The following is a 59,447-nucleotide window of genomic DNA, read 5'->3' as shown; positions in this document are numbered from 1 at the left end:
CATCTTTTCTCTCTTTCAATGCGGAGGTCCCTTGCTTTCCTCTCATACAAAGGGACCCCCGCTCTCCAGGTACCCCAAAAGCTGGGGACCCCCCCTCTCCAGGTATCCCAAAAGCTGGGGACCCCCCGTCTCCAGGTACCCCAAAAGCTGGTGCTTTACTCACTCCACTGTCTGCCATATGTCCCACTTTTCTGCCCACGGTGGCAGCTCCTTCTCTCCCCACCCGCTCTTGCTCTCCCCGGGACGCCACGCTCCTCACCTGTCTGTGGGGAGCTCTAGACTCCGATCCCGGGGATGCCCCCCGAGACCCCTCTCACCTGACTGCAGCCGTGTGACGTCTGTATCCGGCGCCTATACCGGAAGCGGTCAGCTGACCGTGAGTCCACGACGGACATATTGGGTGTGGCAAAAATACCCAGAATAACAAATTTACATAAATAAACACCAGTAACAGGAAGCACAAACATGTCCCACTCCTTCAATCTTCTCTAAGCCCCGCCATGCGGGAAGCTCAGCTGTCTAACGATATAAAAGGACGGCTTATTTGTCGCAAACATACCATCAAGAATTCGTCTTTCCGAGGATTATTCATTTAACATCGCATTAGGCCTCAACAGTTCCCTGTTTCAATATGGCTTCCGCCGGCTCTTTTCCAATGACGTCGCTCTCCAGAGAACCTGAAGCGTTTTGAAGACCACAGAGTTTAGGCGCTGGTTGGAACGGCTTGAGGGCTCTCCAGCGCCACCGGCCGGCAGAGAATGGGAGAGACAGGTTTCCTACACGTATGTGAAATAATATTTATCTATTATATTTATTTCTAATAAAAGCGCAGAGATCCAGCGAAGCAAAAACACAAGACTTTGGTGAAAGATGTTCCGTTTCCTGCTGGTGGTAAAAGAAAAGAGGCGCGTCGCCATGAAATTGCCCCAATTCCCAGCCCGCAAACCCACACTACCAAACGTTAGGGCTTTAGTGCTTTATTTGTTTTAGTGTCTTATTTCCATAAATAAGAAACATTGTATCTCCCGGCAGAGCAAACATCTCCCTTCTCACAGGAGAAACGCGTCGGGGATCAAAACCAGAACCTGCCGGCAGATCGGCCTCCTCCGGTCCCCATCTATTCGCCGTTTCTCCTGCTGTAAAGACTCAGCCCTGAATCAGTCGTTGGTCTCGTCTTAGATTCAGGACAGTACGCATGAAGATCCAATCCAATGGAAATTTCCATCTGAAGAAGAGACCTCTGAGGCCACAAAAGCTTTTGGGGGTCTTATATATATGATCCCAGCGGGGGGAGTCAGACTGTGTGACCCGAGAATCTGCCCCTTCCCCCCGAGATTGGGGCAAAACCCCTGAGTTCCAGGTAGGGTAATCGGATTGTATCCGTTTCACGGGAAATACACATTTTGTGTTTTTATGAACACGTAAGAGAAGCCACCGAACCAACAGCAGGAGGCAGTGCAGGATCACGTCCGATCCAACGATGGAAAGATGGCCGCCGGCATTTCATAGGAATCAATCATTTACTGTAACTATATACTGTATATACTGTAATTTACTGTACTATATATATATATATATATATATATATATATATCTGCAACAAGACGCTGATCCCCAGAGCCCGGGGCCCCCGGCTTTCCCCAGATCTGCCGGCTTTATTTGCTCAAAGCTCATAGTTAATAGAAAATATAATTTTAATATTGAAACTGAGAACAGGGAGGTTATAACACCTGGTCGTAACCCAGAGGCTGGTATGGCTTAGAGGAGAGAAGAGAGAGAGAGAGACGGGGAGAGAAGAGAGAGAGAGATGGGGAGAGAAGAGAAGAGAGAGGGGATGGGAGGGGAGAGAAGAGAGAGGGGATGGGAGGGGAGAGAAGAGAGAGGGGATGGGAGGGGAGAGAGAGAGACGGGGAGAGAGGAGAGAGGGGATGGGAGGGGAGAGAGATGGGGAGAGAAGAGGGGATCAGAGAGAGAGAGGTGGGGAGAGAGAGAGAAGAGAGAGGGGGTAGGAGAGAGCGAGATGGGGAGAGAAGAGAGAGGGCATAGAAGAGACGAGGGGATTGGAGAGAGAGACAGGGAGAGAAGAGAGATGGCATCGGAGAGAGAGACAGGGAGAGATGGGAGAGAGACATTTAACTACATAAAGGGAGGGAAATTAATTTCAAAGGAGGAGAAAAGTTACAACAATAGATCAGAATCTAACACTAGAGGGTCAGAGACTGAGATGGGATAGACATTTTACTTTACTGAGAGGGTGGTAGAAAAGTGGAGCAGCTGCCCAGCAGAAGTGGTAGAGGGTAATACAGTGAGGGTATTAAACATGCATGGGATAGACATACGGCTCCTGAATCTAAGGCGAGACCAACGACTGATTAAGGTTTGAGTCTCTACAGCAGGAGAAACGGGCGACTAGACGGGGGCCGGATGGGGCCGATCTGCCGGCGGGTTCTAAATGTCTATGGTAACTTTTATTTAGATAATGTTACCCTCAGGCAGTGAACCCCTTCTGCATTCTCTTAATACCCCCTGCAGACTGAATGCGGGTTGAATAACCTGTTCAGCTCTTATGCCAGAAAGCCGTAAATAAAGGTAGAGGAGAAAGAATTCGTCTTTATGGCAGTAATTCAGAGGAGGAGGAGGATTTAACCGGCAGCGAGTGGGGGGCCGTTTACTGAAACGGAGAGCGTGTAAAATCCGGGGGTCTGGAAGCTACCAAGCTCTTCAAAAAAGAAAGGAAAAAGACTTGTGACCTTCGTCAAGCGGCTGGAGGTCGGACATGCATGGTGGGAGTAGGAGTGCTGCTGGCGTTACCCTGCGAGCGGTTGTGTTATCGGGGTGTAGCGGCCATGTTTGTAGCATCTTTTGGTTTATTTAGGCGCACGCTTTGTCCGTTTCGCTGCGTTGCGCTCTCTGCTCAGGGTCGGAATTAGTAACGGAACTTCCCCGTCTGTCACCGCGGCTTCTTCTGTTTTTTACAGATAGTGTCACTTGCAGAAAAAAAAAAAAATGTTTAACCACAAAGACTGAATTTCTAGGAAAGTTTGGGAATGAATGTTATCACATAGTAATAAAACAAAAAAAAAATGAAATTCTAACGACAAAGTGGAACTGAACCTCGAATAAGAAAGATAGAAAAGGAACAAGAATTAGGTTAAAACACAACTTTTATCTCTATCGGTAAAACAACATAAAGAAATATATATCTGGATAAATGTCTAAATTCTCATCATTTCAACCTAAAGAAACCTCCAGCAAAAAAAAAGAAAGGGTTAAAAATGAAGACTCGTACCGGCTGCTAAAATGTTATGTCTGCCCCGTTGCTTTTACTCCCTGCCTTAACGTTATAGGAGTGGAAGTAGAAATGGGAGTAAATTTGCTATAAAATGATCAGCATAGGGAAGGATTAACAGATGTCCATAACCGCCAAGTGCCCCTTTTTAGTTTGGCCAGTCCCTCTAATCCCTGATGTCCCTCTCTCTCCTCCTGTGGTGCCCCTCTTTTGTAGGAGGTCAGAATGTTTGGGGGTATGAGGGGATGGCAGGGTTCTCCGCCCCTATATACCCCGTATCACACGTCATCTCAGTTGGGGTTTTTTTTGGTTCCCTTTTAATGGGAAGTTTCAGTTTTTTCAGATAACGAGGGTAATTCTATAGATTTATTTCCCTGCCGTTTAGATATCGGCGCGCTTCCTCTTCTTTATGGGATAACGTCATCGTGTGAAAAGCGTGGCCCCTGACCCGTGGACCCCGGAGCTTGTGACTTGGAATAACGGGTGAACTCAGCGGATCCGGCACCTACCGACGGGTTACTGTACCAAGGAGCCGATATTAACCCTTCAATAACCCATGGTGAAGCTTCTATTGTGTGATCCAAATGACTAATACCGGCCCTCGTGGACACCTTGACTTGTCATTATTTAAAGATACACTTCATTGAGGCACCTGCATTCAAGCAGGGAGATCCACCATAACAAACAGGGAGCAAAAGCACCAACTGGGGGTCTTCTTATATATGATCCCAGCGGGGGGGGGGGGGTTAGGAAGGAGTCAGACTGTGTGACCCCGAGAATCTGCCCCTTCACCCCGGGACTGGGGCAAAAACGCGGGTATGCCAGTCGTAAACTATCCATGTTCCTACCCAGTGAAGGAACGATGCCGTCGGAGATAAGCGAGGCCGGTCTGGGCTACGAGTCCCGACACAGACCGCAGCGTTTGGGCTGGAACCGGCTTCGCCGCATTCGTCAGGATTAGGTTTCACAGGGGTGTAATTTAACCCCTTAAGAACTAGCAATGATCTAAACTACCAGAACCATCAAAAAAACAGTAAGAAATGCAGTAAGAAAAAGAATCCGCCGTCGGAAACACGTTTATTATTTACATGACAGCGGGATCGTTTGTCACGTCCTGCTTTTATTTCGTTGTTGGTCCTGATGAAGGCTTCTCGAGGTGGAAACGTTGTTTCCCCCATGGTGGCAATTCACGCTTTTCAGATCATTCTAAGCGCGTTCGTTACGATTCTCCAAAGAGCATCCCCTCCGAGCCCGGCGGATGCCAAAGGAAGACGGGCGTCCTCGATCTCTAACGAAAAACCCGTCTTCGGATCTAAAATATTAAGGAGCCGACACCAGAAACGTTTAGCCCTTTAATGACAACGCAGCGTCGGCCCGTACATGCACGGGCTTTGTCGTGAAGGGGTTAATATGATAGTAGTAAGTGGCTTTAACGTTAAGTGTCTCCTGATCCAAGGCATTAAAAACCAGAATCCTCCAAACTCGTGCACTTTAGGATTACTAATATCTGCGGTTACTGGAATATTTCACGCAGACATGACTTCACATGCAATTAGGCGTGTAACACGCTAGTACATTGATGTAACCAGTCAGAAGACAAGTTACATTTTAATAACAATGCTTTAATAATTTTTACTGGAGCACTTTGCCCTGCAGTGAAGAAACGTAAGTGTCATTATATAAAACTGCAGATCGGCCCCCGTCGGCCCCCCGTCTCGTCCGCCCGTTTCTCCTGCTGTAAAGACTCAAACCTCAATCAGTCGTTGGTCTCGTCTTAGATTCAGGAGCCATATGTCTATCCCATGCATGTTTAATACCCTCGCTGTATTACCCGCTACCACTTCTGCTGGGAGGCTGTTCCACCTATCTACCACCCTCTCAGTAAATAATGGGATTCCCTGCAGTCAGTGGACAGCGGTTAGCTGCCAATGAGATATCTGGAGCAGAGGCTTGGCGGGTTAAACGTTACACACGCCGGCGCAAAGTACATATCAAGTGGGTGTAAAAAGGCCTCTCTACGTGATCCGCACCATGTGACGCTAGCGGTCAGATTTTATTATTCGCAAACACGATCCGTAAACCTGCTTCCAGGACTCGGCCCCCCCGGACTTTCATGTATGAAATAAAAGCGCCTTCCGCCCGCTGCGACGCTCTGCGTGGGTTTACGCGGCGGCCAGGAGATTCTCCGTACAGCTTGTTAAAGATCTTCTTAAAACGTAAAGATCAAAGAAACCTCGCCGAGCCCCGCTTACTGCCTATAAAACGCGTGGGGGGGGGGGGATATCTGCGCTGTTTGGGTCTAAAGTCTGATTAGAGCCGAAGAAAGTGGGAGAGAGTTCAGGAGAGGGAGTCGGAGGGGAAAACTCTCCTGAAACTTCTCTAATCCGCCATTTCTTTGTATTTTGGGTTCCAATCTCTTATAAAACTTCTTTTTAGTAAATACCAGCTGGATGCGCTGCTCGGTGGTCCAGTTATGACCCGTTCCTTCATATTCAGATAATGTCTCGTATTTTTCCGCCCCAGTGTACAAAGGGGGTAGGAGGAAAGCCAGAGGCGTCTGGTAGCCTTTCCCTTCTATCCGTTGTGCCATTCCCAGTGGGGTAGGGGCATCTTTAAGACAGGGCAGAATGGGTTTCCTGGGCCCAGAGCAGCAGCCCGTGTTGCCCTGTCTTAGCGACGGCCCTGCCCTTACCCCGTTGGGAGTGGCCCCTCGGGCCCCCGAATGTTGCGGCAATGCAGGTCAACCGATGTTTCTGTAAGTCTCAGTGTTATGATATATGCTAGTTGTCACGTCCTGGTTACCCCATTGTACAGCGCTGCAGAATATGATGGCGCTATAATAATAATGACATCATCATACCCGGGAAGTTTAATGGCTCCTGCCCCCCGACGGGTTCTCCCGGGGTATCCGGGGCGAATCCCCAAGAGTTCCCAGGTACGGACACCATTAAGGAGAGAGGGCCGGGTGGGACAGGACTCGGAGGGGCCCCCCCCTTATCTTTAACGATGGCCCTGGGTAAAGGGGTCTCTGTACCCGGCCAGCACGCAGTGTTTCCTGAGTTTGTGACTTTATCCAGAGGGCCTGAAGATGGACAACAAAGAAGCAACAAACTTGTTGAAAAATAAAACAAACCAAATGTTGGTAAACAGACAGCTAGGAGCGGGATCTCGCCGGCCCCGCCGGGTCCTGCCGCTGGCGTCGCGAGTGTTTCCTCTGTTGGTATTTGGTATCGTGGGGATCTGGACACCGGTAACGTATAGACGGAAATGTTTGCGGTAACAATTCTGCTTAGTAACTTAGTGACGCGGCGCGTTTATCCGAATGCCACGAGTGCACAGCTGCTAAGCGCCCTCGCTCTGTTTGTATCCGCGTTACCGATGCCGACTTTTATCAGCTTGCGGAGCAGAAGGTGGATGCGTTCTTCTAAATAACTGATAGTAAACCAGAACCTGCTAGCAGATCGGCCCCAATCGGCCCCCGTCTAGTCTTCCATTTCTCTTGCTGTAACGACTCAAACCTTAATCAGTCGTTGGTCTCGTCTTAGATTCAGGAGCCGTATGTCTATCCCGCGCATGTTTAATACCCTCGCTGGTGGCCGTTGATGCTCCTTTCTGATGTCCGGATGACTTGTAATTACGTAGGAAGCGGCCCTGGGTGGCTCGCTTTTTCTCACCCGAGTTAAGGGTCACTTTCTGACCATAATATGTTTAAGAATCTGTATCCATTACTATCGGGCTTTATGAATAAATAGAAGAAAAGGCAAATCACTAAAACCGCAGCACTTGTGGACGCAGAATGTGATTGCGCATCACTCGATGACACCTTTTGTTGGGTAACATTAAAGACACTGAAGATGAAGACATTTCCTTTTAAAGCATGAAATAAATCTATACGTTGTGACAGCAAACCGCTAAGCGCTAATGACATGTATTAGTATTCAGTATTATAACAGATTGTAAGCTCCTGGGAGCAGGGCTCGCTTCTCCTTCTCTCCCAATATGTCTTATTGTGCTTTACAGTTATTGTCAATTTTAAATTGTATTTGTTAAATATTCTCACTGTCCCCTATTGTAACAGCGCCACGGAATCTGCTGGCGCTATAGAAATAAATGTAATGCAATACATGGGTGATACAGATTGTTTTAGGCGTCTTGGCAAGAGTACAGGTGTACAGGTAACAGGAGCTTATGTCCATGCGCACCTATACAACCTCATGATTTCCAACTGAGCCTCAAAAAGAAGGGGGGGAAATCCAGCCCTTATACATAATCCCGTCCTTATAACCCGTTATATCCTGTATATTCCTCATATTATATACTCTCCCCCCGTATAACTAATCCCGTCCTTATAACCCGTTATATCCTGTATATTCCTCATATTATATATTATATACTCTCCCCCGTATAACTAATCCCGTCCTGACAACCCGTTACATCCTGTATATTCCTCATATTATATATTATATACTCTCCGGCCGTATAACTAATCCCGTCCTTATAACCCGTTATATCTCTGTATATTCCTCATATTATATATTATATACTCTCCGGCCGTATAACTAATCCCGTCCTGACAACCCGTTATATCCCTGTATATTCCTCATATTATATATTATATACTCTCCGGCCGTATAACTAACCCCGTCCTTATAACCTGTTATATCCCTGTATATTCCTCATATTATATATTATATACTCTCCGGCTGTATAACTAATCCCGTCCTTATAACCCGTTATATCTCTGTATATTCCTCATATTATATATTATATACTCTCTGGCCGTATAACTAACCCCGTCCTTATAACCCGTTATATCCTGTATATTCCTCATATTATATATTATATACTCTCCGGCCGTATAACTAATCCCGTCCTTATAACCCGTTATATCCTGTATATTAAAATGATGTGACGTTAATAAATGAATGGAATTACATTTAATTGATCTTTAAGTAGATTGAATAATACAAGTCTATTGTATACAAAATGATGGAGCAGAGCTGCTTTCTGGGGGCAGTTTGGTGGGTAACTCATGGTGGGTAGGTGGGTGCCCCTCTCTCTCAATGAGCTGCCCCAGTGGCAGGCAGGCACATGGTGAATGCATGCAGGGCTCTGAGTCTCCCGGCTGCCCTCTGCTGGCCGGAAGCGGAACTTCTTCCTTTCACTTCCTAGCCGTAGAGGCAGGCGGGGTGCGCTCTGTGCTGCCGGCGCCTCCCTGTTTGCACGAATAATTCGAATGAGGAGCATTGCCGGGGCCCGGAGCTATTACCGAGGGTGTGTCCTTATCGCGGAATCCCGAACCCAGTTCACGTGCCCTCCCAGCCTGGGGGGGAGAGAGAGAGAGAGAGAGAGAGAGACGGCCGGGGAGGGACCCAGCGTTTAGCAAATGGAGATCTGAGAGAGGGGGAGGGAGAGCAGAGTCATCAAGAGAAGGGAGGGAGACAGCGAGAGACAGATCTCCAGAAGGAGCGATACGGAGAGCTACCGGAGCTTCAGACTCTGCATCTGCTGGCCAGGTCAGTAGTGGAGGGTGGGGAGAGAGCCAGGTCAGTAGTGGAGGGTGGGGGGAGAGCCATGTGCAGCGTATGACAGCCCTCCCTACCCCCAGCTCATCCCTGCCATGCATGCTGCAAGTGAGCGGAGATCAGCAGGCTTCCTGCAGCTCACCCTGGCACCGATGCGGTTAACCCAGCAGGATGCACTTTGTGTTACAATGTATCAGTGCTTTTTAAATATAAACATCAGCAGGGAGCGTGCCCAGGGGCCCCAGCAGCGATCCTGCCGGGGGCCCCCATCTCAATGTGCTGTACAATGTGGTGTTATTATTATTGATTGATATAGTGCCATCATATTCCTTAGCGCAGTACAATGTGTTGTTATTATTATTGATTGATATAGCGCCATCATATTCCTTAGCACAGTACAATTTGTTATTATTGATTGATATAGCGCCATCATATTCCTTAGCGCAGTACAATGTGTGTTATTATTGATTGATATAGCGTCATCATATTCCTTAGCACAGTACAATGTGTGTTATTATTGATTGATATAGCGTCATCATATTCCTTAGCGCAGTACAATGTGTTGTTATTATTGATTGATATAGCGCCATCATATTCCTTAGCGCAGTACAATGTGTGTTATTATTGATACGAAAATGCAGAATTTTTGTCCGGATGCTTTTTACCTGCTGCCCCTCGTCGGACCGGATCCTTTTAACCCTTTTTGTGCCGAGATCCCCAGCGCTCTTTAACCAGCTCTATCGGTATCTGTTTACGTTCTAGATCCTCGCCTGGCCGCTCGCGCCGGATTTTTGCCGATTCTTCAGACAAGATGCAGACGTTCCTGAAGGGGAAGCGGGTCGGCTACTGGCTGAGCGAGAAAAAGATCAAGAAACTGAACTTCCAGGCGTTCGCCGAGCTGTGCAGGTACGTGCGGGGATCTGGGAATACACGCTGAGCCGGTCCTGGCGGGCCGGTGATCCGCGTAACGGTTCCAGACGCCGGGGAGAGAGCCGGATGTCTCGGGATTTCTCGAAAGCAGCGATCAGTAAGGTGGAGATATTGATGACGATCGTGAATTAACCCATTGATGTATCAGTGGTGTAGCTGTCAGAAGATTACTTTCACAGTTAAGGGGTTAAAATAAACCCCTATATAGTTGTTAACCCTTTCTCGTGCTGATGTTTTGTACTTTTGGACCATTTGGCAGTTATGCCAAGGAGTGCATGTCACTTGCTGAGTGGATCTGTATGGTCTGAGCGGGGTTTAGACCATCGCTCCCCTCTATAAAGTGTTTATTCAGATCCAAACTGGAACCTTAAGGGTTAATCAGATAAGCGCCTTCATATTCTGCAGCTCCTTTTATTAAATGCGAGGAAATATACTTATTGTATGAGCGATCGATATGGAATCCATTAATTTATAGCAGCGTTCCTGATTGCCTTTCAGGTTTTTGGGTGTTTTGGGTTCTGTCTCTTTAAAGCTTGGCCCGGGGGTATTTGGTGTATTCTGCCACCTGTAGAGGGGTATTAAGGGGGGTAACAAGGCACTGTTGCCTCCCATCAGATTGGTTGTTTTGTTGTTTTTTTTTGTTTTTTTTTACCTTGCCTTCGGTGCCACAACAGAGGAGACTGGGGATTATGTACGAGAAGTTATTTAAACTTTAAATGGTCTTGTTGCCATAGCAACCATAGAATGGTCCAATCAGCTGGGCCATTCTATCGGTTGCTAAGGTGAGAGACACTTTTCAAAGTCTGCATTTGAGAGAGACTCGCGCCTGGGAAACATGGCGACATGACCTTGTTCTTCAAAGAGCGGCTGTCCAATCAGGGCCTGAACCTGCCGGCAGATCGGCCCCATCCGGCCCCCGTCTAGCCACCTGTTTCTGCTGCTGTCCTCTTCAGGAGCCGTATGTCTATCCCATGCATGTGGAAATCCCCTCGCTGTATTACCCTCTACCACTTCTGCTGAGAGGCTGTTCCACTTATCTACCACCCTCTCAGTAAAGTAAAACTTCCTCACATTACATCTAAACCCTCGAATTAATCCGATAGCTACATGCAGAGCGACCTCTATGGCTTTTAAGCAAGGCTCCGGTTTTAATCTTTTAACCCCGCGTGAGACCCGAAGAGCCCCCGAAGATAAAGCTTTCCTGCTACTTTGTATCTTGGGGGTTTTAAACTTCTCTACATCTCTGTCCCCGGCTGTTGGTGTCCGAGGGGTTAATTCTGGTGGGTCTGATGGCAGATCCGGCTGCATTCACACTTGCGATTTCCCCCCCCCCCCCCCCCCCATTGTATGTGACAGTCTCTTTAAATAAGGCTACTTACCCCAGTGTAGGGATAATCTGCTAATCCCGCGTGCACAGCACAGAGTATATTCCCGATGGAACGTATCTGTGTTTGTGTAGCCTTTAGGTATCTAATGTGAAATAAAGATCCTCTGGCCGCTGCTTACATAACCCTGCGGGGCGGCCGTTTGGCTGCACCTGTCATGTAAACTTAAATTGAGTGTGTTTGCGAGGCGCAGCCATGCGCGGGATCTTTCCTTCGGGGGTCAGTGAGCCAAATCTGGATCTTCTTCGCTGTCCAAGTTTCTTGAGAGAAGCTGCTAAGCCGGCCTGACTTCTCTGGGAGGTCGATCAAATGGGGGGGGGGGGGGGAGGACTGGAGCTGCTCTGTTGTTACCTAGATAGAGGGTGGTGGATAAGTGGAACAGCCTCCCAGCAGAGGTGGTAGAGGGTAGTACAGTGAGGGGATTAAACATGCATGGGATAGACATACGGCTCCTGGATCTAAGACGAGACCAACGACTGATTAAGGTTTGAGTCGTTACAGCAGGAGAAACGGGAGACTAGACGGGGGCCGAATGGGGCCGATCTGCCGGCAGATACTATGTTTCTGGTAACCCGTTTGGCGTGTCGCTCGGGAACGTATGGATCGTATACCGAGCCGCTGGCGTTTTGGGGGCTTCTATTCTTGCAGTGTTTTGGTAGCACTTTTAGTGACCCTGGCATACAGAACATCAAGAGGGGCAGTTTGAGACCCTTCATTTTTTTTTTATTTAACCCTATTTTGTTTGTAAGTCATCCCGAGCCCTTTAAAAACCCGCTAAGGCCCGTCGTCACGGAAGTTTCTTTTTTACTAAGAAGCATAATTTGATGATGGGAACTGCCCGTTTTGGAACAGTCGGCTGCGTCTGGCTGAGGATGATGGGTGTTGCTCAGGAACTGATATTTTTTTTGACCGGTTTCGGCACTTCCTGTAAACGGGTAAACCTCCCATTGTTCTCTGGCGCTATTCACTCTTTAATGCACTCGAGGAAGTATAAGTTTACCCGGAATCTCGGGGTTTGGAGTAAATTCTGCGTTGGATCGCTCTGCGTTTGAGTAAATTTGCAGTTGTTATCTGGCAGCCTTCGGTAAACTCGCTCGGGTGATTACCACTCCAATGTCTGAAAACACAGAGTCGCTGATAATGCAGACAATGAGTTTATTCTCGTCTGAACTTGACCTGTGCGCTCAATCGATCCTGGGATATCGCTATCAGCGAGGTGGAGAAGGAAGCCTCTGCTGAGATATTTGTTCCTCCCCGCAGGGATTCCACAGTAATGACACCTCTTTAAAAAAACAATTAAACCTCTTATTTGCATCAGCAATGGACTTTGTGGACTTTACTGAGAGGGTGGTAACAGATTATCTCATTCATTCTCACGCTTACACTGTGACATTCACTCATTCGCGTGCTTACACTGACGCTCACTCATTCACAGGCTTACACTGACTCATTCATGGTTACACACTGATATTCACTTCACTCATACACACATTTGGGCAAAAGGAAGAAAAAAAATAGTAAATGAAGGCAGAATGTGTGATTTATAGACAGGTCACTGAATGAACCCGGGGTGACAGGAGCGCCCGGTTTGTGTGAATCCGCAGCAGTCGGCCTTGTAAGGCTTTCCGTCGTGTGGCTGCGTTCGGCGTTTCTAGAAAGAGAAAGACCCCGACAAAGGGATTGGATTCAGCCGCAGAAATCGGGGAACAACCTGACTGTTTCTTTAAAAATTGCAGCTTTTTTATTTTTAGATGTTTTTTAGAAATTTATTCCACTGTAACCATGGCGATATTACTGCTCATGCACTTTTTTTAATTTTTTTTTATTGATTAACGTTTAAACCTTAATCAGTCGTTGGTCTCGTCTTAGATTCATGCATGTTTAATACCCTCACTGTATTACCCTCTACCACCTCTGCTGGGAGGCTGCTCCATTTATTTACCACCCTCTCAGTAAACTAAAACCTCCATCTAAACCTCTGGCCCATCTGCACTCCCCCTTGTAAAAGCTGTTCATTCAATTACTTCCTATGTTATAAATATACACTACTTTGGGTGATTTGAGGGGTAATTATGGATGCGATCGGTCAGGGAAATAGATATAGAGGGCAACATTTTCTTTTTTGCTCCGAGCACTCGGTGCAGAGGAGGGAAGCCTCAGCCGATGGTCTCACAGTGAGGCCTAGTTTGGTTGTCATGGTAACCAGCCGGCACTCTGACCCGTGCGCTCACTTCCTTCACTTCCCCGTGTGCCGCTGACAGCCTAATTTGGGCCTTTTTCCTGTTTTTTTAGATCCCCCTCTCGCTCCTGGATGCCATTATCAGGTTGATGATGTCATCAAATCACTAAAATAAGAAAAAAAAAGGCAAATATTTATTTGTTTCATCTATCGGTCGTTGGTCTCGTCTTAGATTCAGGAGCCGTATGTCTATCCCATGCGTGTTTCAATGCCCTTGCTGTATACCCTCTACCACTTCTGCTGGGAGGCTGTTCCACTTATCCACCACCCCTTGCGCTTATTGTACCATGGAAAAACCATAACATGGGTAATAGTCTGGTTTGTGGAGATAAGATTTCATTTCTATACCCCCTGCCCTTTTAGTTACATACGTCTGTCATTATATTAATATATATATATATATATATATATATATATATATATATATATATATATATATGCATATTTATACTTTTATGTAATGCCATATTTTTTATCTTTCTAGGAAAAGAGGAATCGAGGTCGTGCAGGTGAGTTCTGTGAATTTTTTGGTTCTTTGTTTTTTTATTGTTTTAAAATATGTAACCAATTATCGATACATGCTTATCAAGTTTGTAAAAGTGTTCCTCGACTTGAAATAAACGAGTTATTCCAGAAACATCGACGTGGAGACCCTAGAAAGTATTTCGCGTTCCTGCGATGGTAATAAGGACCGGGGCGGGGGAAGTTGGTGTATAAATACGGGGCAAGTTTCTGTGCCAGAAAAAGGGTCTGGATATTTTTATTTTTTTTTTGAAAAGCAGAACCTCTAGGGCTATAAATAATAGAATAAACATTAATATTTTAGAGCTTCTTGATCCAAGGGGAAATCTGATTGCCTTTTGGCACCGAGCAGGATTGCCCCTCCCCCGGGATTGCCTTCTTTTGGGTAGGGTAGGTAAGGGTTAAACTTGCGTTTGTGTGGGGTTAAGGTAAATTACTAGGTTAGAAACGGGTATTTTGAAGAAAATCCGTATTATTTATCCCAAAGGGCCTTCGTTAGTAATTTAGGCGGCCAGCGATGGGAACCATTTAGCGCCCAAAGCGTTTTGGCTACAATGTTACATTGTTCAGATTCTAGCAAGAAAGGCTGAAGGGTTATTGGTTGGTATGAAGGAGATCTGGTTACCTACGGTTAGCCCCAATTGGTCCGATGGACGTCCTCATAAGACGCCCCGCGCTTTAGGTCCGGGGCACGAGATTCTAAACGAGATCCGTGTAATTATGGACAATAATTGTATTGATTCCTAATGAGAAGCACCTAGACAAATGAGACCCGACGAGGCGAGAAGAAGTTCTGGGGGATGCGGGTTTAGCGAAAAATGTCTTCGCTTTCCCCAAAAGGTGTTCCTTTCCAGCTCCGCCGCTGGTGAGAGTCTGGCGGAGAGCTTGAAGCGAGGTTACGGTCTAAAGGCCATCTCCAGTGTTGATTCATAATGATTAACCCGCGGATAACCGACCTGAGGCTCTCCCGGCCCCTGTGTGCTTACTGCTCCCAAATTCCAGGCTGGCCGAGCCTCGGTTAATAAGCCATCGATGACTAAAGCCGTTGGCGGGGCGATTGTCACTCATGATAAGTGGATGTGTGCTCTTTTATTATTGCCTATTTTTATGAAGTGCAGGGTTTTATCATTATTATTCACTTTATAAAATATGGTACATTTTTGGTGGGATAGGTCTCATTAACTGTTTACCACTCTACCCATAAACCTACACGAAACTTCCCAAGTATCCCTGTATGGTTTGTCTAGTCCCTCCATGGTCTCCAAATCCCTGTGCCCCTCTTTCCTAGGAGCGCAGAATGTTTGCTGAGTGTGAGTGTCTCTCACGGTGTCATATTTGAGTCAGACCCAGTCACCCTCTTAGACCTAGAGAGCCACAGAGGACCTACTCCTCATCCACCGCCGCTGACGGACTTCTTAATCCATAGCGTGGAGACCTGATATCCGCGTTGGTTTGAGTGGAAGCGATACTATAGTGAGACCTTCGATCTCCCCAGGTGGCTCATTGAGAGTTTTGGGGCGCTGGGGAGGCCAGTAGCCCCAATAAGGGGGAGCTGCACTCAACTGCCACCCAACTTCATGAATTCCTGGTGTTCTTCTCCGGTCGTAAAACAATATCGATCGATGGAAGCAAACTCATAAAGGAGGCGACATCGGTGGCACGGTGGATAATCGTTACGGGAACCGGAAAACCCTAAACGCAAGATGATCAGTAAATGATTTTAACCAAAATACCAGTTTATTTGGCTTAGCTGCTGTGACCTGTTCTGTTCATGTAGTAAAGAAGTGCTGCAGAGAAATTTATTAAAGAGGGCCAAGGGGAATGTTTAGAACATTTAGTTCTGGATCTCCGTGTCACCAACGGGGCCTCGGTTTTCCACCCCTCTCGTGGGGTATTTACAGATCAGGAACGGTGCCTCGGATCCGACGGGGAAGGATCGTCACGTTTTCGGTTGCCAGGGAACCGCTGTTTTCTTGAAACATCGGAGATGGTTTATTTTCACATGAAATATTAATGGTAACAGCTTACGAGCGGAGCATCGGGGAGAACGTGAGACGCTTCTAATGCCGAGCCGGAAAAATCCCGCAGACGTCAGGATCCGATCGGACCGAGTGACTTGGCGAAACCCCCTTCTCCGAGACATGATTTATTTTTATCTGCGTGCCAAGTTGGTCTCGGCTCACAAAGACTCCGGCCGATATCCGGGTGACGGGGATGTAGGTCAGTGTCTTGCCACCAGCTAAAGTTTCACAGCACAAAACAAGTCGAGGCTGTCGAGATTTATTGAAAAGGCCGTTGAGACCGGAATTGGGAAATGCACCTCGTCGGGTAACGTGGATAAAGTAGAAGAACCAAAGAGGTCCAACTGGCGTATCTTTAAGTCACTCGCGTTGTCCCGATTAGACGCTTCACCGTTACAAGTTTGGTGTCATTTCAAAGAAAATTTAAATCTCTCACTCTCACTAACTCTCTCACTCTTACTCGCTCTCAATGCCTTCCTATCTTCTGCGCCGACCGCTTCAGTGTCCCTGTCTCCTTTTCGACGGCTTCGCTTCTTTCCTTGGCTCTGTTGTCTTCTTGCTTCGTTCTTTTCTCGCCGGGATCAGCTCCGTTCACCAGGACTTCCCGGAGCGCTTCCTCAAAAGGGGCGGGGCCTCCGCGCACCCCCCTCTCCCCCAAATTTCGGTTCCAACGCCAGCAAAATCACTATTCCCAAAGGCTATCAATTAATGAATCGCATCGCATGAGCCATTTTAGCCGTTGTGCTTATTACGCTCTTGCTGTAGCTTTTGGAAATCCCATTTAATGCCTTCAGGATCTCCCCCGATGACCGCAGGTGATCCGGCCAGTGTCGGACCGAGCTGTGATAATTACAGAGCCACCTGCGTGCTTGAAGACCGTCTTGGGGTGGAATCTGTGGTTTTTTTTTAGTTGAAACTCTGGCCTGAAAGACCCAAAGTGAGATCCTGTGTCTTACTCGATTCCCTTGGACAATTAGATCGGTTTTGTGTCCTGCTGCAGGATCCCGTCTGTCCTCAGATCACCCGGCGCTGAGAATCTGTTAATGACGGTTAAAGGTGAATTGTCGCTAAACTGATTAACTCCGGCATGTAAAAGCCTCTTTGTGTCCCTCCCGCGGATTTTACTTTTACCCTCTTGGGAAACGTTTCATGGTTTCGTTTTTGTAGAGTTATACAATTAAAAAAAAATATATATATATATTTAATTTTATTTTTAGAGAATAAAAATATTTATTGTATTTGTGGGGATTACGGTTGGTCCTCGAAGGCCAGATTCCTTTTTAAGAGGCCTTGACTTTAACGCATATAATACCTGCGTGGTCCCTTTAAATATCCGCCGTGTCCCCGGCAGAACACATCTCCTGCCACGTGGTGCACCCCTGAATCAGTGTTCTGGGGGTCTCTAACGAGATCCCCCTGTGCACATGCGCAAGTAGCCGGTCAGTAGTATGAAATGTCAGACCACGGAGGAGATGTTGCTCTGGAGCTGCAGCTTCTCCTTGACATAAGTTCTTTCTTTTTATTTTTTGATTAATTGATGCATTTAAAGTACTTATTCTTTTTCATGCAAATTGGTGAAAGTGCGTTTAGTCCTCAGGGATTTCCTTGTTAGAACTACCCTTTTATATACAATTACTGAAAAAGCAGCGAGATTTCAAGTTATTCTGTTTCCCCCCATAAATACATACATATTGTATAATATAAATATATACAATATATATACCCTTCTCACCTGTATGGGTGGTATATGTGTCTTCCCCAACCTCAGGTACTTTGAGGGTTCTGCACAGTATTTGAGATCTTGGTTGTTCCTAGTTTTTTATATATATATATATATTTAGCAAGTCCTTGTGTAACTAAAACTCCCATCACTCGAATCAAACCAGAGCATTCAAGATATTTTTTGCAGGGGGGGGGCATTATGGTAACTTTTCGCCACCCAATGAGTTAAAATCTGTAATTTTTTTTTTTTAATAACCCTGTAAGTAAAGCAATGCATTTGCTATAACACGGCCGTGATAGATGTTTGGTTTGAGCCCATAACATGCTGGGTGCACCCGCAGAGCTGCGTGTATTTAAATGTAGAAATAATAGTTTGGATCAAAAGATAAGAGAAAAAAACAAACAAAACAACTGAAAGAATATGTACATGAGAGCGTTTATACAGCGCTGCGGAGTATGACGGCGCTATATAAACCAATAAATAATAACCTGTTTAACTAAGCTTGTTCTCCGCTGTGTCTGAGCCGCAGGGTTTGGTTCCGGGTTTGGTTCCGGGTTTGGGTTTGGTGCCGGGTTTGGGTTTGGTGCCGGGTTTGGGTTTCCTGATAACGTTCCCGCTCAGACCTTTCGGTTCCGTGTCATCTGTTGGGTCTCCTGCGTATGAGAACCTTGGGGAAGGCAGATGGAACTCCGGGATTCCGTCTCTCGCTCCTCTGCGTTCTTTTAATTCAAAATAACCGGAGCGGAATTCGTTCTAACCTAGAAGGGTTTGTGCCGGCTGGACCCGTAGGAGCCGGAGCGAGATGGATTCAAGACCCTCGACCACGACGATGCTACGGAAAGGTTCTTCCTCGCCCTGCTTATCGTCGCGGCCCCGGAGGCTTAAATCGTGTTTGTCACGCTGTCCCCTGTGATTTAGTTGATGTTGCACAGAAACCTTTGCTTCGCTCCGTTTAGTTTAGTTGCTGATTGCGAACATCTGAACTTCTTCAGGGTTTTGGTAAAGAACATCGAGAACGGCAGAATCCCTCTGTCATGCCGAGAGCGGCCGAGGCGGTCAGAAACCTAGAATAAGCCCCATCCGGCCCCCGTCTAGTCGCCCGTTCCTCCTGCTGTAAAGACTCAAACCTTAATCAGTCGTTGGTCTCGTCTTAGATTCAGGAGCCGTATGTCTATCCCATGCAGGTTTAATACCCTCACTGTTACCCTCTACCACTTCTGCGGGGAAGCTGTTCCACTCATCTACTACCCTCTATGTAAAGTAAAACTTCCTTCCATCCCATCTCAGTCTCTGATCCTCTAGTGTAAGATTCCGGTCTCTTGTTATGTATTTAAATGTTTCCATCACATCCCCTCTCTCTCTCCTCTCTTTCTATCTCTCTTCACCCATCTCTCTCTCTCTCTCTCTCTCTTCACCCATCTCTCTCTCTCTTTTCTCTTCTTTTCTCTTTTATCTCTCCTTTTCTCTTCTCTCTCTCTCTCTTTTCTCCCCCAAGCCGGACATCTTAAGATCCATTAGCCTTCATTGGAAAAACAACCACCGTCCGTCTGTCTGTCCATCTTGATCTCCTCTCGGTGTTCAGGAATATTTTCCTTAGGCCGGGCGTGAAAGATACGATTCCCAGACAAAACAATCTCATTACAGGAATACATCGGTCATAACTTCCTCCGGTCTGCGGATTCCACGGGACCGGCGAGGTTTGTGACCGAAATATTATCCCGACTTTTCTTTATAAGAGCCTTCACGTTTGCATCACTGTAGAAATCATACATTTTGTGTTCATGGTTGGAAACGGCGCATGCTGTTAAAATATTTTAGTGGCACAAGGCTAAGATAACCCATGGAACTTAAGAGGGTGGTAGATAAATGGAACAGCCTCCCAGCAGAAGTGGTAGAGGGTGATACAGCAAGGGGATTAAACCCCTCAATCTAAGACGAGACCAACGACTGATTAAGGTTTGAGTCGTTACAGCAGGAGAATCAGCGACTGGCCAGGGGCCGAATGGGGCCGATCTGCCGGCAGGTTCTATGTTTGTATTTTGAATTATCATTGAGTGCGGCCCGTATGTAAATAGGTAGAGATATTTGTGAAAATAGAATTTCTTTTCCTCCTTCCTGTAACGTTTTCGCCTCTTCTCTGTCCTCCCCCGCGTTTTGGTGGAAGCCAGTCTTACTGGAAGCTGTGGTATTTCTTTTTTTTTTAAACTGGGATGTCTGCGGGGCGGCGGATGTCACCCGATATGGGTGTTTGTGAAAGGTAACGGTGTTTTATCTCAGCGAGTCACGGAATGCAGTCCCTTGCGAGCCGTGTAAATCTACTGAGATCGCTCTCCGCGTTCCAGCCGGTTCCACGTGACGCGTGCGCGACTCGCAGATCCTCAGACACCCGCCGGGCTCGTCATCCTTTGGCCCGTCGGGCGTGTGATGAGATTTGGGAGGAGGGGTCCCCAACATTTCTGTCTTCCAATACATAGAATCCATACGGTGTGATGATTACATTACATTCTATATCGAACGGTGTATTAAACAAATAGTTTGATTTCACATGGAATATTAGTTGAGAATTCTATGTATGCGTGTATATATATATGTGTGTGTGTATATATATATGTGTGTGTGTATATATATATGTGTGTGTGTATATATATATATATGTGTGTGTGTGTGTGTGTGTCTGTGTCTATGTATAGGTGTTTGTATGTGTGTGTGTCATGTATAGGTGTTTGTGTGTATGGTGTATGTATAGGTGTTTGTATGTGTGTGTGTCATGTATAGGTGTTTGTGTGTATGGTGTATGTATAGGTGTTTGTATCTGTGTGTGTCATGTATAGGTGTTTGTGTGTATGGTGTATGTATAGGTGTTTGTATCTGTGTGTGTGTATGTATAGGTGTTTGTATCTGTGTGTTTGTGTGTATGGCGTATGTATAGGTGTTTGTATCTGTGTGTGTCATGTATAGGTGTTTGTGTGTGTCATGTATAGGTGTTTGTATCTGTGTGTGTGTGTGTCATGTATAGGTGTTTGTGTGTATGGTGTATGTATAGGTGTTTGTATCTGTGTGTGTATGTATAGGTGTTTGTATCTGTGTGTGTATCTGTGTGTGTGTGTCATGTATAGGTGTAGGTGTGTGTGTGTGTGTCATGTATAGGTGTTTGTGTGTGTATGTATAGGTGTTTGTATCTGTGTGTGTATCTGTCATGTATAGGTGTGTGTATGTGTGTGTGTCATGTATAGGTGTTTGTGTGTATGGTGTATGTATAGGTGTTTGTGTGTGTGTGTGTGTGTGTGTCATGTATAGGTGTGTGTGTGTGTGTGTGTGTGTGTGTGTCATGTATAGGTGTGTGTGTGTATGGTGTATGTATAGGTGTTTGTGTGTGTGTGTGTGTCATGTATAGGTGTGTGTGTGTGTGTGTGTCATGTATAGGTGTGTGTGTGTGTGTGTGTGTGTGTGTGTGTCATGTATAGGTGTGTGTGTCCAGAACTACACCCAATTTACCTTAAAAAAATAACAAAAATAATTACATTAAATCCACAAATATTTCTCCTGTTTAATGTTTTTCTTGCATTATAGAGCTGGGAGTTTTAACTGCTTGTGTGCTGTACAGTCCGGCACCCGCGCTATAGCAGTTAAAGGGACACCGCAGTCCCCTATTGCAGCGCTCCTAATCCATGCGGATTGAGGGGAGACCCCATAAAAGAGGTTAGTTTGCCCCCCCCGTGTGGGAGTTTTGGGTGAGGCTGTCCCCGTGGGCCATCGCCATGCGCTCCGCTGTAATTATATCGCTGTTCCGTGGCGCGTTATCACATAGTAAATAGTGTTACGGGTGGTGCCGGGAGGCGAGTTTCGCTGATGGTCCAGGTACGACGATCGGCGCGTAGCGGCTGTCCCGTTTTATCTTGATTTTCAGAAGGCAGAACGTTCTGTCGCTCAGGCGCCTCCCTCTGCGCCTTTTTTTTTTTTTTTTTTTGACCATTAACAATCCTTATTGCAACCCCAATTTAGGAAAAAATGCCGGCATATTATACAATCATAATAAAATATACTAATAAATAGCATGTCGTTATAATATTTGCAATTGAAGATTATGAATTTTTTGGGGAATTCACATTTCTAAGATCTCTTCGGGTCTTGAGGCGAAAAAAGACCAAAAATGATTAGTGCTGTAAATTATATTTATTATTTTTATTATTATTATTTATTTATTATTTTTTTTTAAATTCTAATTATTTAAATAGTTTTTCCATCATGCAGGAGCCCATAATATATCCCTTGATTAGCTACTGAAGGCCGTTAACGGATCCAGTCCTGCTTCTCTTTGTAGTGACGATTAACCTGCGACGTTTAACCCATTCCCTGCCGCTGCTAGCAGCTTTCCCAAACATGACGCCGCGGACAGAGACCCCCTAGTCGTTAGACCCCCGGCCTATGCGTGTTTCTTGTTAATTTAAGCACTAGAGCGCGGATTCCTTATATCCTGACCCCCCCCCCCCTTTCCTGCTAACCTGCTTTTTCTCATCTCACGCGCAGGATCTTTAAAGGGTTAAAAAGCTTTCAGGATCCCCGTTCCGGAAGCTAGGCCCACACCGTGCACTTAGCACATATAAGTTTGGCAGCGATGACTCGTCGCTGACCTCATAATATCCCGTCTGCCGGAAGAACCTCCGGGACGCGGTGGCCAACCTGAGCCGTGCCAGATCTCCTACTTCTGCGAAGTGTCAGCCATTAACCACTTCACCGCTTAATAGAGTCGATTAAGCTCTGGATAGGCAAAGATCTCCCGCTAACTCTCCTACCTTTCTGACAGCAAAGTAACTAAACCCCTGGAAGACGACGACGTTCCGTACTCGGATTTCAAGTGTTTGGGGTTTTTTTTGTGTTGTGCCGGCATTTTTTTTTTTTTTAATACATTATTCAGTAAGAGAAGAGAAGGAGAGGGTGCCATAAAACATTTAAAAGCAAAAAGGGATTAAACAAAGGACAGAAGGAAAGTTACAACAAGAGACCGGAATCTGACGCTAGAGGATCCGAGGCTGAGATGGAACGGAAGGACGTTTTACTGAAAGAGTGATAGATAAATGGAACAGCCTCCCAGCAGAAGTGGTAGAGGGTAATACAGTGAGGGTATTAAACATGCATGGGATAGACGGCGGGTTCCGAGCAGGCAAGAGAATGTTTGTTGTTTTTTTTTTTTTGTATTTGTAAGTGTTGGGTTAGAATGTTCGTGTATCTGGGTTCTAAATTAGAATACTTTGCAAACGACAGCAACGATGTAATCTCTCATTGGCTGTTATATCCTCCTATATATATTTATATATATATATATATATATACTGCGTGTGACTCTCCGCGTCTTATAGTAGATCAGAAATACTGTATTATACACTAAAAAAACCTGAAATATTCTTAAATAAATGTTTTTAATCCGTAATGGAGAGAGTTTCCGGTCTGTGTCGTTTTAGATGTCGAAGGTATATGTTTTTTGTATCCGTGTTTTGGGCGACTGCTGACATACATCATGTAGACTGATAGTCCGCACTTTATCTGCTATTCTGTTTCCTGTTACGATAACATCCTGTGGCCCTTCCTCGCCGGCCCCGGCGAGAATAAAATGCATGCATCTCGCGGAGATCTCTGCTGTCAGCGAGCGCATTCGGAGCGCACGAGAGCGAACGCAGACGCCGGCGGTAACATAAACAGCGCGCGCTGCCATAGAATGTCAGCGGCCGCGCACGCCGATTGCGAAATCCCGGCCTTTGTTCCGGCTGCTGAGGAAGAGACCGTTTCAACACGTCTGGCCCCTGCCGGCCCCCGTAGGTGACAGGTCTACTTAGATAATTACAATTATTTATAATGGATTTAATTATAGCAAATTATAATTACATTTTCCCAAATCCTATTTTTTTTTTTTTTACGGTTCCATACACTAAATAATATATGCGGTAATAAATGTAAAGCAAGGGAGCAGCCTTCTTATCCGCATAATTATTCCTCCCCATTATCACCCACCTTGTTGTTAAGTTGCTGATACATATTCCATAGCGCTGTACAATGGGTAAACAGGATATGACAAGTAGTATACATCATAACAATTCGACTTCTAGAACAGGTGAGGAGGGCAGGGCCTGCTCCCAAGAGCTTACAGTCTAGATAGTTTTTTTTTGTCACTTTTAGCCACGTAGTCAGCGCTCATGAAGAAACGTTTTAAATTCGGTGTCGTAACAATTACACTGCTTGATAGCGAGACACCTGGAGTTGAAAGGCTTAACCCCCTATACACACACTCACACTCAGCCCTAATAGGTCCGAGTGTGCGTCGGTCCTCGGCTGCGGGCGTTCTGGGGGATGATGCCAGGCAGCGCTCGGATCCCAGGGAAATGCGCTGATCTCTGGGCTGTTAGTGTTGGAACGCGCTCCGAAATCAGGACTTCAGTTTTTAAAGACTGGGCTCTCGTTCAATCGCTTTCATTCCATGAAAATAAACAGCTCTGTGTATTCATGAGTGTGTTTTAAAGCCCTTCTGCCAGCTGGGAAACAAACCCCACCCCCACCCCCTACGCCCCACTAAAAAAAAAAAAAGGGTTTTGACATTTTACTTTATTCTACGGTTCTAACATACCTTTTAATGCATTTACACATATATATATATATATATAAACGTGTGTGTGTTCTGGTAAACAAAAGAATGCCTAAGTCTTAGTCACCCAGAGGGACCTTCTGACTAGTTCATGTTTATGGAGAAAGGACTTCATTAGCATAAGTGGAATTTCATTCGCTTTCCCGTAATCCGTTCGCGTTTGAAATGTAACTGGAATATCACATGACCGTATATAACAAAGTGTTAAAGGACAGGATTGTAACTTCAAGGTCAAATAAAAATGTTTATTTTTCCACTCATTTGTCAAAACGTTGTCTTAAGTTTTGTTATTTCTTTCTTTTTTTATTTTTAAATACTTTCCGGTTTGTACATTATCCTGACCTTTAAAGGGATTCTCCATCGTATTCTCTTAAACACAGATCATAGCGGAGCGGATCCGGCTACAGAGAGGAATTCAGCAGAATTCTATATATATTATAACATATTATATTATACGATAATTATAATAATATATATTTGGCACTTTTTGCTACCAGAGATGCATTTGGCCGCGCTTCTCGAGACGCGCATGTACGGAGTGCTCTCTCCCAGCCAGCGCTGGCTCTCGTGAGATCTCCAGGGGATCTAACGAGACCCTGCTACAAGCATTCCCATTGGTCAGAGGGCAAACGCATTTATGATTGGCCAAAACTGACGACTGCAACTTTTTTATTTTCTGCCAGATAAACAATCTATAGAATTTCGATCTAAGAGGTTCCGCAGCTGCATAGAGTGCTACTCTGTCCCTTTAAATCAACGAGTCCTTACTCTCATATACTGTGATGTTCCGTTGTAATAATGTCCATGTTTGTATTTCTTCGTTCTGAGGACTTCACGCAAAGTATCCGATTCGTTTCAGCTCGATCTGGCCAAACCCATCGAAGATCAGGGTCCGCTGGACGTGATCATCCACAAGCTGACGGACGTCATTCTGGAAGCCGATCAGAACGACGCCGAATCTGTGCAGATCGTACAGAGATTTCAGGTAGGAGAGCGTCTCTTAAACATGCGCATACTCGGCAGATGGGGGGGATTATATAAATCATATATATTTCTAACGCTATTTCAGCAGTGATGGAGGAACTGCAGCGTTAATAATTTTTTTGATTATTGTCTCGCTTGCCGGATTTGCAGTCCGTCCTCGTATTATTTTGCTGGTACAGAGGGGGTTAATCTGAATGAGGCAGACGTATGCCAGGCTTTGCAGATAATCTGATATTAGTAGTCCGATCTATAATGTCTTTAGAGCACCCCCCCCCCCCCCTTTGTAGAATAATTTCTCTGGAATAATGTAGATTTCCCGCGTTATATAAATTATATATATATATATATATACAGTCCGATTTCTCTTATACATTTCCTCGATTTTAAGACATTTCCCGCAGCCCAGACTCGGAATCAGCGGAGTCAACGCTGCAGAAGGGTTTTGTTGTTCAGATAAATGACTGATTTGCTGAGAGTTGCAGCAATCGTTTGATCCATAGAACCCGCCGGCAGATCGGCCCCATCCGGCCCCCGTCTAGTCGCCCGTTTCTCCCGCTGTAAAGACTCAAACCTTAATCAGTCGTTGGTCTCGTCTTAGATTCAGGAGCCGTATGTCTATCCCATGCATGTTTAATACCCTCACTGTATTACCCTCTACCACCTCTGCTGGGAGGCTGTTCTACTTATCTACCACCCTCTCAGTAAAGTAAAACTTCCTTCCATTCCATCTCAGTCTCTGATCCTCTAGTGCTGGATTCCGGTCTCTTGTTGTAATTTCCCTCCTCCTTTGAAATAAATAAATGTCATTTTATTAAATCCCTTTATGTATTTAAATGTCTCCATCGCATCCCATCTCTCTCCCCCATCCGCTCCTGTTGCTACCGGTTACGGCCCCAAACCGTTCACACCGGACGCTCCAATCTCCTGTTAATCCCACTTTACTCCGCGATACAAACAAAGGAATTCTAACCTCTGACATTTTGTAACATTGATGCAAAGTGTCCCGTGATTTGCATTGTGGTTCCTGGTTATTTCGTGTTTGCATCGCCAGCAAGCCACCCCGTCATTAACCCCTAATGGCCATGCTAGCCCCCCCCCCCTAACCTGGGTTGATTATTCTGCCCCCCACCCTGCGTGCACTACTACTTTTGAAGGTGGAGCGAGGGTAAATGAATGATCGTGGTGAGGGGAGGGATTCAGAAGGATCCGGTTTAGGGATCTGCCTCTGCATATTAACAAAGTATCTCATTTATATGAAATAAAACAAGAATATATAATCCACTCTGCTCTAATTACAAAGCAGGTCGTACCTTGACAATGCGGACATCATTAGGGGCTCCCCTCTATACAGTTACTGAGAGGGTGGTATATACATGGAGCAGCCTCCCAGCAGAAGTGGTAGAGGGTCATACAGTGAGGGTATTAAACATGCATGGGATAGACATACGGCTCCTGAATCTAAGACGAGACCAACGACTGATTAAGGTTTGAGTCTTTACAGCAGGAGAGATGGGCGACTAGACGGGGGCCGGATGGGGCCGATCTGCCGGCAGGTTGTGTTGGGGGTCTGGAACGCGCCGTACATCTCGCTCTCGCTCCAAGCGGGTTAAACAATTGCTGAGCTTTGAAAAAAGGATTTGCCAGGAAAATAATAAAGTTGGAACATTTTCATTATGCGGATTTGTGTTTTGCGGGGGGGGGGGGGGTTGCGGCGGCAGCGGCGGCAGCTCAGGGCCGTGCGGGGGCCGCCGGGGCCTGATTTCCACTGCGCTGTTAGACGGGTTCATGTAACTTCATTACATGCATGGTCCTCTAGATTGTAAACTCCTTTGATCAGGGCCTTCCTTACCAGATGCCCCCCCCCCCCTTTTTTTTTGCTTCTGTTTCTTATTCCTAATCTTCTGGTTACAGGATTATATTGAAGCCCACCCAGAGACCATCATCCTTGACCCCTTACCTGCTATTAGAACTCTGCTCGACCGTTTCAAGTCTTATGAACTCATCCGGAGGATCGAGTCCTGTATGCAAGGTAAGCTGCCAGCACCCCCGAGCTTCCAAACCCAGTCCTGGGGATCAGGATCGTCTGAGCGGATGTTCCGAGTCTCCTAAATGCAGAAATTAGAGAGCCGCGGACCTCGCCGTCCATTGCAATAGTCCCCAGGGAAAGAAACAATTGGGGTGAAATTACAGGGGGCCGTAGCAGGGACCCCCATAAATGTATTATTTAGGAGGAGTTTGTTGTTGCTGTTTGGGTTCCGTAGTTTGGACGAAGCTCACCCCGCATGAACGGAAAAGGTTTAGGGACACCCCCCCCCCCCGATCTTATTGTTCCTTTCAGGGAGGCAGCAAAACCCCAGGGTATGGGGGGTTGGGGGGGCATCCAGAATAAGCAGTGATTTAAAAAAATGAGTGAGCCCTCTTTGGGGGCTGCCAGACTATTATAGGGGGTCCTGTCGGGCCGTGGCTCCCCGTAAGGTGATGCAGCCCAGCACATAAACTGTTAAAAATACCCTTTCATTAGAAAACCTCATTCTTATTCCTATTTAAACTCTTTAAACGACGGACTGCTCTCCATAGAGCAGGGGTGTCCAACCTGCGGCCCTCCAGCTGCTCTTTCAGCTAAGGGGCTGGCTGAGGAGGATGGGAGATGTAGTCCTGCAGCAGCTGGAGGGCCGCAGGTTGGACACCCCTGCCTTGGAGGGAGCGCTACGGAACGCCGGCATTGTGGGACCCCGGGAGCTCAGTCCTCCCCAGGAAACGACAGACCCTGCCCTGTGACTTCCCGCGAGACCCCCGCGGGGGCCGCTGTATTAGAGACGCATGAAGGGAGGCTTTGTGGGAACGTGGTGGGGGTGTAATAGAGCTCCGGAGGTAGGGATCGCGTCCGAGAATTAAACTGCCGGACTCAGCGGGATCAGAAGAGTCGCTGGGCGGGGGAAGGTCATATCCACGCACACATCCCCAGCAGGAGAAACAGACAGACCAGGCGGGGGCCGAAAGGGGCCGATCTGCCGGCAGGTTCTGCTTTTCAAAGGAGATTTTTCTTATAGCTTCCGACTGGAGGAATGTCACCCGTCGGCTCCCCCCCCCCCCCGGCGTGGAGCCTCTGTGTGCAGTATACACAGCGCTCGACGCGTTTTAGGCAGAATAACGTAACATGGCTTTGTTTAGGAAGGAGACTCCTCACACCTGACCCGCCGCTCGCCAACGCAATCCTGTCTTTGGCCGGCGCTGGCCCACACGGGCCGGATCTGGTGACTTTAGAAAGCAGCCGCCTTGGGAGGGACCTTAAAGTTCAAAAGTCTCTCCGTCAACATAACCGGCATTGAGTTCAATGTTACCGCCGTGTACTAACCTTCAAAACTATTACTTATACAGTGCTAACAATCCCATCAGCGCTTCGTACAGTCCCTACATTCCAAGGGTCTGTCGGAGTCTGCGCTCTCCCTTTGTGCATTCTCATGAATAAGATCCGAGCGGCATTTAAATTGCTGGCAAAATTTTATTTATTGGAAATGTAATAATTTAATCATATTAACTAATATACCCTCCTGTTTAAAAGTTTGGGGTCACTTAGAAATGTCCAATGGCCCTTTATCACTCCCATCACTCCTGTGTTCCAATGGCCCTTTATCACTCCCATCACTCCTGGGTTCCAATGGCCCTTTATCACTCCCATCACTCCTGTGTTCCAATGGCCCTTTATCACTCCCATCACTCCTGTGTTCCAATGGCCCTTTATCACTCCCATCACTCCTGTGTTCCAATGGCCCTTTATCACTCCCATCACTCCTGTGTTCCAATGGCCCTTTATCGCTCCCATCACTCCTGTGTTCCAATGGCACTTTATCGCTCCCATCACTCCTGTGTTCCAATGGCCCCTTATCACTCCCATCACTCCTGGGTTCCAATGGCCCTTTATCACTCCCATCACTCCTGGGTTCCAATGGCCCTTTATCACTCCCATCACTCCTGGGTTCCAATGGCACGTTGTGTTCGCTGATCCAAGTTTAAGTTTAAAAGGCTGATTGATGGTTAGAAAACCCTTTTGCAATTATGTTACAGGCAGAAATTTCCTTGGTTTCCATGGAAACAGCTCAGTAATCCCAAACTTTTGAACGGAGTGTATATCGGACATCATTTTTACTTCCAAAAGACAAAGGCGTCGGTGCAGACCGGGTGTTCTCTAGAATTATAGCTAAAAATGTTCGTAAGTCCCTGAAATTAGCAGGATCCGAGCTGCCGGCTCACTATCCGTGCTGATTCCGCGGCTCGCACCGCAATGGCGGTGCAGGGGCCCGGTGTTTATCTGCAGGAGCCCAGGGGCCGGTGTAAACACGGCAAGGGCCATTGGAACACAGGAGTGATGGGAGTGATAAAGGGCCATTGGAACACAGGGGTGATGGGCAGGGCCGGCCCTACAATGGAGCCGACTGGGGCAATTGCCCCAAGCGTTTTTTTTTTTGTTTTTTTTGAAGCGGAGGAGAGAGGGGCACCGGGTGGTTTTCGCTTACCCGCTCGGCGCCCCTCTCTCTCTCCTCTGCGGCGAGTTTCCCTGTTCGGTCTCGGTGCCGGCTTGTAATGCAGAGCGCCGGAAGTGACGCGAATTTCCGGCGCTCAGCATTACAAGCCGGCACCGTGGCAGCACAGGGAGACTCGCCGCAGGACTGTTTAAGGGTAAGTACCGGTGGTGGTGGGGGGGATAGATAATGCCGCCCCCCCCCAGGCGTTGGCGGGGGACAGCATTTTAAACTTCGCCCCAGGCGGCGTTAAGTCTTCGGCCGGCCCTGGTGATGGGAGTGATAAAGGGCCATTGGAACACAGGGGTGATGGGAGTGATAAAGGGCCATTGGAACACAGGGGTGATGGGAGTGATAAAGGGCCATTGGAACACAGGGGTGATGGGAGTGATAAAGGGCCATTGGAACACAGGAGTGATGGGAGTGATAAAGGGCCATTGGAACACAGGAGTGATGGGAGTGATAAAGGGTCTCTGTACGCCTATGAAGAGATTCCATTTAAAATCAGCCGTTTCCAGCTACAATAATCATTTACAGCATTAACCCCGTCTGTGCTGGATTTCTCATCCATTTCATGTTATTTTAATGGACAAAATCTGCTTTTCTTTCAAAACCAAATATCTAAGTGACTCCTAACTTTTGAACAGTAGCGTGTAGGAAGAGTATGAGACAAAGTAAAGACTAAAGACAAATTATCACCCGCATGAGAGAAGGGGCTTTATTACCAATATTCAGAAACTATACATAGGATTTTACTGTTGACGCTGAGTGTCCAAGAGGGCCGTTACCAAGTATTTCTCAATACCTGGGGCTTTTACAGTTTACAGACTGGCCGGGTAGATAAGGGTTCCAAGCACCATTATTAAAAGGACTATATCATTGATGATATCTATCTATCTATCTATATATATCTATCTATCTATCTATATATATAGATATATAGATAGATGTATTGTAATGGGATGTGACCTATATAATAAATTAGATTGCAAGAACAATCTGAATTATAGTTGAAACTCTTTCTAGATCAGTCCGGATAGAAGATTCTATAAAGCTAACTCTTTACTGTGCTAAGAAAAGCCGTTCCGATCTTTGTGATCCGGATAAACCGGAGTCTCCGAGCGTCGCTCTCGGGGGACCTTTTAGTGCAAAACATTTGAAGGAGCCGAACCATAACAAAGTATCTCGGTTTATCTTTCTTGGAGAATAGAACGAGACGGGGATCGGATAATTTACGGGGAAATCAAAAAACAAAGAGGATAAAGTAAACTGAAATCAAGAGAGATTTTAGAACAAAGCCGCGTTAGCCAGTACGGTATATAAATGTATATTTTTCTACATGTATATATTTAAAAGGTAATGTCCCTTTAAGGCTTGGGTGAAAGATTACGGGGGGCCAAATAAAATAAATAGAACTGGGATATTTATAGTGAATTAAGTTCTACGTATGGGGGGGGGTGGGGGGTGCCGATCCTTTTAAACAGAAACATTGTGACTTGCATCAAAGACTTGTAAAAACATATTAACGGTCGTTTGATCATAACTGGATAATTCTTAACCCTTTAAATGCCAGAGGCTGGAACGTCTCCCTTTGCTGGGTCCCAATTTTTTCACGTAAAAAAAAAAAAAAAAAAAAGATTTTTTGTGGTCCCCTGACAACGTGTTTCGGTACAAATTATCCTTACGACATAAAATGCATTTGGGGGGTGAAACGCGCCAGCGCTAAGGCAGCCGGCATCTGTTAATGCTACAACCTCCTCTGCCGGGGAGCCGGAGCCGCTCGCTTTATGGAGGTTTTACAAGGAGTGAAAAAAATGCCAGAAATTGGAATTAAAGGGACTTAAAAAGTCGTTAAGCAGACCAGATGGACTTTAGAGTGTAGAGCTGTCTCGTAAACGCTGGAGTTATGTATACAGAGAGTGTCAGATCTTGCAGTGTTGTGACAGCTTGTACTGCCCTCCGGTATAAGTGAGAGTGTCCTTTAACGTTTTTACCACCCACAGCTTTTTAAACACTTTAATTTTTAACTTAAACCCTCCAGAGTCAGATATATTTTCGGTTAATGTTTCTTAATCCGTTGTGCTTCCCTGGCCTCTCTGGCAAACAAAGGGTTAGTGCAACAAATTTTATTTAAAATAATAAATTGTATAAATACAAGCGAAAATCAACAAAGTCCACCGAAAGAAAACAAATAAGATACTTTTTTTATTTATTTTTTTTACACTAATTTTATTCATTTTTTCTTAGTAAGTTGAGATTTTCTCAAATTAAATATTTTTGCCCCAAGCATAGCGGCCCCTCAGTAATGTTTTATACTCAGCACAACTTTACTATTGCCCCCCCCCCCATAACTGCCCCCTCCGAGCCACTGTTGCCTCTCACTGTCCTGACCTGTGGAGTGCAGCAGTCAGAGGGTTAATAGTCACATGATCTCCGGTTACTCTGGCCATTCATATCTCTTCGGGGGGGGGGGGGGGGGCGGAATTTTAATCATTCACTGGGCAATTAATAAATATCAAATGATATCACAGATTTTAGATTGTAAACTCACATGCAGGGCCCCCAGGGGCCGCCATTCTTCCTAGGAGCCTTGTATGAGGGCCATAAGGCTGCGTTGTAAGCTCACAGGTAGGGTCCTTAACTCTTGATGTGCCTGTACGTGTAAAGGTATTATGCTGTCTATTAACCACCCCCATATTTAAATTGTACTGCGCTGCGGAGTATGTTGGCGCTTAATAAATATATAATATATTGTTAGAATAATAATTATAATATATGAATACATTGTTGCAAATTCTATGCCCCCCCCCCCCTCAAACATCGGCAACGCATCGCGGCAGAACAGGAGTTAATGCGATGGAAGCCGCCGGCATCAGATGAAGGAGATGCGACAGGCTGCGACTTGCAGGGATTCTGGGAAATGCGGCCCCCGCGGCCCAAATTCTAAACACGCATGGAGGGGGCGGGACTTACCTTCTGAACCTGTGAATACACCAGTCCCTTTAACACCTTCACTGCCAGAAACATTGATCTATACATAGAATAGAATCTGGGTGCAGCCTTATGATCAGGTCGCTGTTTGCTTTTGTTTATATAGCACCAACAGATACCATAGCACTGTTACGTAAAAATTTCAGTAAAAATTACAAATAACGTTAAAATTGACAGTAAGATTCAATAAAGTTAGAAAAGGAGAGGAGAGCCCTGGTCCCGGGAGCTTACAATCTATACCCCACCCCCCCGAGCGCATTATTAAGACCCCTTATCTTTACCGACGGCTTCTTCGCATTTTATAATCTTGTTTATGTCAGGACTCGTTTTGTGGTTAAATGTTCTGCGTTTCCTAACCACGTTATACATTCTTTCTGGTATTTTTACATAAAAGTATCGGGTGTTGCTTCGCCTTCTTACCCTGAAAATAAAAGCACAGAAGAGATGCATTGTTTGCCCAAAACGTCCTCCCTGTATCCACTGCAGAAAAACAAAGCATCTTCACTTATTTAATAAGACAAATAACAGAAAAAGGGGGCGAGGAGGGGATGAGGGGAGAGAAGGGGATGATGGGAGAGAAGTGAGAAGGGGATAGAGAAAGAGAGAGAGAAGGGGATGGAGGGAGAAGAGAGAGAAAGGGATGGAGGTAGAGAGGAGGGGAGAGAAGGGGATGAGGGCAGAGAGGAGAGAGAAGAGGATGAGGGGAGAGAAGGGGATAAAGGGAGAGAAGGGGACGAGGGGAGTGAAGAGAGAAGGGGATGGAGAGAGAGAGAGAAGGGGATGGAGCGAGAAGAGAGAGAAAGGGATGGGGGGAGAGACGGGGCGAGACGTTTAATCCCAAAGGACAGGAGTGAAGTTTATTCCAAAGGAGGAGAAAAGTTACAAGAGACCGGAATCAAACACTAGAGAGTCAGAGGCTGAGATGGAACGGAAGGAAGTTTTACTTTACTTTGAGGGTGGTAGATAAGTGGAACAGCCTCCCAGCAGAAGTGGTAGAGGGTAATACAGTGAGGGTATTAAACATGCATGGGATAGACATACGGCTCCTGAATCTAAGACAAGACCAACGACTGATTAAGGTTTGAGTCGTTACAGCTGCAGGAAGTTGGGTAAATAAGATGCTGGGTGGTATTTTTCCTGTGATGTCATCGCTTTCTGCGCTGAGTCATCTTTCTAAAACTATTTTTAGGAAACCTTTACAGATAAAGCGGCTGACAGCTGAGCGCAGGATTCTTGATGCTCCGTATTGTGTAATAAATATGTTTATGGTAGGAAAATCCCCGTCCTCGGGGCGTGCGTTTCTACAACCTGCCTCATTAGGAGCGATGCACGCGCATGTACAGAAATCAGTGCCGGCCTGCTGCTCTGGGAGCGAAACGCGCAGTCAGGGTGACCTAGATACCCGCTGCACTCAAATCATTATTGCCCAGCGGCGCTTTTCTTATGAGTTTCCTTAATTAACACTTACCTTTAAAATGCAGATAAACACAGAGGCCTACAAACCTACAATCTGTCTGCAGATTGGCCCAATTCGGCCCGTCTGATCTGCCCGAAACAGTCGTTGGTCTCGTCTTAGATTCAGGAGCCGTATGTCTATCCCATGCATATTTAAGACCCTCGCTGTATTACCCTCTACCACTTCTGCTGAGAGGCTGCTCCACTTATCTACCACCTTCTCTGTAGGAAGCTCATTAGCAGCCAGTAGCTTCTGTGATTCCCAGACAAATACTGGAGACCTGCAGGTTGGTTCTGTTTGTTGTTAGAAGTGCATTTGCGGCGTCCGTTTCCAAGGGAGAAATTGGGATTTTTTTTTTGGTAAAAAGATATAGCAAAGCTGTGTTTTGTTGATTAGATTCCAAGATGTGATTCCTGCTGTTTGCAGTAGGTGGCAGTATTACACAGAAGGCTTCTTAAGGTGAGAAATTGGAGGGGGGGTCCAATGGAAACATCTTTTTCTTCTGTTCTTCCAACCCCCCAGCGCTGTATACAGTAATATAACCCCCAGCGCTGTATACAGTAATATAACCCCCAGCCCTGTATACAGTAATATAACCCCCCAGCGCTGTATACAGTAATATAACCCCCAGCGCTGTATACAGTAATATAACCCCCCAGCGCTGTATACAGTAATATAACCCCCAGTGCCGTATACAGTAATATAACCCCCAGCGCTGTATACAGTAATATAACCCCCAGCGCTGTATACAGTAATATAACCCCCAGCGCTGTATACAGTAATATAACCCCAGCGCTGTATACAGTAATATAACCCCCAGCGCTGTATACAGTAATATAACCCCCAGCGCTGTATACAGTAATATAACCCCCCGGCGCTGTATACAGTAATATAACCCCCCGGCGCTGTATACAGTAATATAACCCCCCGGCGCTGTATACAGTAATATAACCCCCCGGCGCCGTATACAGTAATATAACCCCCAGCGCCGTATACAGTAATATAACCCCCCAGTGCTGTATACAGTAATATAACCCCCAGCGCTGTATACAGTAATATAACCCCCAGCGCTCTATACAGTAATATAACCCCCAGCGCTCTATACAGTAATATAACCCCCAGCGCTGTATACAGTAATATAACCCCCAGCGCTGTATACAGTAATATAACCCCCAGCGCTGTATACAGTAATATAACCCCCAGCCCTGTATACAGTAATATAACCCCCCAGCGCTGTATACAGTAATATAACCCCCAGCGCTGTATACAGTAATATAACCCCCCAGCGCTGTATACAGTAATATAACCCCCAGTGCCGTATACAGTAATATAACCCCCAGCGCTGTATACAGTAATATAACCCCCAGCGCTGTATACAGTAATATAACCCCAGCGCTGTATACAGTAATATAACCCCAGCGCTGTATACAGTAATATAACCCCCAGCGCTGTATACAGTAATAAACCCCCAGCCCTGTATACAGTAATATAACCCCCAGCCCTGTATACAGTAATATAACCCCCCAGCGCTGTATACAGTAATATAACCCCCCGGCGCTGTATACAGTAATAGAATCCCCCAGCGCTGTATACAGTAATATAACCCCCCAGCGCTGTATACAGTAATATAACCCCCCAGCGCTGTATACAGTAATATAACCCCCCAGCGCTGTATACAGTAATATAACCCCCAGCGCTGTATACAGTAATATAACCCCCAGTGCCGTATACAGTAATATAACCCCCAGCGCTGTATACAGTAATATAACCCCCAGCGCTGTATACAGTAATATAACCCCCCGGCGCTGTATACAGTAATATAACCCCCCGGCGCTGTATACAGTAATATAACCCCCCCAGCGCTGTATACAGTAATATAACCCCCCAGCGCTGTATACAGTAATATAACCCCCAGCGCTGTATACAGTAATATAACCCCCCGGCGCTGTATACAGTAATATAACCCCCAGCGCTGTATACAGTAATATAACCCCCCCGGCGCTGTATACAGTAATATAACCCCCAGCGCTGTATACAGTAATATAACCCCCCAGCGCTGTATACAGTAATATAACCCCCAGCGCTGTATACAGTAATATAACCCCCCGGCGCTGTATACAGTAATATAACCCCCAGCGCTGTATACAGTAATATAATCCCCCAGCGCTGTATACAGTAATATAACCCCCCAGCGCTGTATACAGTAATATAACCCCCAGCGCTGTATACAGTAATATAACCCCCAGCGCTGTATACAGTAATAGGTGTCTTTGTCCCGTGAATGTCTCTGCGTCGGGGTTCAGTGTGTTTTGCACTCGCCCGATGGCGGAGGTTGTAAATTAAACATTACACGAGACCTTTTAGGGACAATCTCTTTTGCGAGACAGCAGAGCCTCCTGAGTGAGAGATTTATGGGGCTGAGTGTTTGTTGGGAAGGAGTTGGCTGTTGTGTGAAGATCGCAGCGATTTGTTTATCGGAGCGCGTGATGCCTTTTACAGGAACCGTCCGGCGGACAGGAGACTTTCATAAACATGTAACGCGCTCTCTGCCGGATATCATAAACACGTCAGTGCGATCTATTCGAGGGCTTCCCTCACCGTACAAGGAACGCCAGGAACACGGTGCGTTTGGCCAACCATTGTCTGGTCGCTAAGGCATTAAATGTAGGACTTGTTTGGCTATCAGTCATTTTTATTCCTCGTGACTCCTGTTACTTCTCGCAAACCAAACGTTCTTCTGGTTGGGATTGTCCATCTATACCCAACCAGCAGCACCTGCTAACAGACCAAGGACGAACCCCGGCTCCACATTCATAGGAAGGACTGACCTAGCCGTAGTAGCCCAGGAGCCAGCGGAGTCTTTGTGTGACGTTGATACTTTTATCGGGCAAGCCTTGGAACCTCAGAGGTTTCTTCTTCAAGGTTCCATCCCAAGAAGACCCCTCTGATGTCCTGAAAAGCTTTTGTAACTTAATGTTGGCCCAACTGCAACGGAAGACTCCTTCTTGGCATCCATATGGTGGACCACCCAGAGAGCTCTTTCCAGGTGGTCCTTAGAATGGTTCAAAGGGTGACACAAGGATGTTCCTTAACTAGACAAACGCCAAAGAGAAAAGGGAAATGTCGATCTCGTGTTATGTTCTCCCCATCGCTCTGTTAATATGTAGCCATGCCTATGACATCCGATGGTGGTCCTTCAAAGTGTTTTAAAGTTCCCTGGTGCAAATATTTGAGAACCGCCTTATGTATCACGTCGTTGGGTTTATGTGGAGAGATTGGGACGTTTCCCTGAGAAACATGTCTGCTTTATTGGATATCCATTGTACAGGGCTCTACTCTCCTGTTGTGTCTAGGCTTACTGTACCACCATTTTGGTTGCGTGTTCATCGCACGACGCTTCAGAAAATGTTGGTGGGTTTATGAGTTGTGGTTTTTCTACCGAAGCCCCCCTGTTTCCAGCCCGATGTGGCTGACACCGTATCGGGGGGGGGGGGGCACGGCCTAAACTCCAATACCTTCTGCCTTACAGACGAGCGGATCTGTTCCCCGCCGTTCATGGAGCTGATGGCGGAGTGCGGAGAGGACACCTTGAAGCTTATAGAGAAGAACGGACCGGCCTTCCCGTTCAGTACGTATTGACATGCATCTGGATTCAGTTGGGGGGAGGGGGTGAATTACCCTATGGGGCAAATCTATTTATTTCTGCCTAAGGCTTCTGAAACCTAGGGGTTCTTCTCAAAGGGGGGGCTGTACAGGCTCTTAATGTTTTGGAGGACCCCAGGGTTGTAAAGTAATCTGGGACCCCCGGGGGTTTATTCTGTGTATGTAAGAAATTTGGGGCACGTCCTCGATTTGCAGGGACTGATCCAGATGACGCGGGTGGCCTTCATGACGTTCGAAGAACGTTCTCCGTTGTCAGATTTGATGTGACACTCGCTTCAGTGTTTAAAACTCTTCCAAGTGTCCCCAGCAGCCGTGATGTACGGACTGAGCCCTTACGCTGTGAAATATTCGCGTAAATACAGGGGCAGCCGATACGCCGCGGGGCGAGACGCGTTTCTGACGTCTGTGACACTTCATTACTCCAATTTTATGTTCCGTTGTGGATTCCAGAAGTCCATTTCATCGCATCACATGTTTTAAAATAGCTAATGTCTGCGCAAGTGTTCCTCAGCCTGGCGTGGGGGTTTGGAACTCGTACCATTCGGGGGAAGACATTTCCGTTTGCACGCGGCTCCTGAGCACTTCCTGGGCCGCTTCTCGGAGGCGTTTTTGGGACATCCGGGAGAAATGCCAGTAAAAACAAACTCCGCGTTTTGGGCTCCTCTGATCTTTTTTCCTCTCTCTTTTTGCTTCTAGTTTGTAAGACGAGAGTAGCTCATGGCACCAACTCACACGAGGTAAGTGAGACCTCAACATTCCTGCTTTGAACGTCAGATTTTGATTAGCCTTTTTTTTTTCCCAATGCCTCCATATTGGGGTCCAGACTCGTTTCCCACGGATCAAACTCTTAACGTCAGATAATGTGACCGTTTAACATTTGACATGTGACTCCCGCTCTCCCGCTCGGTGGGCATTAGGGTAACAGTCGGGGGGGGGGGGGGTAATGTTACCGCGTCTCGCTCGGCCTGCGGTTCCCTCTTTAATCGCCCAGAATTCAAGTATTTTTTATTCTTAGACCCTTGCTCTCGCCGCGCGTTTATTTTGAGGAAAAATATTTATTCTTAACGTAAACGTAATCCAATATCTCTTAACCCTTTGAGTACCGACAGGTGTGCTAAACCTGGGCTCTCAAACGCAGTCCTTGTTATTAAAAGCCGATGTGTTTGTGAGTCTTGAGTGCAGTACACTTTGTACCCTCTTTCTTACCCTAGGGATGCCCCGTCCAACCTGCGGCCCTCCAGCTGCTGCAGGACTACATCTCCCATAATGCTCTTTCAGCTAAGGGGCTGGCTGAGGAGGATGGGAGATGTAGTCCTGCAGCAGCTGGAGGGCCGCAGGTTGGACGCCCCTGCCCTAGGGGTTAATTAAGAGCTGTGTCTCCGGTGGCGTTGCCGTTATCGATCCCTCTTACTTTGTGTGTAGATGGCGATTATATTTAACGCGGAAGGTCTGCGCAAGATCAAGCCCCCGTGCGTGATCCAGAGTTTCATCAGCCACAACGCCGTCCTCTACAAAGTGTTTGTGGTGGGAGATTCCTACACCGTGGTGGAGCGGCCGTCCCTGAAGAACTTCTCCCCGGGAGAATCCGGTAAGGGGGTCAACTCATCGTGGGGGGGATGACCGTCGCGAAACGTTGCTGGCGGTCCACAAATTTACCTTCGCCCCAGAAAAGCTGCTTTACGTTAACTGTACGCTTGATTTATTGTTTATTACCATTCTGGGAGTGAAAGGGTTAATGGGGTGTGTGGTCCGATCCGCAGGACCCCCTCCTTGTGCAGTTTGTTGGTTTTGTTGGCAACACTGCCACCCGATGGCCGCAGGGAGCATGGCAGCTGCGTTGCTTCCTGAAATGTTTAATGCCTTAGACTTATTTTTGTCTAAAGAAGGGACCTCCGTGTCCTGAGGGCTCGCGTTAAATACCCCCTCGCCGGAATAATCTTTTAACGTTCTTTTTGTGATTTCACTATTAGAAAAGTTCCTTTTGATCAGATTCATGGGGAGGGTTTTGTTCAAAAGGGAGGGGAGGGGGGGGGCATGCTTAGACACGTGTCTGAAAACTAAACAGCGCAACGTTTGACGAATTCGATTGCTGCGTTCCGGAAGTGGGATTACAAAAGAGACATCGCAGTTCAGCCAACTGGATGTGGGAAAGATAAGAAAAACCGGGAGCAGAATGTCCCATAACTACCAGCTGTTGGGGATTTAATCCCGCAGTCCTGAGCGGGTGACCCGGGTCGCCATTGGGAGGCTCTGTGTTGCTGAGACTCCCATCATTAATGACTACTTATGACCCGCCAAAAGTGATTTGTCTCATTAGTGGCCATTAAATGCCTAATGGCTCCCAGCCTCCCCTGCTCGAGCAACACATGAACTGTCTCCGCGTATTAACACGGCGCATGTTCAGCTTCTCCACTTTAACTAAAAATCTGTTTTTAAGCCGCACGTTTTCGGACACATTTATACCGTAAGTGACCCGCGAACGCCCGTGGAACCTGCTTCCCTGTGACAGTAACCGATTCCCTTTACGCTCTGAGCGTTTATCGATATGTTAATTGTCTGCTTCCTGGACAGCCAGCCAACCAACCAACCCGCAAACGATCTCAGAAGTTGAATTTTCCCCCTGTCTGTAAAGTTCTTTTCTGTTCTGATTTCAGACAGGGAGTCCATCTTCTTTAACAGCCACAACGTATCCAAACCGGAGTCGTCCTCGGTACTAACAGCGGTGAGTCTTTGTGTTAAAGCGCAAGCTCATCGCACGATGTTATAAAGAGAGGAAACGGTCCCGATTTACTAACGCAGATGTATGGGATGCGTATAGTCTGACTGCATGCGCTAAATGATATTATTGGTGGAATAGCAGTCTGTGATGTCGGGGATTACACACCTCTGATTCTTGTACATTGTACTGCGCAACAGAATACGACGGTGCTATCTAATATTATATATATATTCTAGAAATATTATATACTATAATTGAGTATTTTTGTTGGGAGTTTGAAAACAATGAGAACTTTTATGCGGGCAGAAAATATTGCAAAATAAAAAGGTGCAATGTTTACATGGTTAGGGAGAAGAGCCGGGTGTGACTGGTAGACACCCCCCCCCCCCCCCCCCGGTAGAATTGGTGGGCACAGGTTGCCCAACCCAGACCCGGATTCTTCCCAATATCCCGTCGCTAATGCCCCATTTTAATGCCTCCATTAGCTCTTGGTCCACAGTCTTTAAACTCTTTGCTTTGGGCGAGCGCCCCCCGCCCCCCGTTAAACCGGTCTCTGTTCTCTCTCAGCTCGATAAAGTGGAAGGCGTATTTGAGCGGCCGAGCGACGACGTCATCCGAGCGATCTCCAAGGCGCTGCGCCAGGCGCTGGGCATCTCGCTCTTTGGAATTGACATTATAATAAACAACAAGACCGGCCAGCACGCCGTCATCGATATCAACGCTTTCCCAGGTACGACACCCCTTGTCTGTGTGCGTATGATGTCATACATGTCACCGAAGTCTTTATTTTAATTCTCTATGTTATCAAATAAGTTCAAAGGATAGGAGACTTGAAGCGGAGGTAGAGGCCGTGAGCCGGGCCGCGGTGAGGCATAAGCCAAGCCCTGGTAGCGCTGGCCCCGTGGATATAAATCCTCGCTAATGTCCTTCCGGGTGTGCAGAAGGACCACAAGGAGCTGGGATTTCTAACGGCCGTGGCTCCGCTCGCGCACCTGCCCTTAGAGAGCAGTAAATCTTCTAGTGGGGTCCATTAAGCCGCCCGAAGACTGTCTCTCAGCCCCTCTGTGTACATCTCGCTCCCTCTTTCTCCTTGCCCTCCCTGTAATCATTTCCCCGTCTCCCGATGCGCTCTCTTTGCCGTTCAGCCGCGAGCGCGACCTTTTACCGCGCTGAATAAAGCATTGTGTTCCACAAAACTAATGCATGTGATTAAAATGAATGTGACAGCCGCGCACGCTGACACCGTGTAACCGCATGCTAATCACCCTCCCGTGATGTTTTGGGTTGAGCAGAATGTTAAGATGTATTATCCCAGAGCAGAGAGGTTGGCGGAAGAAACCTGCTCCTTTATTATATCTTCCATTGTCCCTGTTGTGCGGCAACAAGTCCCTCTTTGGTCCCTAAATTCCTGATGCCCCTCTTTCCTCCTCTGATGCCTCTCTTTCCTCCTCTGATGCCTCTCTTTCCTCCTCTGATGCCGATGCTTCTCTTTCCTTCTCCTCCCCTGATGCCTCTCTTTCTTCCTCTGATGCCTCTCTTTCCTCCACCACTGCCCCTCTTTCTTCCTCTGATGCCTCTCTTTCCTCCTCTGATGCCTCTCTTTCCTCCTCTGATGCCGATGCTTCTCTTTCCTTCTCCTCCCCTGATGCCTCTCTTTCTTCCTCTGATGCCTCTCTTTCCTCCACCACTGCCCCTCTTTCTTCCTCTGATGCCTCTCTTTCCTCCTCTGATGCCTCTCTTTCCTCCTGATGCTTCTCTTTCCTCCCGATGCTTCTCTTTCCTTCTCCTCCTCTGATGCCTCTCTTTCCTCCTGATGCTTCTCTTTCCTCCTGATGCTTCTCTTTCCTTCTCCTCCCCTGATGCCTCTCTTTCTTCCTCTAATGCCTCTCTTTCCTCCTCCTCTGATGCCCCTCTTTCCTCCTCCTCTGCTCCTCCTCTGCTGCCCCTCTTTCCTCCTCCGCTGCCCCTCTTTTCTAAGAACTCGGAGTGTTTGCCGGGTATGAGTGTATCACAGTGTACTTATTTGAAAGGGAAGCTGCAGCTCCAGAGTGCCTTCTCATTAACTTTATTTGTCTTTGGCCCCCAGGATATGAGGGAGTCCCCGAGTTCTTCAGCGACCTCTTGAATCACATCGCAGGCATACTCCAACGCCCGGAGGTGAACGCCAACAAACCGGAACAGACGGCCAGCATCCTCGGGGAGCGTCTGTGCTGCTCGCCCGCGCCGAGGATCGATCCCTGGGTGGCGGAGAACGAGGCCAACAGCGCGGTCAAACTGCAAAGCCAGAGACTCGGGTGCAACTCGGCCATGTCACCGGGCTTCCAGCAGCACTGCGTGGCTTCCTTGGCCACCAAGGCCTCCTCTCAATAAACGCGGAAGACAGCGGGCGATAAAAATTAAAAAAAAAAATTCCAAAAGGACGAAGAGGGCAGTACAGCTTTTCCACATTGTGTGCGCAGCGCTGTGCGGCTCCGGTCCAAACCCAACAACTTTCCATCTCTCGGGAGACAGTTAAACTTTACAGTCCGAGCAAATATTTCAGGACCAGCATCGAGTCTTGAGATGCACCGTTTGGTGTCTAATGGGTTAAAGGGACGCTGGTATTTTCATCCTTCCCATTCCGGTAAAAAAAAAAAAGTAAAAATGCCACTTTTCACGGCCCCTTCGAGAACCACGTTTTTGTGCTGCCGGTACGCAAAGTGTTAAAAAAAAACCAAACAAAACACAACAGAAATCCTGAGAAGCGGAAGTTTGTAGAACCAAAAACATAAAATTCCCAAATTCCTTGTAGTAAAAAAAGTTTCAAAGTCGATATTTTGACGACCGATTTCCCGTAAACGCTGCTTTCTGATCACATGACTTACTTTACTTTTCCTCCTTTTATTTTGTTTTTTACTTTTCCGCTGAGCGTCCTGTTTCTTCTTCTTTGAACCCGGACCCGTCTTAAAGCCATCTCGGCACTTATTGGGCTGCGTGTGTGAGATCCGAAAGGGCATTTCCAGCGGATCCCCGCCGAGCCGCTGTGGTTCATTTTTTTATATTTTTTGGGGGGGCTATTAGGGTGTTTTGCTTGTTCTGTTGAGTTTTTCCCCATTTTCAGACTGATTTTAGTTGACGTTGTACAGAGTGAATTCAAGTAGTTACTTTGCTCCGACTCCCCGTGGCTGCTTCTTGGCGGCTTCCAAAATAACCTTTTTTTATGGTTTTTCTACTTAAAAGATTCACAGGTTTCATGTTTTCGTTTTTTATCCCGGGGGGGGGGAGGGGGGTAGTTATACTGCTGTCATTCCTGAGCTTCCCAGTGAACATGCGGGGGATCTTCAGACCCTCGTTTCGAAAGCCGATCGGACTGCGGACCACAGACGTGGAATTTTTTTTTATTCCACGGATAAATCGCTTCTCTGTCTGTTCCGAGTCGTTAACGGATTAATAATAATAATAATAATAATAATAATAATATCTTATTATCAGAATATATTAGAAAATATTTAACAGCCGCCGAGTGGTTTAAGCCGTCTCGATATTCTCGTAATTCTGTTCCTGGGATCACAAGTTGACCTTTTTTTTGTTGTTTTTGTTTTATTTTGTGGCCATTTTTCATACTGCGAACAAAAATCTCCCTTCCAAAGAGATAAAAGAATCGAAAATTCGTTGGAATTGAATGGAAATGCTTTGTTTCGGCGGTCCCCTTCTGACTGTTAGCTGTCGCGGTTTCCTTGTTGGCCAAGGAAGAAAGTCGGGTTTTTCTTCTATAATCTTGATATTTTGAAATTATTATTATTATTTGACAATATTCGGAAGGGCCGTATCCAGACATTTGCCTGTTTTTTGCAGTTTTCTTGTGTTTTGTGCAGGGTTCTAACGCATAATTTAGCGGATCGCACTTCCTTTATATTTGCCCCAGAACGTCCGCCTCTGTAAGGTCCTCCCTACACCTTTGATATATTTTTATTGTTGTTATTATTTGGCCAAACAGGGATAGATTGCTATAAATATATCCAACGGTTTTAGGAAAGAGGCAGGAATCTGTAAATATAGTTCTGTAAAATAAATATATTAATAACCGGGGTCTCGGGGGGGGGGGGGGTTCTACCCCATTAACAATTAAACTCAAATCATATACCAGAGAATATTAAATGACAAATTCCAAAAAATGTATCTTTCCGCTCCATAGAATATTTTATTTTTTATTTCATACTAATCTTTAGAGCCCCCCCCCCATTTTCTTGCATTTTACGTCCGTTGAACCAAAATTGTATTAATCTGCTCTGATCTCTTAATTAAGCCTGAAATTTCCGTGAAAGTGTCAGATTTGGGCATTCAGCTCGAAGGGGTGACCCCAGGAATTTCTTAAGTAAGGGCTGAGCTGTCCTGTATGTTTAAGATTTTTGGGGGGGCATTGTCTCACTGATTGAACTATACATTATACAGGGCCAGCTCGCCAATTGAACTATACACTATAGAGGGCCAGCTGACTAATGGAATTGTATATTACATAGGGCCAGCTCACCAATTGAACTGTACATGACATGGCCTGGTCGCTGATTGAACAATACATTATAGAGGGTCAGCTCACTGATCGATCTATACATTGCACAGGACCGGCATACTGTTTTGAACGATACATTACCTATACGTTATACAGGTCAGCTCAGCCCTTCCTGCAGCAGAAGCTCCCTGAGATCAGCCCTTGATAAATATCCTTAATGTACAAAACCGAATGACGTTATAGGAACCATGTCATGATGTCATAAGTTGGTTCATTACATTAAAAAGGATGAATTTAGAACCAACCGCGTTCCCTTTCGGAATAACCATTTGGCATACTTTATTATTAAGGTAAAAAAAAAGGTTTTCACTCAAAAATATTGATTTTGTTACAATTGAGTTCACAACCCATTGTAGTTTTTTGTTTTATATATATATATATATATATATATATCACATTTCTAAAAACCAAATTTCATGAGAAAATATTATTTTCTAAATCTTTATTTCTTATATAAACAAAATAAATGTCGGCTATTTTCAGAGTTCCAAATTTCTTGGAGAAAGTCCTATGTTCCAAATAATTATAGTAAAGAATATACGCACAGGTAGAGGAAAATAATTGACTTTTATTATTATTATATATATATATTTTTTTTTTATTATTTTTTTTTAAGAGAAATACATAAAATGCTATAAGAATTCTGCATTGTTAGGATGTATATTTTAAAGTTATATTCCGGGGTAATTTTACAGTAATATATTAACATAAAATAGTTTGCCACGTTGTCTCGGTAACGGCTGTTCTTGAAACATTTCCGAATTATTTATTTTATTTTTTTATTTTAATTTTTTTCATATTCCCCCCATCAAAAATGTGAGCTTTGATTGTTATATTTATTTTTTATTTTATGTGCAAAAAAAACATACATTTTTTTTTTCTGGTTCCATTGCCATTGTTGTTTTTTTGGGGAGCGTTATACCTGTTTGGAGTTTTGGGGTACAATTGTTATTAGGTTTCCGATCTCCTCCTTTCTAATATTTGTAATTTAACAAAAGAAAAGTTCTTAAAAGAGACATTACTTAGTTTCTGTTTTACTACATAAAAATAGGAGGTTTAGTTTTCTGAAGAAATTAGAGGGGAGAAAATACCACTGACTTTTAGGTGTCTACTTTTATGATAAATACAGTAAAAATACCAAGATTTTTTACAATATGGAAATAAAAAATTGTTCTCAAATAAAGAAGTAAATAGAATTTCTAATTTTGAATTTTATTTTGTTTGAACGCAAGCATTTCTTTATGTAATTCCTAGTCTTAAAAAAACCCAGAAATTCTAGTTTAATTAATAAATTGATATTTACATTTAATTTCCTATATAGATTATATGTTTGTATTTTTTTTTTTATTATTATTATTATTTTTTTTTTAACTTGCCAATGTTTTCGACTTTCTAAAAATGCATCTTCTGTAAATTGTATAAAAGCTACTAGCATCTTCTGTAAATGACAATATCTAACTTAATTATATAGTGGTTTTAATTTCTTCCTGATTTTCATTGTTTATGATGAAAAATTTGAAAAAAAAATGCTTTATTCTGATTTTTGTAAAACAAAATGCACTGGTCTTGGTTATTGATAAATAAAAATATTGAAACTATTTACTAAGTTGACTAATATTTTTTTCAATATGTATGTTTCCAGCCGCACTATGTCACCATATACTGACCCCCTTAAGAGAGGGTAGTAGGTGAGTGGAACAGCCTCCCAGCAGAGGTGGTAGAGGGTAATACAGTGAGGGTATTGAACACGCCTGGGATAGACATCCGGCTCCTGAATCTAAGACGAGACCAACGACTGATTAAGGTTTGAGACTTTACAGCAGGAGAAACGGGCGACTAGACGGGGGCCGCCGGGGGGCCGATCTGCTAGCGGGCTGTGTGTTTCGTAACTTTGTGTAAATAACCATATTTGATAATGTGCTGCGTTTAATTTGGTGAAACTGTTATTTATTCATCATGTTCCTTCTCAGTTTGGTAACCTGAGGATCAGCTTTACAGAGCCAGATGGAGAAACGTTTAAAAAGGGGGTGGGGGGGATACATATTTTGTTAGATCTGGCTTTGTGAAATGATGTAAATTCATAAATGTTTCAATAGATTCGGGATTGTCGCGTCGCGCAGGAACTTTCATTCCATATTCAGCTGAAATGCAGAATTGGGGTTTATCCGGCGAATGCTGGATCCGACCCCCCCCAGTTTGTTTGTTTTTTACAGATGGAGACCGTGGGTCGTGATTGGCGCCTCTGAACCGTCTCCTGGATGCGCTTTTTCATCTCGTTGCCGGGTCGGCGTTTTTCCAGCATAAAAGTTTCAGCAAAAAGTTAGTATTTTTTTCTATATCATCTCATCTCCTGAGAGAGACTTTTCTATGCGTTTGTGAAAAAGCTTGTAGATGATACAACTATGGAGCAAGTTATAGAACGAACGAACGACTAATTTTTTTTATTTTTTTTTTACATATTTGGCAGCCTGATGTGTCGGAGGAACGCCCGTCGTCTTCCCTGCAGTGCAGTTTAGCGGACATGGCATCTGTGACATGCAAGTGAATAGGAAATCAAAACAGAATTTCTTATAAAGTCCTAATTGTATCCAAACAATGAAGTACGTACTAAATATACATGTAGGGGTTTTTTACCCAATTTATGGGTTAGATATTTGGGCCGTTTTTGTTATCCTGGCGTCATTATCTATCTCTCATCGTAATGTTCTACGTGGTGAAAGCGCCCGCATAACCCGATACCTCTCGCTCTTTGTTTGGCTTCGTAAACAAACGTGGCGCGGTCCTGTGTCCCGAAAGCGTTATTTTAGGAAAGTCGTGAATATGAATGAATGAATGAGAGAAAACCAAACAAGTCGTTTATAATGATTATTCCAACGAGCTTCCAAGCCGAACGGACCGGCTTCGCCAGCTGTCGGCTCTTCTGTTCCACGTCTGCGAAGCCAAAAGCGGGGTCATCCGATACGGGAGCACCCAACGCCGGCACACGATATGTATTAATCCACAGATGTCTTGTAAAAAATGTATTCTTTAAAAAAATTAATATTTATTTAAAAAAATCCACCAAACCAATATATTTATGGGGGAATTTTTATAATAAATATTTTATTTTTATATGAATGATTAATTTTGTAGAACACACTGTCTCCATCATATCGTAATTAAGCTGTTTTTTTGTCAGTCTACATTAATTATATCTGTGCTCATAGGTTGAAATATTAGATTGCCCTAGCAGCAAAAAAATACATTTCGGGGCTGTTTTTATGCTCTCGAAAAGACAAAGGAAATTCAATTTTGCAACGTGCAGAAATGTATTTGCTTAAGGTATTGTGTTAATGTCTTGCTGGGGTTAATGTGCTCCGCAAATTAATATTTTATTATATTTTATTGTAAATAATTGACAAAGACAGAGGAAAAATCCTGCATTTTATTTCCCTGTAATTATTTTTATATAGAGAATATACCCCATGTTCCCACATTTAATCAAAAGGTAACAAGTTATTGCAATATGTCAATCTAATGAAAATCAATAATTAAAGCATTCAGCCTAAAAAATTAACGTGAAAACAAAAATGGAATTCCCTCGGCCTTTTTTGCCCAATAATCTCAAGTATTTGGTAATTCACAGATATTGTTTAAAACAAACAGAGTTTTCACAAACAAACAGTTACAGAATTATTGACTTTGCCCTGTCGTGTGTAATGTGATAACTTATTGTGTGATTTGCCAGAATCCTGCAGAAAATGCCCCAAAAAATGTAAAAACAAAATATGCTGTGTGATTTTTGGCCTCTCCGGCAGAGAGATTGAATTGGGGAGTAAAGAAGATGCCGTCGGAAAGATTCCCAGAGAAGTTTGAGGCTCAAACCCTTCTTAGTTCGTGAAGTTTGTGTGCGACCTTTTCCAGCTCGGCCTCGATGGCGGCGAGACTTTCCAACTCCTGATCCTGGAGAAGAAGAAGAAGAAGAGGTGAGATCATTACGCCGGCCGCCCTCGCCGTCATCTCCCAATTAACTCTCCGCAGAGGTTGTTTACTACGGGGGAAACTTTAATTCATTCGCAAGAATTCCGAACGGAATTAAATGTCTTCCTGCCTCCCACCGATTTGCTCTATTTTTCATTTAAAACGTCCAATAACGACGGATACTAAACGGAAACATTGTGAATAACGCTAACTCGGGTATAATCGTCCCCGTTATCTCTCGTCGGCTGTGCTAATTAAATGTATCTTTTGTGCTGGAACCCACCTCGGTCTTCCGGTTGGCGCTTCCTTCTTCTTTCTTCTCTTCTGGATCGGGCCTCTTTGCGGTCTGAGACTCGCTCTCGGTGCTGTCACCTCTTGGGTGCTGCCACGGACGTCTCTCGTCGCTCTCCTGGGTTCCGGGGTCGTATTTCCGCTCCTTGGACCCGAGCCCGGCCTCCTCGCTGCCGTTTTCTTCGGCCCACTTCTTGGAGGTCAACTGCTTCGCGAGCTCGTCCATTTTGTTAAATCGTTTGGAATCGTCCAGCTCGGCGGACGAGGTCTCCTCTTCGCTCCTGTGCTCGTGGTAGTGAGAGTTCCCGCCGTCCAAACGCTCGCCGTCTTTGCTGTTACGCCCGTCTAACGAGGTCTCGTCTTTTTCCAATTCGTGTTCCTCCGGAGCCGTCATAGATTCTAGGAAATGAATCATAACGGGATTGACAAATTTAAAAACCAAAAACAACCCCCCCCCCCCATAAAGTTCAGGAATTCCTACAGAATACAGGAAAAAAGTTTTTATTTATCTCCATGGGGTTTATGAACTTGGATTAAATAGTTAGTTACAACAAGTTGAAGCTGTGATGCAACATGTTTTATGATGTCATCCATATGTACCGTGTAGATGTAGCGTCTATGGTCCAGCTTGATTAGCACAGGGGCTGGGGTGATTTATATCTTTTTTATATCTATTTATTTATTAGTAGTTCTGAGTCTACTGGTCGGGATGAAGATTAAAGTTATATTTAAAGTCAGGTTTATGATATTACTAGATTTATGTTAGGAGTTCTGATTAGAGTGGAATTATGTTTAGAGACAGGGTTGGTGGTACCGTCATCGTTACCGTCAGGCTTAACGATTAGAGTTGGAGTAATTTTTGTTGCGTGCAGTGCGGAATGTCTTCCCCCTTATCCAATGTAACCATCAGTAACATTTTGTGCATTTCTGGAACGTACCGTCATCTCTCTGGGTCTCGGCTTCTTCGCTGTCTGCTTTGGAATCGGCTTTCTCGGCGTCTCTTGTCTCTTCCGTCTCACTGGACTCGGTTTTGTTCTCGGCCGCTGCCTCTTTCTCCTCGGAGTTGTGGACATCGCTTGTGTTGTCTTCTGCTGGGAGGTCCTGGTCGTTGATGTGGTCTGTGATGTGGTTGTCTATGTCTTTGTCCGCGGCGGCTGGCTCTCTCTTGTCGATGTCGTTGCTTTCCAGCTCGTCCGCGATGTTCTCCTCCCGGCTGCTTTCTGGAGCCTCCTGTTCTTTATCCTCCTCTTCCTCCTCAGTCTGTGTCTCGTGGCTCTCCGAGGAGCTTTCGGCGGATGAAGTCTTGGGAGTCTCTGTGATCTCCTCTGATATTTCTGTAAGAGATAAGATGTGCCGAGTGATTGTCTAAAGTTTCCTAAAACGGCTGCTGACAAAACTCGGACTACCCCCCCCCCCCCTCCAAGGAAAATTGTCCAAACTAATCGCTTTCAGCTTTTCATTTGGAAATAAATAAAAGTAATCTATTGGATTCGAATGAGAACGTCTCATGTTTGTGTTAATGAGAAATTCCTGTTAATTCGTGTTAATTATTGGAATTCTTTTCCTCCCATTTAAGGAAAAACTGATATTTGTTATAAACCCATCAGTTACATTACACGGAACATTGGCCAGAATCAGCGTGATTTGTACAATATATCTATATATTGATGATATTCATTATGTGATACGTTGTATCGACGCGGTTTCTATGCTGTGATAGGTGGTGATTGAGTGAATGGGGCAGATTATGGACTGTTTGTTGACGAATGATTGAAATTGTTTATTCACTGAAGCTGCGTGAAGTCAACTCATTTACTGATCAAGTCAAGAGTTAATTGGGGCAGAAATGTGATGTTAACTCAACGGCTTGGCTGGCCCGAAGCTCGTGGCCAACTGGAGAGCCTTCCGACAGCTCTCACTCGCAGAGGCTTGTGATCAAGGCGTGAAGATGTGAAGCTGGATAATTAATGAATCAATCAGTAATCCTCGTATCAGTTGTGGCCGCTGGAGAGCGGATTGTGTGAGGAGACACTCCATGCAAACAGGCAGCTGCAACAAGGTCGCTGGAAAGAGGATCCGGGTGTTTGTTTGGAGTCGTAGGTCGCGGCGACACTCACCGGATGCCTCGGGCTTGTTGTTCTGACTCTCAAGGACTCCTGAAGGTTCGTCCTCAAACACACCGCTCTTCTTCTGCACCCTTTCTGTGGCTCCTGCTCGGAAGATGTGCTGGCGTCAGACAACTCAGAGGGACCTAATATGTGATGGCAGATCGGCCCCATCTGGCCCCCGTCTAGTTGCCCATTTCAAACCTTAATCAGTCGTTGGTCTCGTCTTAGATTCAGGAGCCGTATGTCTATCCCATGCATGTTTAATACCCTCACTGTATTACCCTCTACCACCTCTGCTGGAAGCTGTTTGATAGATGTATGAATGGTGATTGATTTATACACATACGAACCCTCATCTTGGGCTGTGTTTGACATGTTATGTCTGTATTATGGATGTTGCTATACCCTGCTACGAACTCAGCTATCTCTAGAGTGGTCTAATTGCAATTGTAGGCCGGGGTGTGGACGTCTCCCTCCTGCAAGCGATTACCCTCTCTGACGACCGGCGGGGCCGGCCAATATATTTGCAGGCCTCGCTTGGCCTCTTCATAAGTGGACAGTCGACAGCCGAAAGAAAAGAGTTAAAACAGGAGTTCAACAACAGCAGGGACCAGGTAAGCCTCCGCATCACCTACATGCTGCACACCAGCCCTACTATCACCCCATACATGCCTCCAATCCTCTTCCCACAATTCACTGCAGCCGCTGCACCCCCAGACAAACCCTCTACAGTCCTCATCGCTCCATCCCAGCTATCACCCCACCCTGACCCATACACCTTCCTGTCATCTCCATAACCCACCACCACTAAGCACTCACCGGTGAAGGCATCCACTGCCCACTAATCACATTCCCATGTATTATCCGTCTGTATCCAACATGGCTGACACCCTCAGACACCAACTCCCTGCTACACTCGCTTACGGCAGCCTTCACTCCAGCCGCACTCCCAGACCTGAAGACAGACATGGAGGTGGTGTCGGTATTCTCCTCTCTCCACGCTGCGCCTGTCAGTGTCTACCTTCAATTCCCTCTCTAAGTACACCCTGTCCGACCTTCTCTCTACCGGCCCCCTGGCCCACCTCGCATGTCTTTCCTCCTCCATCCCTACACTAATCCCAGGCGACTGCAATGTACCTACTGCAGACCCATCCTCACCTGCTGCTTCCAGACCTCATCGACTCCGTGTCCTTCCTCCTTTGTTCAACATCTCAGTCGTCCAACTCACCCATCTGTCTGTCTGATCACAGCCTGCTTCCATTTAACCTCAACATATCACACACACCCTCCCTACCCGAGAAACCACACACCTACCGTAACCTCCTCAACACTCCACGTCTAACAGATACACGACAGCCACTCCGAGTCCAGCCTCCTGCCATCCGGACACAGCTCGGTATAACCGATATATACCCCTAGATATGGCTGCCCCTGTAACTGTACGCAATCCCCCCGCACCGTCCACCTCAGCCACGGCGTTCCACGCAGACACGCACCGCCGAGCGCCTGTGGAGGACGACTCGCTCACCTGAAGACTTCACTCACTACAAACTCATGCTCCGTGCCTACACGTCGGCCCTCCATCTCTCCAAACAAACAAATTCCATTTCATTAATCACCTCTCTTTCCCATAACCTTCAATCGGCTAACAGACTCTCCACCCGACCTTCTACAGACCAGTTTTGTCCACAGCGTTCGACAAACAGAGACTACGATTGCTAACGACCTCCTCGCAGGTAACGCTGGTTGTTCTCTTGGACCTCATCAGCCTTCAACAAGCTCAACCACCCTATTCTCCGACAGACCCTCCATGCTCGTGGCATCCGTGACGCGGCTCTTCCACGGTTTAAATCGTACCACTTACCCCCTCGGCCGACGTATTTCTTCCTTTGGACCCGGCGCCACCTGTATGCAGAGGACACCCTACTCTATGTTTCTGCTCCCGACCGTTCCCCCTCTCCTCGGACGGGGAGGATTAAACACTCTGAAAGCAGGTAACATTGTACCCAAGGCACGTTAAGAGGCTGAGACAGCTCGCCAGATAAGACGCGGCACTCGGTGTTCTATCCAGGATTGTTCTAAAGGCGCTGATCTGCTAAGCACGCGTTAAATACCATTAATCCGCGTGCAGAGAACAATTCCATTCCATGCAGAACACATACATACTGATTGGACAATCTCCCCGGACCTCCCCTCGCTGTATTAGCCTCTACCACATCTGCTGGGAGGCTGTTCCACTGTATTTTGCAGTAAAATAAAGGACAGCACTATACTGGCCTTAAATCATGATAAAGTCCCATATATAAACCAGCAGAGGCCACGTATAATCTAGCGCCTGCCAGAGAGGAGAGATGAAGTCTGAGACGCAGAGCTGACGCTTTGCTATAAACAAACAAACAGCTTTTGCCATCTCCATGACGACGCAGCGGTCCCTGAGCCATGACGATGCCGCGGTCCCTGAGCCTCCTGGGTGGGAACGGAGCCCAGGACGTCTCAGAGGACATAACCACAAGCTACACAGCGTCACATTAACCCTCCCCGCACCAAACACGCTGAACAAAACAATGATTCCAAGCCTTACACACCCCATCTGGTACCGAAAAGGTTAACCTCCCGGTCCCCGCGGAGTCCGCAGACGTCACCTCGGCACTGAAAAGGTTAACCTCACGGGGTCCACAGACGTCACCTCAGCTTCGTCTTGCGTTAATTGGCTAATGGAAAAATATTACAGGGAAACCAAAATGTCAGCAGAAAGCCTGCCCCCCCCCCCCCCAAGCCTAGTTCTTTACTGAGAGGGTGGTGGATAAGTAGATAGATACAGCGAGGGCATTAAACATGCGCGGGATAGACATACGGCTCCTGAATCTAAGACGAGACCGACGGCTGATTAAGGTTTGAGTCTCTACAGCAGGAGTAACGGGCGACTAGACGGGGGCCGGATGGGGCCGATCTGCCAGGAGGTTCAGGTGTACTTGCCAGTAAAATTTCCAACACAAACATAGTGGGTCGGGTAAATTTCTCACCTTGAGCTGCCAGTTCCTGAAGCTCCTTTAAGAGGTTCCGATGCCGCAGAATGGAGATAATTCGTTCATCTGCAACAAACACAAACGTTACGGCCATTAAACCGTCATAAAGGAGGCTCTGCGTCTAAACGGCTCGCAGGTGGACGGCAAGCCAAGAATGATGGGAGTTGTTGTTTTGGTTCAATAACCACTGGGAAGACAGAAGCCCCTTCTATGTTAATTAGGACTGGAGACGTAAAGTGGCCCCCGAGGAACAGTTCACGGGGCCCCTCCTGCACTACATGAATGAGTGTTGGGGTTTCTGCTCTCAGAACCCCTGAAGAAAACGACTACTTTTACCCAATTATTACCGTCATTCTAAACCAGGGGTGTCCAAGTTTTTTCTGCAGTGGGCCACTTCATCAGAATTGTATACATGCGAGGGCCGCACTCATTTTTCACTGAGAGAAAATATGGCCTTTAATAAAATATGCAGATTAAAATAAAGTAAATGACACAAAACCTTTACTTTTCCTCTCACTGATTTCTGGGCCTAGAAAGTTTTGTGACTACAAATTCAGGACTCGGGATAAATAAAAATGAAATCGTTCTATTTATCCTAGGGAGGCACCAAAAGGAAAATTCTGCACCAAAACATTCACGGTTCACTTAGCCAAACCCGAAAATGACCCCCCCACCTTTAAAAATAATAATAAAAACTCACATTTTTAATAAAAGTAGGTAACACACCACAATTGGACAAAAAACAAATTAGCAATATGACTTGCCATGATAGGACTGTGCTTGCTGTTAGCAATCACACTCCTATCATGCCAAGTCAGCCGGTACATGCTGGTACAGGGTGGCTGTAAGTGATGTGTAGACCCCATACTGCTGGCATCATCAATACACAAGGGGGGCAGCTAGCTAGGTTTCAGCATGTACTGGCTGAATTGACATGATAGGAGTGTGATTGCTAACAGCAAGTCCCATCATGCCTAGGTTCCAGCACTTACACATCCATGCTATCACACACACACTCATTCATTCACAGATTAATTCCCTCCATCACACATACTCATTCAAACACCCTCCCCACCCCCTTACCTGCACTGCAGCTCCTCGATGCCGCTCACAGACTTCAGCAGGGGGCGCAGCCTCCCTCTGCGTTCTCTGGTACTGCACAGAGGAAGCAGGACTGGAGCAGAGTCATGTGATGTCACGTGAACTCTGCTAGGTTCCGCTTCCTCTATGCAGTACAGAAGACCCTCCCACAGGTAAGTAGCAGGGCTCTTGTTGTAGCAGGGCTCAAGGTGCGGCCCGCGTAAGATCGGTTGCCCTGGCCGCATGTTGGACGCCCCTGTTCTAAACCATCTGTTCCGATACATTGTATTCGCTGTGGGTGTAATACCAACGATGGCCTTAAATACTAGGGGGGGGGCACTATAAGCTATAGTCGTCTCTGGTGACCGTATTGCACCGCCGCCTGGCAGAGGTCCAGGTGATGCGGAATCAGCAACAGTAACGCAAAAAATATATATATATTTTCCTATAAAAGGGTTAAACGCGTAATAGGATAAGCGATCGGGCCGCGCATGTTCCGCATGAACTTACCTCTGCGGAGGGTCTCCAGGCAGCTCTGGCTGATAGGGAGAGGACTGGGTTTGGACAGAGTATCCGAGATGACTTCCACGATACATTTCATCACCTGAACGACGAGAGGAAGGAAGCAATGAGACGCGGATGCCACCTGAGGGCCCCCCCTCGAGGGGGGGGGGTAGGGGATTTACTCACATTATCAGCCAGTAACAGAATCCCAAAAATCAGATCATTCCAAGAAAAATAAACAGAAACAAACAATCTCTCAATTCTAATCTGATCTCTCTTCCTATTGGTTAATGAGCTTTAGAACCACGGCCCTCTGCGGAACCCAAATAAATCCCCCCCCCCCCCCACGGGTTCCTCGTAATATTTTAAATTACCTGATATGTTCGTTCTGCATATTTTTTTTTACAGCCTCTAAATACTTAAAATACGGCATTCGGTAACATCTGACATTTTCTGGCATATAATCTGGAAAATTATAACTTTTTACATTTTTTTTTTTTTTTCTGCATCTTTTTCTTTTAAAACAAATCAGATTTTGAAGTATTAAAAATACATAAATAAATAAAAAATAAGATCCTCGTCATCATTTAATTCCACGTCTTAGAACGGTAACTGCGGCTGTACGATTTAATGACAAAAATTATGACATCACTTCCTGTTTCTCTATTATTTTCTATAATGGAAAATAAATATATTTGGGGAATAAAAATATTATGCAAATTAATTTCTTTCTTATGCTAAAAAATTAGGAATTCATCTTTTATTTGTTTGGTTTTTTTTCCTCTCTTTAATCCTCCTCGCCCCATCCCAAATCTCAGAAAAACCGTCCGCGTCTCCAGAAGCTCAATAAATAATTCAACGTTTTAGTCCAAAGAGATTCTAATTTCTGAGCGCGGCCCATAGAGACTGAAAATCAGATTAAAACACAGATCTGCCCCCAAATCAGTCGTTGGTCTCGTCTTAGATTCAGGGGCCACTGTATTACCCGCTACCACTTCTGCTGGGAGGCTGCTCCACTTATCTACCGCCCTCTCAGTAAAATACAGTTCTCCATATATATATATATAAAAATGTGAACCAACTGATAAATCAACGTAATATTTGGTTTAATTTGCACACGGTTGAAGATTGGAAGAGTTTCCTACGCCCCTGTCAGACGCCTGCAGAGCATCGTACCCGAGTATCTGCTATATGCAGAGCATTATAAGCCGCTGTCAGAGAGCCGCAGAGTATTACGCCCTAGTAAGAGGAACCAGCAGAGAAGCGAATGCCGTAACCAAAGACGTAAAGGGCGAGATATCCTGCGGTCAGCAATCAGAAGCACGTTGGCTTCTAATTTCAAGCTGCAGAGCGTTGCGGTATCGCTTCAGGCGCCTGCAGAGCATTGGGTGCTGGTAGCCCAGGGCTTTGGGGCATTATATACAAGCGGTAATAGTATGGCTCAGAGCCTTGACTGATTCTTAGGCACGGAACGCCTCGATTCGATGGCCAAATGCTTCTAAATTATTATTATTACAAATATTAATACTGAGCTTAAAACATCAAATAAAGGTTTTCCTGGCGTCACGTGGGGCCGGAGGTATAAGGGTTAAAATTAAAGAACCCCGATACAGCTCTCTATGACATCATAAAGTCCTTACAGCTTGGACTGAGAGCCAAGAAGGTCTCGGCTTCCAGCGCCGGGTGACTCATAATGAAGCGAGATTAAAGTAAAGCCGCCGTTCGGCTGACGCGCCAGTCTGCTAATTCATGCACAGAAAAGCCGACAGAACGAGGCGAATGAATGAAACGGGGGGGGCTTCGGGAAATGCAGCCCCCAACCGGCCCCCGCCAGATCTGGGGGTTATTCACTATGCTGCATATATATATATATATATATATATAATCTACATATATGCATACACACATATATTACATATACATACTAAATATATATCTAATATATAATACACATGCATACTGTATACACAATGTATTTCATAAATATAAGTTAAGAAACAAAAACATATATATAATTACGATATTAACCCCTTGGTGTGCCGAGGAGAAAAGAATCACCAGGGATAATCATTATTAGTGTTTGCGTTATACATCGGGTTTCCGTAATCACCGTCCTGTCTCGGGGGCATTCAGAGGGTCTTTGCGGGAGAATACTGGATTCCTCCGTCCCCTCTTATAAAGGACCCCCATAAATCAATATTAGTAATTAGTATGTTAAAGACTGAACACAAAACCACCTTGCAGTAGTCAAGTATTTATATATATATTATATACACACACACCATACATACATACATATATATATATACACACTATACATACACACCATATATACACACACTATACATACATACATATATATATATATATATACACACACACCATATACACACACTATACATACATACATATACACACACACACACACTATACATACATATACACACAAACCATATACACACTATACATACATACATATACACACAAACCATATACACACTATACATACTATATATATATATATATATATATATACACAAACACATATATATATATATACACACACCATACACACACACTATACATAAGTATATATATATACACTATACACACACTATACATACACACTATAAGCATATACACACACATATATACACCATACATATACACACACACACACATATACATACACAGAATATTTTAGAATACAATGTTATTGTTTAAAATGAATAAATATACATTTCTGAAAACCTGTCTTTTTTGTGTTATTTATAAATTTTCAGCTCATTTATAATAAAGAAGCGACGCTGGCGTCCATGAACTCACCTTTGTGTCACCTTCGCTCGTCGGGCTCGACACCGGAAAGGACATCGCTGAAAAACATTTCCAGAAAAAACGCTTAATCCCCGTTTCACCAAATTCATGAAATACTTTATGGGGTTTCTTTCTTTTCTGGTTGCATTTGGTGATTTCCTTTATTATTCATTAAAAATCCCTAAAACCTCAAACGATGCAATCCGAGGTCTCCCTGCCGCCGCATCGCCGCGTTTTATTTCCAGCCGGGGGGGAATATTTCATGATTATTATGATTGATTGGTTTCTATAGCGCCATCATATACCGCAGCGCTGTATTTTGGGGATTAATCAGCGAATGGATGATTTGGGTTAAAAGGTGACCTTGGCTGCAGGTCTGGAAGCTCAGATTTGGCTTTGGGTCAGAGCGTTTAGATTGTAAGCTCTTTCGAGCTCTCCTTAGCTTGTTGTTCCTGTTCTGTTATTTGCGCATTGTACAGCACCGCAGAGTATGATGGCGCTACAGAAATAATAA

At 45.6% G+C, this 59,447-nt stretch overlaps 2 protein-coding genes across 2 annotated transcripts; one reads left to right on the top strand and one right to left on the bottom strand.

Moving 5' to 3' along the window:
* Positions 1-9,625: 9,625 nt before the first annotated feature.
* On the top strand, positions 9,626-42,971 carry LOC149273597 (inositol-tetrakisphosphate 1-kinase). The gene is made up of 10 exons (XM_089506124.1): positions 9,626-9,720; positions 13,853-13,877; positions 25,128-25,253; positions 27,164-27,281; positions 37,749-37,847; positions 38,579-38,619; positions 39,305-39,470; positions 40,537-40,604; positions 41,169-41,331; positions 42,688-42,971. The coding sequence occupies exons 1-10, from the start codon at positions 9,626-9,628 to the stop codon at positions 42,969-42,971; spliced, it is 1,185 nt and encodes a 394-aa protein (XP_089362250.1).
* A 6,037-nt stretch (positions 42,972-49,008) lies between these two features.
* Positions 49,009-58,990, bottom strand: LOC149273596 (chromogranin-A-like). Its single transcript, XM_089506135.1, has 7 exons — positions 58,946-58,990; positions 56,126-56,219; positions 54,533-54,601; positions 51,519-51,611; positions 50,340-50,735; positions 49,394-49,800; positions 49,009-49,092 (listed from the first exon to the last, which is right to left on the bottom strand). The coding sequence occupies exons 1-7, from the start codon at positions 58,988-58,990 to the stop codon at positions 49,009-49,011; spliced, it is 1,188 nt and encodes a 395-aa protein (XP_089362261.1).
* Between the last annotated feature and the right edge of the window lie 457 nt (positions 58,991-59,447).

Source organism: Sceloporus occidentalis, unplaced genomic scaffold (assembly GCF_023333645.1).
Source record: "Sceloporus occidentalis isolate IW3139 unplaced genomic scaffold, rSceOcc1.0.p SCAF_365, whole genome shotgun sequence".
NCBI classification, from domain to species: Eukaryota; Metazoa; Chordata; class Lepidosauria; order Squamata; family Phrynosomatidae; genus Sceloporus; species Sceloporus occidentalis.
This window is presented reverse-complemented; position numbering and strand designations above follow the sequence as displayed.

Coding starts and splice junctions, on each gene's coding strand:
- LOC149273597 (XM_089506124.1), top strand. CDS start 9,626: ATGCAGACGTTCCTGAAGGGGAAGCGGGTCGGCTACTGGCTGAGCGAG. Junction 39,471..40,536: donor CTTCTCCCCGGGAGAATCCG/GTAAGGGGGTCA, acceptor TTCTGATTTCAG/ACAGGGAGTCCATCTTCTTT. Junction 41,332..42,687: donor CGATATCAACGCTTTCCCAG/GTACGACACCCC, acceptor TTTGGCCCCCAG/GATATGAGGGAGTCCCCGAG.
- LOC149273596 (XM_089506135.1), bottom strand. CDS start 58,990: ATGTCCTTTCCGGTGTCGAGCCCGACGAGCGAAGGTGACACAAAG. Junction 56,220..58,945: donor CGAGCGAAGGTGACACAAAG/GTGAGTTCATGG, acceptor CTCGTCGTTCAG/GTGATGAAATGTATCGTGGA. Junction 51,612..54,532: donor TCAGGAACTGGCAGCTCAAG/GTGAGAAATTTA, acceptor TCTTCCGAGCAG/GAGCCACAGAAAGGGTGCAG.